We start from the raw sequence: 72,089 nt of genomic DNA, 5'->3' as shown, positions 1-72,089 counted from the left end.
ACAACTGTCGTTGACGTATTTGCATTGATCGAGAACCGCGGAAAGAAAGATGAGCGGCATTTCCATGAAACAATATATTAGGATGATGCATTTCTGCTTCAGGCGCCGAGCGTTAGATCTGTGGTGTGGTGGAGGCTGACACACAGTGACAGAGAAACAAAGTGAGGGGAGGGGAACGGCTGAACAAGAAAGGCGGACGGGGACCAAGCGAGCAGGAGAGGCAACAGCGAGAAATAGAGAGAGAGAGAGAGAGAAAAAGAGGGAGGAATCAATGGCGGGGCGCCCGATAGATGCTGATGCTACGGGGTCATTATTGGCCATTGTGTGTCTTTGGCATGGGATTGCAGAAAATGTGACAGATAATTAGGAGGTGGTGATTTAAAGGGACAAAAAGCAAGCCTTGGCTACAGGCAACACAGTCGATGGACAGAACAAATAAGTCAATAGAATAAACAAAGCCAGCGTGCCCAGTGTACATATGCACCGCTAACTCAACAGCGCAGCATGGATAGTGTCAAATCACAGTGGGCTCCAAAGCCTTGTGAGTCATCCCTGCATATGCGTGCGCTACTTATGAGCTAGGGGTGATGGTGATTACACATAATACACCATTCAACCTGTGTGTGTGTAAATGATTTGCATTTATAACCAGCTTTTTAAACTGTTTCATGTATTCGCAAAGGAAATATTTTATTTGCCTCTTTTAATGGTGATACAGTGGATCAGTGTTTGACGATTTTTTTTTTTTTTAAATCTTCGCCTTTAGCCTCGGAACAGAAGATTTTCAGGAAACACCAACATACATGGTGGAATGGATTTGTTTACCAAAACAGAGTGTAAATATTGCTGAGGCAGGAACGGTTGACTGCCTGTCATGTCAGACCAACCTCTTCCCTATCTGGTCCGGTGCAGGTTTGGTATGTTTGACCGTCTATCGGCTGATCTGTCTGTGTGACGAGGTGTCTGTGTGCCTCCATATCCCTCTGTCTGCTGGCCTGTCTGGGTTCCTCTATCCAGATGGAGTTGGCACGTTGCCTGCCCTCTGCCACATGATTAGCCTGGAAGCGGCTGGGGTGAAATTGATTTGAAGTGGCCTCAAAGCATATGAAAGATTGATGCGTTGCACCAACTGCAGCCACTTGAATTGTCCTTTCCCACCTCTCATACTGTATGTCCCTCTTGTCCCTGTTGTACTCCGGATCTTCTCATTCATACAGTTACGTTTTGGAAAGAGAGAGGTTAACTACAATGAATATTAACAGAACTATACAATGAAATTAAATAAAAACTACTGTGGGGCGTTGTTTGGAATCGTGGTATTGCTGCCGGCAGCTTTTTCAAGAAGTGTTCATACAAGCAACTTCACACCGTGCTTCGTTTCGGTTCTGTGCAACACACCAGTCATGAAATGGTTGCATCATTGAGCAATGCTCGAGGTTGGTTGCAGCCCATAAACGTTTGTAACTTTGTATTCAACTGTTGCGAATAAGCAGCGGCCTGTGTGTAAAGGCACACTGCGGGCGTTACAGGAGGCATGTTTGACTTGGAGCGACCAGTAGACATTTCATATCATTGCACAGTTTTACAGGATTTGCAGTTATCGAGGTAGCTTCAGGTGTTACTCTGGATCCTCAGTCCTACAAAGTTGGTTCACTTCTGACCACCTGAATTTACCGGGGTAACTTGTGCAGGACCGCTATCCTGCTCCAATCACGTTCAGTTAAACCAGATAACAAAAACATATCCTAGGTATGTTAAACTTGCTTCGTAGTTAAGGCCCCAGGAGACTTAAAGGGGCAGTAAGTGATTCCAAAGCATGACACGTTTTGTAAAAATCAGTAAATATTCCTTCACGGTGGTCTAGCTGTCGGTTTGGTTATGCTGCAACACTTTAGTTTTGGCCTAGTGGGCTGCGCGTCTGTCCCCCACACCTTAGGACCCAGGTTCGCGGACCAGCCGGAGCAGGAAAATCACAACAACAACAACTCCAAAATTGCTTATTGTCCCATTAACTGTAAAGATCCTAATCAGAATTTTTCCACAATAGCTTTTTAATGAGGGCCGTCCTTTCTGGACGTCTGCTGAATAACTCAATAAGGTTATCAGAAGGCAGCAGACATGTTTTCAGTTCTCTTATTGAGTGACACACATTGTCATAGGGCAATTATCCCACATCCGATCCACTCTTTATTTTGATGAAATCTTGCACAACTGACATCTGAACACAAATCTGTGTATTTGTTTACATCACGCGGCTCAGTCAAATGTTTGTGTTCTACACAACATGTCAGATTATGCGGTCAAAATCATAAGTGGCGTGGCAAATGGTTTTATAGTCATGACATTCACAGATCCTTAAAAAATCAAGACAGTGGAAAACTTCTATCTGGGATTAACTTTGCTTAAACTCCACACTGGAATGCAGCTCGCCAGTCCTTTTTCTTTTTCCTCATTCAGAAACACCAATGAACAAAATGTGAAAATACTTCCGGTTTTAATTGTGATGGCTATTTTTCCCTTTGATGTAAATGGAGAAAATATATATTCTAATATAAAATATTTTATTAAGCAAAGTATTCACTCCTGCATCAATATAAAGGCTTAAAAAAAGCATTATTAAACATGCACTGGCCATTACTGGCACCAGCACCCACTTGTAAGGTAACTGTAAGTACAACATGGTTGTACATTCTTCCTAATCCAACCCTATTTCCATTTGGACACTTGGTAAGAGTGTCAGAATGCCACCCACTCCCTGTACATTGGGCACTTCACAAAATTGTTGGTGTGTTTTAAGATTTTTCTTTGAGAAAACACATGATTCAAATGCTGCACACTGAATCTAAAAACACTTTATTTACATAAGGATGAACACACACACACACACACACACAAACACAAGCCAAAACTGAAAGCAGAATGTACAGTGTTTGGGGGCTTTGGGCCAGTCACCATCATGGCACCACACATCGACAGATGCTCCTATTCATTCCTTTCACTCCCGGCTTAATGTCTGACTGCAAATAAATAAGAACATTTAGCCATGTTTCAGTCACTCTGGGCTGTCACAGTAACTTATTGCCAACCCCCAGATGGGCTATGGAGCTTTAGAGTTGAAAGATGAGCATGGGGGAGGGGAATAGGTGTAATCTATCACTCGGTTCGGCTAACGAATGATAGCATCACATCAGCTGCTGTGTTGTCCTTAATTCTGAAGTATCAGCCTAAGTGTTTGGGATGTCTTTGCCATCAGGTCGCCACCGCTCACACCATTCTCATAAAACTCAAGATTACTCCTCCATTTAAATTGAATAGTTAAAATGTTGAAGTCGGTGATAGTTTTAGTGGTTAAAGAGAGTTTGATAGAGAGTTTGTATGAAACAAGCAAGAGTAAGGCACAGTCCCTTTTTGAAACAGTCTTTCCTGCGCGCGCATGGGCACACACACACACACACACACACTGTGCTGGCATTCGGGGAATCTTTGTCAGAGGTTTCCAGCTAATCTCAGTGTGATTATTGCATTAGGAAAAAAAATCACAGATTCCTGCTTTGCCACAATGCAATCAGACCCAATCAGAAATGACATTTCGGTCCAGGCCCCAATCTTTGCCTCAATTATCTCACCCAGAATATACCAATCAGCATGGCTTATTTCTATGCCAACTAATGGGGCTCTGTCAAATTATCTCCAAGGGATTTTGACTTGGAAATGGAAAGTGGAAAGAAAGAAAGAAAGAATTACCAACAAATGTTGGTTATTTTTGAAGAGGACACTGATTGTGCCAATTTGCCAAATCTAACTACGTCTGTCAGAATTCAGATAAGAGCCTGCAAAAAAAAGGGCAGCTAGTCAGTTTTGTAGGAGCATTTGAGGAGCACTTTGCTGTGACACTTAGCAATGTCTCCCCATTAGCCAAAGAAATGCCCTTCACTGGAACTTTGAAGATAATTAAACACATAATGGATATCACTGTCATTCTCTAACTTGTTTGCTCATTTGTCTGAGTGTAGCTGCCGCAATTGAGACCCTATTAAAAGGGAATAAATCGCCTGGTTACTAAGTCATTTCACCATCTAGGAAATGTGTGTGTGTGTGTGTGTGTGAGACTATAAGTGGCTCTCTCTATCGTGAATAATTGATTCCTTTCCTTCTTCTACAGTCATTGTTTGGACAACTTCCTAAAATGCCCATTTGATTTGACGCAAAAAAACAACAGGGTGTGAGCCTCGATCACTCATTCTCTAAAATGCGTTGTATTAAATCTGTCATTACAATTTTGTTCTCTTTCTTTTTCTCCGCTTGTCTATACATCAGGATTTCCAATTATGACCTGCCCTGTCACCACCCCTGTGGTTCGCCCATCAGTTGTCTTGATTTTTACCTCTCTGACTCTGTGGTCTGCCCCTGCAGAATGTCAGTGACTCTGCCAAGGCCTTAATGTGGACTATGTATGTGCGTCCCACATGTTTACAGATGTTGGCTCCTCAGTGAAAGAGCCAGAAGTGTTGGACCATCACATTCATGTGTCTACAGACAAACATGGTAGTAAGTCTGCATGTAAAACAGTTCATTTCTCAGAGGTGAATGGAGTAAACACATGCTAAGATCATCCAGAAACAATACTGTATGTGTCATTCCAGTATCGAGGAGTAAGTAGCCCTGTGCTTAAAGCAGTTGTGCATGTTTTTGTATATTTTACAAGGAAATTCTTTATGACTGCTGTCCTCATTTGTTTAATATGTAGCTGCCATTGAGAGGCCTTGTACACAATGTAATGATCTCTAAGCTGACCTGTAAAACTTTACTACTGCTATTATGTGCGCTTAAACCAAGGAGGGAGCTACAGCTTGGAGCTTTACACAAGGCCGTTTATTCCAGTTAGGTAAATGCATCCAGAGTGTTTTCTTCATTGGCTTTCAGACACCCAGTAATACTATCTAGAAGGAATAATTAGCAGTTATTACATTTATTGGTTCTGAACACAACACTGGCATATTATATCCTTTAAAGTGGATGTGGCGAACTTACTAGCCAACAGTAATTATTATTATTACCTTATTTACACATACAGCTGTCACAGAACAACATTTCTATTAATTTGGACTTGTGATTCTGGCCACCTGACAAATATAAGTCCAACATGCAATCTCTTTTTAGCTCCATTTTTGGTCTCTGCCAACTCGACCAACTCCAATTAGTTGGCAGCTAAATGCACCACTTCTCCAGCTAGTTACCAGCTGCGTTTGACTGCTGTTTGGTGCTGAGCAGGTTGTACAATGAGATTTTAGAACTTTTTTGAAAATATCTCCCCGCTGCAGCTGAAAAGGACTCTATGAGAGCAGTGATAGTGAAATTAATAGAGACGTTGCAAGATGGACAACTAAACAATGAGCTGGAACATTTTATAAAACTCCTTAAAGCCAGAGGGAGCTTCATATTCAGATGTACACAGATATTATTTGTGATTGCTCAAACTTCTGGCACTAGCAATGTGCGTTTCTTCTTGCAGAAAATGCTTTACTTTTGACACCAGAGTGAATTGAAAAGTTAAAAAACAAACAAACAAATATATTTACTTATACTTATATCATCTTACGAGAATAGTTTAAAGTCTTAGTAAACTACACTTGAAAATAAATTGATACCTCTTATTATATCTATTAAATACCAAGCTAGAGCTAAAAAGCTGGTTAACTAAGTTGTGCATAAAAACTGGAATGTCTCTGTCCTAAGGTAATACAAATTACAGCCCATCTCTAATGCTCACTAATTGTATGTGCATGTGCGTGTGTGTGTTTGTGTGTGTGTGTGTGTTTACCATTAGACAGAGCCAACATAGCTACTTTGCCCAGGTTGCCATTGCTTATGCCAAGCTAAATTATTAACCTTTTAGCAGAAGCTTCATATTACATGGGCACATTTCAAACAGCAAGGAAGCAAATAAGCCTGTTTATAAAAGGTATATAAAAGTAGAAATCACTCAGTTTGGATTGTTAATACTGAAAAGTTAATAGTGGTCATATGACCACTGCTTTGTGCCAGGCTATGTCTACTGTCCCAGTGTCTTTGGTACATATTTTTTTAGAAAGAAAAATATAGTCTGCAGTCTTTTTCTCACTTCACCCTTGTTTTTCATGTAGTTTCCATTTGAGTATCCTTTGTCTATTTTCTATACTGCCCCGTACATCCCTCCCATCTGCCCTCTTTGCTAGTCTCACACATTTCTCTCATCCTATTCATCAATTTCACCTCACCTTTTTCATTCATACCCAACCCCCACCTCCACCACCCCCTCTCTGGTGTTGGCCATCCACGCTTGGAGGAACAGTGTGAGGCGGCATGGCCTCCATGCGGTTGACTGATTATTGTAATTCATACACTTTAATTAGCTGCACAAACCATTAGCCACAATTAGACTATTACAGAACGTTTTGTGGCACGAGCCGTCCCCGAGATTGGCTTTATCTGCTGGAAGTGGAGAGCGAAAAAGAGGAAGAGAGATGGAGAGGTGTATACAAGTGTATGTTTATTTAAACTAAAGAAAGATAATTCAATATATAATTTCGAGTGCTTTTTGATTTCAGGTGTATCAAAGGCTAAGAAATCTGAATTAGAGGATAAAACTGACCAAACGTTTTATTTGAGTTTTTCTGTTCAAGCTCAACAGGAACATGTGTGAAACAAAAATCTTATTGTAATTGCTTATCAAAGACAGTCATTGACACACACGGTGACATGTTCTTTATCGTCTGTCGTTCTTGATATAATGAAATCTTGGTGCAAGTATGAATCACTAGATCATTTGTGTCACATTTTTGCCTGAAATGGCAGGCAGAGTTGTGTTATTAGACCTTTGAAACCATTACAGCACGCTTGACGTATCAACTTGATCCCTCAGTCAAGATTACAAAATATACACATCACCCACATGACAGCTGGCATTACATGGTTGAGTGGATTGAAGACTATGTGAAAAAAAAGAAGTGTACACTGATTTATATGTACAAGGACATACATGGAAGCCATCCATTTGAAATGAAGATGGACAATGTGACAGGGGTATTTGAAACAAATAAGCTATTTGCATGGAGTGGGGAATTGTGTCTTTTTTTAATGTTGTTGACAATGTAGGAGTTGCTTTTGGTATCCTGGACGGGCAAAAGTTTCCCCTTTTCCGCATTAATCTTGGGCTTGGTCTCGGACATTTGCACGGCATGAGCTTGACTGTGGTCATAACAACCCTCAGCTCAGCCTCCAATCCTTTTCAGCGTAGCTACCCATGCTCTGCCTGTATATTGACTTTTTATGTGATCGTTAGGCCACACTGCAATTGCTGTAAGTGAAGGCACAAAGGTTGCGCTGATGGCTGTTAGACCTAATGCCACCAATAAGCTCTGCCATGCGAGAGGAAGCAGCCCTTCAGCGCTGACAGCATGGCTCAGCGCCTCCACATTGGATCTATACGTCTGAAAATGGCAGAAACCCTTGGGGACAAAATAATATTGCCAATCTGTTTTACAGTAGAGCTTCAAAACATTCTTCAAATAAAACTCTATAAGACACTGGACCTATAGGACATGTGACTGAATTGTGTGTCATTTGTCTAGTTAACCCTTAAACAAAGAAATATAATAAATGGGGGGTGGGGGGTGGCGAAAAGCCAAAATCTGGCATCTGGACATCAAGTTTTGAGTCACTCCATAATGATTGTTTCCATATAATATCATGTGATTCTGAGAGATGTTAAGTCTATTTGTTACGAATGCAAGGTGCAGGTAAGACAGTCATATCCATTTAGTGGTTAACTCATTTATCATTCAGGCTCATTCGCATTTACATATACATTCTCACCAAAACACACACACACACACACACACACATGCTACATGAAATGTTGAGAAACTAATAATGCTGCTAATCAGAGTTTAGCAGTACATGGCGTCTGCACAGCGCACAATTGTGGGCCTTTCTGGTGACTTTGTTAATGTTTGTCCAGCCTTTGGCACACTGTCTTCTTCTATCTAAATTGTTGGGTTTTCTATGAACCATCAGCAAAAGTGACTCCATCTTGTCCTGTTCTCACATGGCTACATTGCAATTGTCTGCTCCAGTGAAGCCTATTGCCGTGTGGGAAAGGTCTGCTCCTTCATGGACACACACACACACACACACACACACACACACACACACTACTTTTGCATCTGGCTGATTCACTTTGCTAAAGCCCACAGACCCCCGACTGCATGATTTATCTGAGCCAGCGAGTCACACCATTCAGGGTGCAAACTCTCTCCAACTCTTCCGGTGCTCCAGTCTATAATCGTTAGCTCTCTGTGCTGACATTAGCAGTATAGTTTTTGTTTAGGATTCTTTCTTACTTCTGTGGAATTGTTAAAATTTAAATTGAGTTTATCTCTGATTGTGTACCATTGTTGAGTCAACTGAGAAACGTGGCGTAGTACAAATTAGTGTTTGTGTGGAGCAGCCAGCGCAAATGCAGACGTGAGGTGAGGTGGGATTCACTTTGTCCACCTCTCAAGATAATTAATGGAAAGCTGACACATAACATGAAGGCTTGCTTCCACTTTCTACTGTCACTTATTGTGGCACAAATATATTAAGTTGTTAAAAGGAGCCTTAGGCTTTGTTAGCTTTGTAGCATCCGGATTACATTTTCTATTGAGACAATTCAATTCAATTCAATTCAATTCAATTTTATTCGTATAGCCCCACATCACAAAATACATTGTCTCAAGACAATTTACATAGTGAGGTCAATATTACAATATTACAGGGAAATCCCAACAAATCCCACAATGAGCAAAGCACTTGGCGACGGTGGAGAGAAAAAACTCCCTTTTAACAGGAAGAAATCTCTGACAGAACCAGACTCAGTTGTGGGCGGTCATCTGTCTCGACCGGTTGGGGTGAGGAGAGAGAGGAGGAAGAGAGGAGAGGTGGGCAGAAAGAGGGTGGGAGGAGAGACAGTAGGAGAGAAGAGAGAGAGAGGACAGTTGTACAACCAGCGCTTTAGTCTCTACCAGAATGATACTTATAATTAGAAATAAAAAATACAATTATGTTGTTGTTATTATTATTAGTAATAATAATAATAATAACAACAATAATAATGACGGGTTTGGGTCATGCAGCTCTGGGGTCAGAGATACACTAGGAGAGATAGAAAACACAAACAGGGTTAGTGAATGTAAACATATCGGGGGATAGAGGGGTTGTATAACAGTTGCTTTAATCTCTACCAGACTGATATTTATAATTATGGAAAAACTGACACTTATAAATGCAATGATGTTATTAATAATAATAATAATAGTAATAATAATCATAATAATGATGGGTTTGGATCGTGCAGCTCTGGGGTCAGAGATCTACTAGGAGAGAGAGAAAACAGAGTTAGTGACATGTAATGTAAATACATGGGGGCAGAGAGAGAGAGAGAGGGAGAAGAAGAGAGAGAGAGAGAGAGATTTTGATTTTTAAAAAACAATTTTTAGTAAGATTTACCAGAGAACATCACGGTCCTCTAAAAACAAAATTAAAAAAACCACACACAACAACAACAACACAGAACAAAAAAATAACTGAAAAAACAGAATAAATCAGGTCATAAAAACAGAGTGATGAGCTCTCCCTCCTTCACTGAACACAGCCGTGGTGAAACACCACTGGTTTAAAAACTCCTGTATGATCTTTCATCCGAGAGTGGAACCTGAAGTCCACTCTCACTTTGGCTCTCACCAGAGACACGTACATGTGTTTCAGCTCGTGTCCGGACACATGTCCTATCTTGTCTTTCCTGCTTTTATAAATCGACAGTTTGGCCTGACCAACCACAAAATTCAGCAACTGCCACTTTTTTGCATCTTGATGTCTGTAGCCAGCACCAAAAATAAAAACAGTCTCCGTAAAAACTTCCCCACAGTCGAAAAACACCATTTCTAAAATGTTAAAAAGAGGTTTGAGTCTGTGACAGTCCAGATAACAGTGAATGATGGTCTCCGCGTGCGGACAGAATGGACATGTGGAGGACACGGCGGGATTTATCTTGGACAGAAAGAGATTCACCGCCGGAGCCCCGTGGAGGCTCCTCCACTGCAGGTCTCCAGACCTCTTGTTCACAAGAGTCTCCACACCGGCTCGCTGTCCCGTGGGAGTCTGTCCTTCCACACCGTGTCCTTCCTCTCACCCAGCGTCTTCCTGTGAGTGGCCAGAACACAGTTTCTGTACAAACCTTTTCCAGTTTGCATGTGGAAATCAACAGCGGTGTCCGGTGAGTCAGCATGACGTACTAAAAAAACAATGTCCGGAAAAGGGTCCCCCGAGTCGGGGGCTCCGAGGGAGAGAGGTACTCAGGATATAAGTTACCCCAGCAGTGTAGGCCTATAGCAGCATAATAAAGAAATGGTTTATAAAACACCTGAGCAGCTCTAACTATAAGCTTTATCAGGTTTTAAGTTTAACTTTAAATGTAGAGAGGGTATCTGCCTCCCTGACACAAACTGGGAGCTGTTTCCAGAGGAGAGGAGCCTGGTGGCTGAAGGCTCTGCCTCCCATTCTACTTTTACAGACTCTGGGAAAAGTAGTCCTGCATTTACAGAGTGAAGTGATCTATTGGGACAATATGAAACAATGAGCTCTGTAAGATATGATGGAGCTTGATTATTAAGGGCTTTGTAGATTAGGAGCAGGAATTTGAATTCTATTCTGAATTTTACAGGAAGCCAATGCAGAGATTCTAACACTTGAGAAATATGATCTCTTTTTCTAGTTCCTGTCAGAACTCGTGCTGCGGCATTTTGGATTAACTGGAGGCTTTTTCGCAGACTTATTGGGGCATCCTAGCACTAATGAATTACAGTAGTCCAGTCTGAAAGTAACAAATGCATGTTTTTCAGTATCCTTTTGAGATAGGATGTTTCTAATGTTCTTGATATTGCGCAGGTGAAAGAAGGCTGTCCTAGAGACTTGTTTTATCTGTGAGTCAAAGGACATGTCCTGGTCAAAGGGAACTCCAAGGTTTCTCACAGTAGAGCTGGAGTCCAAGGATATACCATCCAAGGTAACTGTATGATCAGATAATGTTTCTCTGAGGTGTTTAGGGAGGATATGTTGTCAAATCTTGCTGTTGAATATATTTACCTGCAGTGAGTACAGCATTATTAAATAACTGAGTTATGGTTATATTTCGACTCTTGGCTACAGTGTAGGAAAGATCTTGTTCTGGTGGCCTTAACCCCAGTAGTTTTTTTGCCGAAACCTAACCACAAACAGGGATGTGGACTCTGGTCTCTCAGTCGTGGGCTTTGTAGGCCCATCAACCACACAGTGTATTGAAACGTCATTTCTAAGAGACATGATGGAGTCTAAACAGGAGATCACAGACTGAGGTGTGTTCTAGTTCCAGATTGAGTTTGACGAGCGACTTGAAAGTTTTAAAATGAAACTGTAAGTTCACTATTTTTTTGTCGTACTTCGGATTTAGCTCTTTGATTTCTGTGACGATTATGAACAATGACTCATCATTTTAGTGACATACTGATCGGTGTTTTCCTTCTCTATGGTGAGTCTGTGGCACACACAAGATATGCTGTCCTCCATTTATTCATTAAGAGACTTTCATTCTTAACAAAACTGCGAGGCAAAAATATACAATTCCTGATTTTTCAGACTGTATTATTGCATGTTGCAATAGCAATAGTAATATATGAGGGATAATATTTGACCACGACAATGACATTGAAGAGCTTTACACCTCCATCTGTGCAAGGAGCCATTTTCAATTTTTTCCTTGTCAGTGTTTCCCAAACTTGTTTGTGCTGATGCTATGGTTATGTGCAGTCTCTGAAAAGGCCAAAGGGAGTTTTTCAAGGAGATAGAAGGTAGTGGACTGCTTCACTGCCTCTTACACAGAATCTTGCCCTGAGTCCTGAGCAAGAACAGTGGTCACTCTAACGACTGAAACACCACCTCTGCGATAATGTGCAAGACTGGCTCCTGGAGGCAAACAAAAGCCCGTGATTGGACGGCTGCTCTCTCTAGAGAATCACCTCAAACAGGCCAACAAGGAAGAATGCGTTTGACAGCAGAACAGTGCTGTAGGTTGTCAGAATCCCAAAGGCCACCGTTGTTAGTATTTGCAGGTTTGATAAAAAAAAAAAAAAACACCAATTAACTGTACAGACAAAGCCTGAACCTTTGTCTCACCTTGAATTCTTCACCAGTTAAGATATTGGGGGAAATTCCGGCAGCTTACCATATATTAAGCTTGAGTTTCCAACCCAACGGTGGGCTCGCCACACATTAGCTTTGCGGTCATGCGAAGGGCAGATGCTACTGAAGGGTAGATAATTGGTGGTGAGCTGTCTGAAATGTATAATTAGACAGGACAAGACACTCCCCCTCTTTTCTTTCTTCCCCCACCACGCTGCCTTTTCACTGCATGATCTGAGCATCTTAGCATGAGCTTTGATCTGGGCTAAAGTTTTCTGAGCCCTCTCAGATAGGATCAATTTGCTTCAACACTCATCACTCTTTTGCTTTCTGGCCTGGCACAGAGCGGCTGTTTGCAACACGTTCGATAGCATGCAAAACTGTAGGAGGTGTTGTTCCTCTTCCTTTTTTCTCCCTGCTTCCCCTACTCATGACTCTTCCAAAGGGACTGTCTTTGTAGTCTCTGAACTACATAATGAATGATTATCCCTGTATGCCATTATTATTCCTGAGCACACCATGGCACATCAACTCAGACACACAGTGAATGCCAGGACTCCTCAGTTTTGCATTATGCCTTCATTATATCCACGGTTTCATGCCTTGAAGTGTGCAGCAAAAAAATCCAACTTAATCCATTACAGTGGAAAGCTGCGATGTTAAACACTTCATTTACCGAAGTTTTTATTGGTTACTGAAAAATGGCGTGTGTTTGTGATTGCTTTTCAGTTTCAAATATGTAAATGAGTTTCAAATATGCAAATGGTTTTCTGTTTATGATTTCTGGCTAGAAGAGGCTCGCAAGGGTTTGATGTGAAAGTTTAATGTCATCAGTTGTGCCCATTGTACCATGGCACGTTGCCATCTCTTCTTCTCCCCAGTCCACTAACCAGCAGCTTGAGTGTAATGAAGGAGAGTTAAGAGACTAGAGGTCATTTGGCTCATTACTGATGGTCTCAGCAGGACAGAATGGACTGGTATGAGGAAGGTAAGGAAAGGGGACAAATATTTTGATTAATATCCTAAATATGAATCATGGTGCCAACTAGGGGAGGGTAAAAGAATAGTTCCATTTTATTTATATGTGTTTATTGACTTAGTAGATAAGGTACTACTCTCACAAGGCCAGCAGCTGGGTGTCTTAGTTTAGCATAAAGATTAGAAACAGGAAAACAACTATATTTTCACACCACAGCTTATTAACAAATGAGCTTGAAAGGTGCTGGTGGGTGGATTATTTCAATTTTGGACAGAATCTGGCAAGCAGTATATTCTTTCTGCTAAGGTACCTGGCTGATTGTTGTCTTTATGCGTACTGTACAGACATTAAGAGTTAAGTAAGGAAGTTCCCAAATATTCTGGACTATTCCTTGGTGTAGTATGGATAAGCCAAATGCTAAGCGTGAGCGATGATGTTTTCTTCTGTCTCTTACTCAATCGGCCTCACAGAGTGAAGGCCACCACTCTAAACTTTTGAAGCAGCCCTAAACAACATGGCTGTGTTTGGTGTACAGTAAACTAACTGTATACACCCAGACCCAATGCTTGTGCCAAGCTCTGGACAGGGAGCTATTTCCCTCCCTCTCCTCCTTTGCTCTCCTCACTCCATCTGTTCCTGGGCTGAGGCAGGGTAAGGAGCCAAGGAGGGTTACGAGCTGGAACAAGTCTATCTGCAGCAGCAGGCCTGGCCTCGGCAGCCACAGAGGGGCTCAGACTGAATGGTAGAGCCCTCTCTTCCTCCATCCAGATGCAGATGACTTCACTTTTCCTCCGCCTCTCTGCCGCACAATAATACCCCTTTGTAGCACAAGGGCAGAATCCCAGCTTTGTCCAGTCAACCTTAATTTATGGCACACATATTCTGAACGCACATATTGTTGCACAAGCTACAAAGGCATAAGCTTTCAAAGAGGCGGGGAGGAAGTGCTGGCAAGATGATTCTAGCACTTTCTTTGTTTGAGAAATGGTATGAATCATTCACCAGAACATGGCATTCACAACTCCACCAGTGCATTGATTTTTAGAACTTCAAAGAGGTATAGGGAGTCAGAGGTGATTTTGTTTTTCCTCATCATCTTATTAAATATCTGCAACTGACTGCCAGTCATGTTTTCATGTGTCCTCAGATGTTACCATGAACCTTATTTCGGATCTTCTACAGTGAGCTTCTAAAAATTAGCATTTCATATGCAAGAATCTTTGTGCTGTTAATTCAAATACCATTTTCCAGTGACCCAGTCAGTCCTTTGCCCCATCTCACCTTCCTTTATATGTGCTATGATGGAGAACTGTATTCTTCTGGGCCTTTCCTGTAGAGACAGTTTTCGTTCTCCTTGACCTGTCATCCGTAATCTAATCTAAAGTGACTGACTGCCCGGTGATGCAGCGAGCACCACGCTAGACCTTTCAGATTTCAGCTTTTACCGTGAACATGGGGAGAGAAACAAAAGGCTCTGAGGGAGAAAGCAAAACCGACTGATGAACTGATTGACATTACCTGTGATATGTGACTCAAAACTGTGTCTGCGCATGACTTTCAAGAGGAGAAGTTCACCTCGCCGAACTCACATCACCCGGCACCTTGGCTTCAGAGGAATTCTTTATCCAGCAGGAACTGCAATGTTTTAGTGAAGCTGTATGTCAAGGCTGAGGGTCAGGCGCCTGGCCTTGGAAAACCTGAAGGTTTAGGAAAGGAGGATGAGGTGATATGGTATAGAATATAAATAAAGCCACTCTTTATTCAAAGATGCAGAATGTCATGTGTGTTGTTTTTTAAAGGGCAACGATGACCAGCAAGGCTAACTAGGGGAATACGTTCTGACAGCAGGTGCACAGAGACCGTATTCAACATTAAACACAACCACAAGAACAGCGCATTAGGTATGTGAAGGGACTATCCCGATGCCGCTCGAAAGTGCTCACCAAGTTTCATATTCAATCACAGTTTGGCCTTTAGCTGGGAACTTAAAATCAATGTTAGCCTTCAAACCAAAGTGCATACATTAACTGATTCATGTTAGATCAAGCAGCTCTGTCAGAGAGGTGCAGAAATATGCTTTTAGCAGAGAAAAAACATACTGGATTCGCTGCGCCAACAGAGATGGTTGTGTGATCCACACCTGAGGAACATTACATTTATTTGGCAGACAGCTTATCAAGATAACCTTCTGTCAGACTAACACATATGCCAAAATGACCAGATAGCCCTATATATCAGCACAATATAATCTTTGTGTTTACAGGTACTTGTTTTACTGTCATCATTTTTTACAGTTCATAGGAAGACCTCTATTAGAATGACTTTGAGATTAACAAAGATGTGACCGAAGCCCTTACCGAATTGTTGCCAAATGATTCAGTTGACAAGAGAGCTGGGGGGGAAAAACAAGCTCCAGATTGAAATTTGAAGAGACAAATAACATGTGAATGATGCCATGCATTATTATGTCATCTCCATAGTCACCTAATGGCTATCTGGCATTAATAAAGCGAGGGAATTATACTGGAGCAGATGGCGAGAGTACATCGCTGGCTCAGGAGCTATTTATTAAATGCATTATTAATTATTTTCAACATGATGAGCTCGGCTGGCTTCCTTCTGGATCGACTCTGGGATCGAGTTCTCTAACCCCCCAGTGTCATTAGATCAGTTCTACACACACCATCACCGAACCCGCAGTCAAGTTACCAAGACGTATGCAAGGTCATGTGCAGCGCTTGTGGAATTCATTCATCTCATATCTAAACGTGTTCGCTATGAAGCAACAGTTCCACCTATGGATTAAATAGATGCCATAATACGGCGTGGGATGGGTTGTCTTATTATCAGAACCCTGTGGCAAATACCAGTTTAAGCCAGTTTGCACAAACACACAATCCCCATGTGTAAACATTCAAATGTCCACACACGTTTGTATCTGTAATGCCTGAGATGCAAGCGGGAGGCAACCGTTTCCTCACCTGCCACAGGCAGTGTGCCACCTGCTGTGCTGCTCACCAACCCAGACAGACACTCAAACCGAAGCACCCACCCACGTGCACACAGGTGGCCGAGGACAGAGTGTCATGACTCCACATCTCTTGCAAACCCGAGCTCATGTTCTGCTGCTCCCACTTGCCAACTATCATCTCCGCAACACCTTGCGTACGTGTCTCTGCTCCCTGTGAGTGATTTATAGACCACACACCGGTGGAATGTTTTGTTTTTTGTTTAGACAGTTGCGTGCTGTTTGATTCGCAAGCTCGGAAATAGGAACAGTTACTGTAGGCAGCAGACTTTTTTTTTTAAATCTCCCAAGACAGCGCCAGTACATTTTTACTGTCACAAGTCATACTTGCCTCATAATTTTTTTCACCCTTGATCCTAAAGGCATATTAAAAATAAATACATATGTCTGGGAACGTATTCTGATGAATTCAAAATTATACTGATCAAAATAATTGGCCTTTGAAAGAGTCATCAAAAGAATCAGAAGCTTCAAACTTTTCCCTGCAATTATTGCATGAAAAGAACTATTACACAGTAAAAGGCAAGAATGACAAATGATCAAGGAGGCTGATGAATACAGTCCATACCGTTCATTCTCCCTGTCTCCTCCTCGCTCTACTTCTCTCACCCAGTCATGGCCTGAACTGTTGTTGAACCGAGTCTCTCGGGATCCGTAGTCGGACAGATCGTTAGCTGACTGACCCACCAGGAAGGAGGAAAGGAGCGAAGGGTCGGAGGAGGGAAGGCTTGGCGACTAAAGGGAACGACGGGCAAGGTGGGAGGGAGGATGAGGGAGCGGGACAGGGGTGCATTACATTCATGGTGTGAGCTCAGAACAACAAGGTTACTCCAGCACACGATACACTCCGCTCTCAGTAGAGCACCTTGCCCGTTGTACTGCATGCCGAATCACGGGGAAACCTGACCCCCTGATGCATGCAGACGAAGGGAGTGATAAAATTCTCTCAACTCGCTCAGTGCTTCAACTCGTTCCTCCCCGGCTCTGCACTTCTTCCTACTCATAAATAAATAGCTGAATATCTTGGATCACCAGTGCCCAAACAGCCTCCATGAATATTCCTGCTTTTTGACTCCAGAGTGTGATCATGCACAGATTACACAAGAAGCTCATTTACAATGAAATATAACCCCGTCCTGCAGCCTGTGAATGAATGATATCAAATTGACACATTTTCTTCAAAGGCAACATATCATCAATCCAATTTGTATTTAATTCGCACTTCCATGGGAATACCAAAGACTGCTGGATCACATTCTACCACCCACTCTTCCAACAAGCAGTTCAATGGCTCCTCGGAGAATAACAGCTAATGGTGCATGATGATTTTTTTTGGAGATGCTTTCACTATCACCTCTGAGGATATATTTTGTCTCCTCACTCTTCCTCTGTTTATTATTGGTGCAGTGTGTAACAGCATGATTCATTTTACATTGTGGCAGCATAGCTTATTCATTGGCAATGGACGGCTAAGGAGAAAAAGAAATTCACAGTCTTGTCCTGTTCGAAATCTTGGTGTGTCTGGTCGCTGGGGTTAACTGCTGGGACAGCTGGTGACAGTGACCGTAGGTCCAAGGAGGCACGGACGTGAACGTGGTCCGTCAGTCGCAAAATTACCCCCAGGTAAGACAAACTCATTTGGAAGAGAAACTAAACACTTTCATATCACACAAACTGTCCGTCGCAAGAGCCCTTCACAGTTAACCGGCCACTCGCCTCGAACTTTACCGACTATAATTGCCATAGTTGTTAGCACTTATGTCTTTCCTGCCAAATGGGGGTTTGAACTCTACTTGCAACATTAGTAAAAAGTGCTAAACTGTCAGGGGCAGCAGAGGCGTTGTTAGGATCTTTAAACATCAGGGTAGCCCAGTGCAGAAATCTTTAGATTTTCACCCGACATCTCAGAATAAAATTAATAGAAGAGGTGAGAGTCTCTGCACACTGTGTCTGTATTGTGTCTGATGCTCTCCTCTATTTCACCTCTCCAGTCACTGTCTCTCTCTTTTGGTGTCTCATCTGTCTGTCACACTGTCATCTCTCCTCCTGTCCTCTTCTTCGCTCCTCCTGTCCTGCTCTGAAAAAGGATCACATGTGCATGTCCCATCCAAATTCTAACTAAATCTGTCATTTTTGATCTGATGATTACATCATGAGCATAACTAATTAACAGATATATTTCATAGACTTCGGTTAGTTGAACACACCAACCAATTTCAGCTGATACTAAGTGAATGCACTTTTCCCACACACAACACAGCAAGCCATATTCAAACAGATGTAAGTCAATCCGCATTAAATTGCATTTGTGACTCGCTGCAGTGTCAACAGTCAATTCTGTGCCCTGATAACGTATGCATTTCATAATATCATCTTACTACAAGTCTTCAGTGAATTAGCTCACTAGCTCCCTCTAGATACAAACAAGAAAATAAATTCTCTCTCTCTTTCGCTCACTCACTCATTCACTCAAAATGCACATGTCCCGAGTAGTGAGAGAGATCGATCAGCTGATCGCTCCAAAAAGTGTTATTGATAAATATATGAACTCCCTATTGTAAATGTAAAACCTCTTGGTTCAGCTTGGACATCCTGTGGTCTTAAACACTCACTGTACAGTGAGGGGTTAGTATCTACATTCAAGGTGTGCCCACTTTCCAGTTAAGTGTGAGGTCGTTTGGCTTCTCATAACCTTTGACAACATCTGGCTGCCTGCATTTGTTGATCTGTGGACCTATTTCTGATGCCATGTTTCAAGATCTCAGTCCTCACATAAGATGCAACAAGCTTTCCCTTAAAATGCTGGGATTGAAAGAAATGCAAATGTTCCACATATACCAATCAAGTGACTTACAAATCCATTAGAGATTTTAAAATGGAAAATGAAATGCATGCTCTTCATCTTCACCAATGCCCACTCATATGTAAACCTTGCCCAGCATGTCTACAAGTTCCATGCATATTCATTTACTACTGTATGTGTAATGACCCAGTGCTGCTGAAACTATAATCACAATGTCTTAAAAAACAAATTGCCCCTGAGACTAGTTATCCCCCTATTCATACAAGCCACGCTCACTTTGATCAGTCAAAGAAATTTCTTAGACTAAGGATTTTTTTTTGCAGCAACTTTGTCATCTTTCAACATAAAATTCTGCATCTTTTTTTCTTTGTTCTTTTCTTTATGGGCGCACTCATGCTCATCCAAACCTGCTCCCTCTCATTAGCCAAGAGTTTCATGCGAGAAGCCTTGCAGGGACTTGCAGTCATTTGCTTTGTGTGTAAAATGTTACATCTGATCATGGATTTGTCGTGTAATCCTCGAATGTGAGTCGGAAGGAAACTTTTTGTCTTTGTCTTCGTCTGTCAGAGGTGTGGGAGATTTTGTTCAGTCATTTTCAAGTTTGCTGATGTGAAAACCGGCTGGATAATGTTGATGACTCTGGATCCCGCACTCCTCTCCTCTGCCATTTGAAGGGACAGATCTGGGGAAGGAGCCAGCCAGAAGGGTGTCACGCTGAATTTTCCAGGACTGGGCTTGGGGCCAATCTCTTCCTCAGATGTGACAGTTCTGGGCTTCTGTCTGTAAGAGCCTGCTGTTGCCATTCTCGCTGTATTACCTGGACAGTCACGATGCTGCCGCAGCATGAAGATGTGAAAGGCCAGACAGTGCTCGGAAAGGAAATCTGCCCAGGCAACGGTCATCACTGAAACCATTTAAGTTGGATCAATGAAAATGATTGACATGAATATGCATGCCCATCCGAGTGCTTCTATGTGTTACGTTTTCTTTTGATTCACATGGTAAAATTTACTGCAGAGGTAGTATGCTGACAACATGACACGACATGGCGGCTGTCCAGTGAACACCAGCACAGAAAAAGTTGATTGAATATCTAAAGTAAAGTGTCTTTTAGCGGTTTGCTGACAATTTGTTGATTCCATCACCTGGGATATGTCATGGCTGACCTTGCATGATGGCATTACGGCTGTGTATAGATCCCTCTCGCCACAGTTCCTCCAGCTTTTCCCACTGGGATATTGAGCTTCTCTGTACCCCAAGGCAGCAACAATCTGTAGACCTGCCGGCTGCAGGGGCTGATTTAGTTCTCCTGTGAGCTCAGGAGGAAGAAGAAGATAAATGGTGTGGCGGACAGAAAGACGAGACAAGGAACAAATGAGGCCACAGTACTGCAGAGGTGTGTCGGGACAAACACAGAGGTGAGGGGGCAGAAAGAGAGTGAAATAAACAAAAGATATATGGGGTTAATGTGAGGAAGGCTTAACAGGACAGAAGAGAGGCGTTGTGAAAAAGGGGCCTTGAGAGTTATGTCAGAAGAAATAGAGGAAGACGGACAAAGCATGTGCTGTATCGGATCCTCCGTGAAAATAGGAAGAGGGATCGAGTAGGTGAAGCCGTTGGAAAGACTTGAGATTTACCATCGTGTTGCATGATTTCTCCTCTTGCTCTCTTTACAGTATTTCTTCCTTCCTTTCCTTTCTCCGTCCCCGCTGCCATTGCCCCCCCCCCCCGCCCCCACCACCACCCTTTTCTCTCTGGCAGTGTGCTCAGGGAACACAGTCCTCCTCTGTCAGGCCCCCACACCCCGTCTTCTGCTTCACAGGTAATTAAATGGATTTCCTGTCTTGTAGTCGGCGAAAGAACATGACCCTGCACTCTGCCGGAGCGTGTCCAAAGGCACTCCAGGGCCGGCTCCCTGCACCATCTGCATCTCAGTGTTCAAGCGGAGCAGTGGCCCTAAACAAACACACTCCACCCTGGGGACTGTCAGCCCACAGGCTCCCCAACTAAACACACTCCACGGATACAGTGAGCGAAAATAAACTATGGGGAGATAGACCTGTAAATAGAAGAATAATACACAGTATACAATACAGTCTTTAACAACATCTGAGCTGCAGTTATTATCCGGGTCAGACCACTTAGTGCCGTACAGTTAATTTACAGTGAGGAGGAATATATAATTCATTAGGTTGTGCAAGTTTTGGTTCATGTCATTTGCAGTACATGCAAAACTTAGTATACCGCTGGTCAATATCACAAAAATGTAAGGCGCTGACAAATCCTGTCCATTTCATACATGTTCATTCGTTGTCAGCCAAGTCCAAGAAGAAAGAAGCCAATTCATTTGAAAAACAATATAATGTAATCATATATAATTTATAGTTAAACTACAAAAGTTCATATTTAGGAATCAACTTTAACAAAAGTACACCCTTTACTAGAGAATCCATTCTTATATAGATTTTGTTTCTCTGCCGTTATTTTTTAAGATATCCTCAATCCTCCGGGGCATTGGATGATACCAGTCTCACTCAAATCTGTGGAGAGATGTTCTGCCATTCTTCACAGACGATTCTTTTCAACTTCTCCTTGCTCGAGGGGGTTTTGATGCACCACCTTCTGCTTTCAAATACTCCAAAGGTGTTCTGTTGGATTCAAGGCTAGAGACAAACCTTGCCAGGTCCTAGTTCTATCTTTTTTTTTTCCTTAATACTCTGGTGTGATTTTCCTTTTTTTGCAGTGTCTTTGAGACCATTGTCATGTGGAAAAAAAAAAAAAACTCCTGCCAAAGCCTCTAGAGATTGAGATCGTCAATTAGAGATCGATATTAGCACACTCCCACCTCCATGTTTCACAGTTCCAAATTTGCAGTAATTAGTCTTGGCCAGGTCCACGGCAAATAAGTTGGAATCCATCTGATCCAGAAAATGTTAATCATCTGACCAAAACAATTGCTGCCAACATTAAATCAAGCTCCTCTTTTTCATTTTCAAAGTTCAGTCTTGCAGTTTTCTTTCACGCCATCGATTGAGGTTGACTACTTCATGCAATATTGTTTGCTCTGTCTGTATCAGTCACTGAAACAGTTTCTACAGATAATCCTTGTACCAAGTCAGAAGCACTTTTTGCAAAGCAAAATAGCAACTTGTGCTTGGAATCCTTTTTCAAAGACGGCCATTGCAATTCCGTACTGGTAGGAGCCATGATTTATTGGACAAAAACCGAGGGCAAATTTGAGGAAGTTGTGGGGTTAACATGAGATCAAATACCCTACGCTTCAGCTTAAAAATAATACAATTATTGATATTGCACAGGGGTAGGCCTATAGTCAGTTTTCGTATGTACTATATGTATTGTTTGTTTTCCATTAACCTATTACAAAGCATGAAAGTGCACAATCTAAAAACGTATCTCCTCTCAGGATCAAATTGAAGATCATAACCAGTATGTTGAAGGGCTATCGAATGTTAGTCAATATCCACACACCATTTCTTACCTCTAATAATTCAGACGAATCATGTCAGTTTGAACACAGTCAAACTCTTCTTTTGTCAAGGAGACACACCTTATATTCTATAAATCATGACCAACACCGGAACCCAAACTGTGACAATGAATGTGTAGTGACATGATATAATGCATGGACGCTGACACTGTGATATCATGACTTTGTCCTACAAATATGTCTTTCTACCTCTGTGTTAATCTTTAAGAAGAAACCAGAGGGTGTGGGAGATAAATGCAACATGCTGTCAATAGTATGAAAGCCAGCAGCTCCCAAGGGCAGCAACCCACTGTCCCACCCCCCACCGTGAGGAACTTACTCCATCAGCAGGGCCTGAGTGCACTTCAAATAGAGGCCCAAAGACTATAGGCATGGGACCAGATCTTTCTCTCTCTCTCTCATCCTGCTCCACTTCAAGCATCTTAACACGAGACTTCATAGTTCTGTCATGAAAAAAAATTACACCTGACAGTCTGCTTACGGGCATGGGAGAAAGTGTGTTAGCGCACGAGTCAGTCAAAATGATGTCATCAATTCAAAGAGCTCAAAGTGTCTACTTGAATTTAAGTGGTATTTTAAAGTCATATCTCTATGTTATGTTTAAAATGCAAATTATTTCACTTTCAGGACATTCTGTTACTGCTTAACTTTGATACAGAATGCATTAAATTAAAGTTGTATTGAAAGAAAGTTTTCGGTTGAGCCCTTGACGACTCAACTTCCCATAGACTGCGGGTTAAAATCCATAAAGGTTTGCAAGATAAATCTGATGTATCATTGAATCTACAAGGTAGGAAAGAGAGAGAAAAAAATCGTTTTCTAGAGATATCTACAATCTGTGTAATTTTATAGTGAAATAATGAAAGCTTTTACCTACTCAGCCCTCTACAAATGAGACCATTAGACTAATTACACAATCTCAGAGGAGAAAATGACTCATTAGTTAATACATAACATTTTAAAGACAATGCTTTTGCATTTTTCGGGGGACATGAGCCCATGGGGTTAGAAACCACTCATCTAGATGATAATTATTAAATATCCTGGGTTTTACTGAATAACGCACACATTAAAATAAGTTCAGTAGCAACTGAGAGGCTGTGAATGTTAAATCATAAGCAGTGGTGAAAAATATATTTATATCCTCTTTACTTCAATCTAATTTAATTGCTATCTTTATATTAACAATGCATACATTAATATATAGTTATAGTTGCATTTGGTTTTTGTTCATCCTCACTTCTTTTATCAGAGTAGTTTTCAGCCACAGCAGGCAGCTATTTTCTGTCAGAGAGTTGTAAGTACCCACCATTCACAAGCTGTAAAGCACCAAACAATAAAGTTAGTGACCTGCTTGTTAGAAAAGGGGAGCAGCGAAAGCTGCCAGATATTTTTGGAGACCAAAATCTGAGCAGCAAGTTGAGTAAATATTGATATTACTTTCACAAGGTGGACAAGGTTCAACACATTCCCCTAAACAATGCCATCTTTTCAAGGACAGCAATAATCTGATATCAACCCGATTAAAACAATGGTCTGAAAAAGACGCTGTCATGTATGAAGCATTTTTTGATTACACCTTAACCTGAATGAAGTCATACTTAGGATTTGTTGAGTATTACAATCTTAGTCACATGTATAGTGTCTTAATTGCATTATGACATCCTATTGGAGTTTTTGCAGCATTTTGCTACATCAACATGTTCGGCAGCTACTATCTGCTCGATGTTATAATCAGACTGTCAGACTGCTCTGGCCCTAAAACATACAAACAGGAATATAAATGGAATATGCTGTTAGCTTAATAATCAGATTTTTGGTGTCTATGTTAACATAGTCAGTGATGTGTTCACATTTTGTTTCTGCTGCTCCCAAGAGGCCAGATAAATTGAGCATAACGTTAGTTCATCAGCTGACAATAGAGATCTCTATGCCAGCCATCATCAGCTGACTGCTCAGCAGTCAGCTGATGATTTGAAAATATCGGGTACTAAAAGTCAAATGCTTGGTCGTTAGAGGCAGCCTTGGTTGTTTTCAGAAATCGCTTCCGTCGACGTCGTGGTATAAGCCCCGCCCATTATCAGATAATCGGTTGTGATTGGACCAGCAAGTTTTCTGCCGAGGGAAATCACTTCCCAATGGAGGGCATCCAGACCAAAGTCTGGCAGAGCAGATTTAAATGAGCACCCAGAATTCGTCTGGGTCCCAGGCTAGCCATTGAGTTGTTTGATCTGTAGATGTCATGTGTCATCATAGGTCAAAACATGTTTCTATATCTAAAATCTTGATTTGGAGTCTGACTAGAGTTGTTCAATAAATGCAAGAGAGTAAAATGAAATAATACTATATTTGCAGGTGAACAATAGTAAGACATGTATAAAGTACAGTTCATGGATAATGTACCTGGCTACAGTGTACCATTAGCCACTGTTGGCTGTTGTGTGAAAAAATAAAGCAGCCAGTCACCCATGTGACTCGTCAATGTCAAATTATTGTTATGTACGGTACAGCATAAATCTGTTCTCTTTGGCTGAGCAGCTTTTCCTCTATGGAGAAGAGAGGTAGCTATCTCAACAGGTCACGGCTCAAAGCACCGTCTGCCTACAGTAACCACCCCTGGAGACTGGAGGTGGACTTTGCTATTTCCCTGTCCTAACGACCCAGCCATTAGCAGGCAATTGAGATGAACCAATAGAAATCACAGCTCGCGCTCAGAATTCATTAACTGCGAGAGCGTGACGAGTCACAAGAAGCAGATTGAGGCAGAGCAGGGCTGCACTGCTTGGCTTTTTCCCCCCTGCCATGGCCGCTGAACATAAATCAGACAACGAGAGTCCGTCCTCAAGACGGAGCATCCCTGGAGCCTCTCTACTAGTCAGGAAGGAGTATGCAAATAAGGACCTTGACCCAAATCAAATTCCAGAGCCCGTTCGTTAATTGCAAATTACAGACCCCGGCACCCCAATCAACGGCCTTTTAAGGGAATGATTTCAGACTAATTTTTGCAATCCTCAGAAAAATATGAAAGGGCAAGAAGAAGATGCAAAGGACTGGATTGGTGATGTACACAGCAGCTTGAATGGAGTGGTGTCCTTAGCCAAAGCATTGGCGGTCAATCCAGCCCGTGGAAAAAGTGAGTGCCATTACCAAGGATAGAGGAAGTGGTCACGCTGTGAATTAAATGATTATAAAGATGTAAAGATGTCTTTCCCGGCTGCCAGAATTCTCAGAACTGTCGTCTCATCCTCCTCCTCAGTTACCCAGCAAATGAGAACTGCTTTGTGAGGCCAGTTGTCTTATTACCACATTTGAATGGGCCAGAACGTGTCAGTCTTCCTCCAGAATTTATATAACATGACAGGCCAGGAACCATTTGTTTGTTAAATGCAAATCTCCCTATTGTCTCCATTATTGCTTTGTCAAGTGCCCTGCAGGCCCAAAGACAGCAGAAGAGTCCCGATTCATATTTTATTTTCTAGTTTTTTCACATCTCAGCTGTTTTCTCACAGACTTTGAATGAGGGAAGACAAAATGCATCATTTGCATATTTCCCATCAATGTGGAAAGGTGCATTTTGTTTGAGAATGTGTGCCTTGTGAACTAAGTGGTTGTGACAGGTATTTTGCTTTCATTATTACTACTATTTGTTAAATCAGCAAAACGGTCTCTTGGTGCCTCATAATGCAGCCATAGGAGGAAGAACTTATCATGTCACAATGCCTATGGCAACTCAACTGTTCTGTATCACCCTGAGCAGAGAACTGCACGAGACGACATGCAAACGATCACTCACACTGACGCACCAACACGCATATCCACTTCCCCACGAATGCCCCCACTTGTCTCTGAACACACTCACAAACACAAACTCACACACAGACACGTACGTTGCTGAAAATCAGGCAGTCGGGAGCTGTGAATGAAGCGATATTGTAACCTCAACCTATATGGCACTTTCCCACTGTGGGTTCAGCCAATGAATTATCCCCTCCAATAAATCCTGTTTGCAGGATAATCCTTTTCCCATCTTCTGGACAGACACTTTCTGTAATGAAATGGCCCCAGGTCCTTCCCTGTAACCCAGTCCCATCCCGGCCCCCTAACTCTGCCTGTCTCAGGGGAAAGAAGGGCTTACAGTGTGGCTCCCACCCCACTCAACCTCTGCTCAACTTTAGTGGCTTTGTCACCTCCCACCTGCCCCCACACCTAACCCATTTTCACATTACTTCTTCCTCTCGTTGCTCCGGGTGCAACTTCATTTCCTGTAGAGCTCCACTACAGCACCTCTGCTGCGGATCTCGCTCAGCTCTACTGTCTGCACTCACTCTTCCCCGCTTTACTCCTTTCTCCATTTTCCCCTCCCGTTTTCTCTTCATTGCTTTTCCTCCAGCAAATAAAATAAAAGAACAAAAAAAAGAAGATGGAGCCAAGCTCAAGCAATCTTTCTCCTCGTCTGATGATCGGAGTCACAGCCAAACACCAGAGGAAAAGCTTCTACTGCTGTAATGAGATGTCTTGCTGCGTCATATTCGCCGTCTCCATTTTGTAGGGAAGCAGTTTCGCTTGTGTGCTGGGTTCATGGTCAGCAGGGGGGGTGTAGCTGGCATTATACAACAGTAGGACAACAACCTAAGCCAGGGTAGAGTGGGAGGTGTAAATGACATTGGTGGAGAGCCGAAAGGAAGCTCTCTGGAGCCTGAGATGGATGCGAGATGCAGTGCAGAACTGTCGGAAGACTAAGCCAGACTTTTGCCAAGTAATTGGTTTTTTTGGAACAGCTGGCAATACAGGCAAGAAAAAACAAATGTGAACAATGTTACACTTTGGGATACTGGCACACTGGTGTTAACATGTTATTGACACTATTGGTCGGAAGACTTTTTCACACAGACTGGAACATGTTGTTAGAATTAAAGGAACCACGCTAGGCTGGTCTAAGGTTATTGGATAGATTCCAGTTTGTTCATGTTAAAAATTACTATAAACTCAAAAGTAAACTCATAAGCACTGTCCTAAACAAGGGCCAAGTAAATGCCCTATCTGGTCATTCTCTTGGTGGGCAGTCTCTATAATGTATGTTGTGATTTGGTGCAATACAAATAAAATTGAATTTATTAATTTATTTTTGGAGTAATTTTTTTACTCCAAAAATATATATAGATCAGAGCAGCTTTAAGTAGCTGACTCACATTCCACAAACCCAGCTCAAAGCTAACAGGATCAGGCTATTCACGGCTGGTGTAACGTCTTCACACACCAACCTGTGATGTGCTAAAAGTTCCAGAAAAAAAGACAAACATTTTGCCACAAATGTCTCTACATCGTTAAAATGGCAAATTCCCTTCACATTGCTTTTCTTTACCTGTTAAAGAATTATGTTGAGTAAGATTTTGTGAATTATTTTAATAATCTTTGGACTTGAATGATACGTGGACTGAAACAGAAGAAATTATTGTGTTTGATGTTTTCTGGTTTAGGCTAATGATGTTAGTGGTCATTTGATTGGTAGTTTTCCTTCAAATCTGTCAAATTTATGGAGTAAATGAATGAACATACTTGTAATATAAGTGGTCATAAACATCTGATCAGGCCTTTCGGCAATATATATACTGTATATATATATATACATGTATATATACTTGTAATTATTGATTTAATAGCGCATACAGGGGCTGCCCAACCGGATCTAGCAGCATCCTATACACAGGCTCATCTCTTTGTAAGCGTTGTCCTCATCTCCACGTATCTTCCCTGGGCTCTGACAGTCCCCCTCCCACCCCCGCCTGACACTTCCCATATCTCGTCCACGGACACCTGGCTGATACGGAGGCTGGGAGGCTGGGAGCTTCCCCTACTATCATCATCTCTGTCTGCCAGGCATGTGCCACACTGCCTGGCTGCCAAGCCCGGGAGCAAGCCTACCTCCTCTGTCTTGCTCTCTCACTCTCACCCTCTTTGATGGTGTGTGTGTGCGTTTAGAATAGGCGTGGGTCTGCATATCATTTCAGTTAATGTCTTGCAGAATGTCCTGTATAGGCTTGAAACTCGGCTCCAGAAAGGGCAGGAAATTCATACGTTCAGGAAACATGAGGAATCCCAATACACTGCATGCCCAAGTACTGTGCAAAGTAAGACGCTCATCTGCAAGAACACACACACACACACACACACACACACACACACACACACACACACACATACACTAGACAACCTATCACTTTTTTTCCCACACTAAAGCTCAAACAAAAAAAAACCCTTGACTGCAGGAGTTTCTGCATTTTCAATTATTATCTTCTTAAGGATTATTTGTGACCTGGTGCAGCATATCTTAAAAAAAATTTGGGATCTCAGGTTTTTTTGGTGCCTACGTGTAAATTAATTTCCTCCCAAGTGATGTGACGTCTTTGATCACACCACTGAGAACTCAGCTTCCCCTTTCTGTTTAACCTGTGTTTCTCTGTAAATCACTGGGAGACAAACTGAATATCAATGAGCCTTTGTTTGGGCTTTGATCCCCCACCTCTCATTATATAACTTGGGAATGTTAATCTTAAAGATGCACTAATGTTTTCAATTAATTGGCATCATTAGTGAAATGGTCGACCCACGGCGCAGAGAGACATGATAAATGGGCAGGTGGAGGGGAGTACGAGAGTGAAAGGGAACCCGTGTTGTCTGGCAGGTGGATGTGTGTCAGAACATGTGACTTGTCATCATCATCATCGTCATCCTGTGTTTGCTAAAGCCTGCAGCGTAATGACATCCAAGGAACAGGCGGTACACATCTGAGACGACAAGTCAACCTGAGAAAAAGGTTGTGAATTTCAATATTGTTCCCATCGGGCTGTAAACTTCAGTTCTGCAAAGATCACTGACCTAAATGCAGCATGTGAAGAGTACAACTGAATAAGATACTTTGTGCTTATCTGGTTTTCTGGAAGCGTGCACATGCAAGGACTGGGTGTGTGTGGCTCTGTGTGTGAAGGCTACATCTTACCCGTGCTCTTTGAAAAGTCTGCAAAATAACAAGATTGTAATGGACCTCATTTTATTCCTTTCATCAAATCATCATGGATTTATTTCAGCAGAGGACTAACTCTCTCCTCTGTGATGCATCCAAAAGCCTATTTATCTGCACTTCTCCATTATTTTTGATCAATAACGCACATGTCTCGTCCCTCTTCATGTTCATTTCATAAGTGTCATATATGGAGCGGTGTTTTCTCGGTGTCACACAGCCCTCGGGCTACAGCTGAGCCTCGGCGGTCTTTATCAGAAGAGGAGGACAAGGCTGAGGCAGGGGAAGAGTGAAAGTGTTATTTTTAGTGCACAAGAGCTCTGGGTCAAAAGAATATTTTTGGAGGGCTGGTGAGACCATCTGGACATATATATATTTATACAATACATTAAGGCGCCTGCATGTGTGTTCATGAATGTAAGCATTCTTACTGTTATGTGAATTGAGGTGTCAAGCGGGATGGTAATATATGTCATATTGCCTCATTTGTAGACATCATTAACACCCCAGTCATTTCCCATGGTGCTCCTGCCGGGGTCAGGGGTGGGCGGTAGTGAGTGGTAGAAATGGATGTGAGAGGGAATAAAATCTATGCACTGCTCCTTTAAGAGAGGCATTTAAAAAAGCTGCCAAGTCAATAAGCAGGGGGTTTTAGAGTAAGGAGATGGGAGCCAGCATTTTAAAAGGTCAACAGAGTAGTCTTTAATGATTCCCCTATTAGCAATTTTTAGGAGCGAGGATGGCTCATTTGGAACATGTCTTAGCTCATCTACTATGTAAAATAATATGACACCGAGAAGCCGATGTCAGTCCGTGACATTGAAAGCTGAGTTTTTTTTAAGACCGGAAAAAGAAATGTCAACATATGAAAGGTGGTTTCATGTAGAATTAGCACTTTTTGGTGATGTAGTTGTGCTGCGTGGTCACACCAGCCTTGAAACCCAATGAAATTTCATGACAATTTCAATTTATCCCAGCGTGCTTGCTTGTTGGGGCCAAGTGAATCCCCATCAATGCTTCATGTTGGTTTCAGCTGTGGTGAACTTTGACCCCCTCAAATCCACACCGACATCTAAACATTGCCCACCTATGAGGAGACGGAGAACCCAGTCCGAAATGGAGGAACCAATATTAGCATTTTAACTGTGTTGAACCATCCAATTTAATTTAACAGTAAAAAAAACTGTACCACATTAGAGCAGTGGTTTGACATTTATGAGCAGGCAGACGATGGTACAAATACTTTTGAATGAATTATATTGACAACTGAGCTATGCAAAGTGACTGTTAGCAAGCTCTTTCACAACATTTAACAAAATGGTGCACAAAGGTGAACAACACAACAGTAGAGAGATAATATAAGAGAGGCGAGCTGGTGAGTTCGCAGTAACTCCGTCTACTGCTGCTTCAACCAATCCTGTGAGTACAGTCACTTCGCCACCGAGCTTTTAGAATTGAATATTTTTGCAAAGATGATTCATTTCACTGTACCATTTTCTGGTGCGACTGGGCGTTTACTCTTCGACAGTATATTCACATTCCTTCCCACTCACACATTTTTCACACTAAATGGTGATAATTATTAAAAAATGATACTGGAGCAAGAAACATTCACATTGGCACACCGTCACATATACAGCAGACATTGCAATTAAATATTCTGTATGTTTACAGGGGGAAACATTACTGTACACAGGTTTGAGGTAATGAAGCGTTAACCCGCATAAACATGTAGAAATGCTCAAATTAATTAGTGGGGATTATAATTAGAGATCAGAATGCACAAAGTTGAGTTGCAGAGCTTCCCTGTTGATTTTCCTCTACATCAATGATTTAACTAATTAATTTTATCTATTAATATGTATGCATGGGGAAAATTATTCATTAATGAAATGTCAGAATTGAATAGATATCTTTTCTCTGTTTCATCTTGACGTGAGGGTGTTTTGACAGCCCTCCTCCCATCTGGAGATCTTATAAGTGCAAGAACAGACTGCTTATGAATATTGACATTTCTCCAGTCTGGAAATCGGGCAATTTGTGTTGAATTATTTCACCCGATCAAGTATGTATAGTTCTGAATTGATTAAACAAACTTTAAAGATTGATTATCTTCCAAGCGCATATCTTTTGGCAAACATCGCTTTCCTGATCTGTGCCCCATACGGCTTTTCTTTTTTTTTTCCCCTTTTTATTTTAGCACCACTTCAGTGAACTGTGTTGGGAAGGCCTGCTGATTACAGTAGGACAGATGGTCGTGCTCATCAAATTCAGTCCACAGGTTTTTTTTTTGCTTATCCAGTTCCAAATAAAACCCCACAGGTATTACTTTCATGAATTTGCAATTATTTAAGCATTTCCTTCCCCAGCATCTCTTGAGTTCGCAGGGACCCAATAGACCGCAAGCCTTCGGTAGCCTCCCAAACACTTTTTTTGATCCACTTCTTTGTCTCATCAGAGTACGTGATGAGGGCACATTGTAATTAATCTCTTCTCTATCTGACCGTTAGATCTTTCCCCGCTAATGTTGTCCTGCTGGCCTGATCTGGGGAACATTAGTTGTTTTGTTTTGAAATATGTCAAGCATGAAGGAACCATTAACACCAAGCCCCACCGGCTGCCCTCTGTGCAACAGTGTGCCTAGATCTATATCTGTGTGATCTCTCCTCTTTCGTGCTTTTAATTTCGTCTTCCTTTTGATATACACTTCTGAGCTCAGTAGTGCATCCTTTATGGGGACTCCAGGTGATACGATGGGCTTGTAATGATTTTTAAGCAGCGACAGAAGATTCTGCCCTGCACAATGTGCTGCAAGTAGTGTTGTTAAATGTTATTATTTTAGTTTCACAGAAGTCCACATTTGTCTCCATTTTCAAGTTAATCACATTTGCTGCCGCCACAATCTTGTACAAATGAAACAAAGAAATTAGGGCATAGCAATAACTAAATCATCCGGCAGCAATAGCTGCTGTAATGTGACACTGTTTTTATTACGCATGTAATAAGAGATTATACACATTGCAATAATACACCCCTTTTTTATGAGATTCATATGTCTCTGTGTGTGTGTGTGCGTGCAGCAGAGTGTTTGTGCCGCCTTTATTACCCACACTACTAATGAGTTGACCTCAGCCCTACACGGCCAGGAAAAAAATATATATCTTTAAAGCGCTAAGCACTGCTTATTATTTAAGTGTCACCACCACTGCACAGGGTATCAGTGGGGTTCGTTTGTGGCTTCTTTATTCATCTTTTTGCCGCCCCAGTGCTGAGTCTGCAGGCCATCAGTCGGAGGGACCGACCGTGGAGTCGGTGAGGTACAGTAGGACACGATATCTCAATTTCCAAGAGAACATTACCTAACCAGGGCCGAAAGAGAAGCCCATGATGAGAGAATAAGCAGCCGCCGAGGCGGAAGCCATGCTGCTGTGTGAGGATTGTTCTCATGGAACGAAGGCAAAGGAAAAGGATAACATGGAATTTCATTGGTTAGGTCTATTTCAGAGAGTTAGAAGAGGTAAAGAACAAAAGCTTCAGGGCAAGGTCGTCATTTCTATCCGTGTGGCACTCGCAGAGAATATCTGTGTAATGGCCTCTGCTGACAACCGGAGTGTGTGTGCATGGTGTGTGTTGTGTGTGTGTTTGTGTGTGTGAAAGAGAGAGAGAGAGTGAGACAAAGCAAGTGTACAAGTAAGAGAGCAAGGGGAGGAAAGAAAGAGAGAGCGAGGTTCTTGGAGTCATTTATAATGCGGCAGCCATGCTCTTTCCATCTCCCAGGGTGTGTTGCTCCTCGGCGGTGTGTGTATAGCCTTGAGGGAAACACCAGACAAGGACAGAGCTGGGGTTGCTGCTGACGCTTTGGCGGGGAGATACATCTTGTAACACAGCATGCTAAATGACAAAATGATATCTCATCAGAGGGCCACCCGGCGCGCGTGTGCGTGTGTGCGTGTGTGTGCGTGTGTGTGTATACATCTCTGAGGGAATGTCTCCAGATACCTCAATGTGTATATGCTTTCATGGAGGAGCGCTGTAGCATGCTGTTTGTAGATTAAGCACTGAAACAGAGTGCCGGTCTGCTATACTGTCGTTCTCCACCGGCATCGTGGAAACATTGCAGGGTGTCTGCACTGCAGCGACTTCCTGTCACATATCACAACATCTGGACGGGTGCTTAAAAAAAAACCCTGCAGGATATATACAGTAGATACCACTCAGTTGAGCATTGGCCTTTTCTTTTGAGATGAAATGTTACATCAACATAATCTCCAGTATGTCCACAAAAGAAAGTAGAAGCGCACACTGCACATGAAGCAGAGCAAACTGCTTGCGTGATTTTTAATTTTTTTTATTTGTCCTACAGCACTGCATAATGCGATGTAAGCCGTCATTGGTTATGCTGCCTTCCCACCCCCGAAAGGTTGAAGCAGCCATCATGGTGGTACCAGAAAGAGCAACCAGGGCAAAGGTACTCGAGGGGGAGACAGAGCCCAAATAAAGCTTTTAATGCGCTAGCTATTGATCCCTTCACTGAAATAAACTCAGGAGTATTGGCAGGTCCAGAATCCCACTTTGAAGGGACTCCATAATGAAGCTGGTCAATGCTAAGCTGTCCGCAATCAATCCCCCACATAACAGTTAATTACAAGTGAGGCTGCCATCAAGCAAAGAGGGGAGAGAGGCGGGCTGAAGGCGCAGAGAGGGAGAGGTGGAGCGGTGTCGGGTGAGCTTTGTTAAGGCGCTGGGGGGTTGGAGGGAGAATATTGAGCGATTCGGGGCAGGAGATATGAAAATGAAATGCACCAAGTAGAGTGTGAATGTTTCCCACACAGACTGTATAAAAGGCTTGCAGGGTTTTTTTTCTGTTCCATCAGTCTCTCGTCTCCTCACTAATGATGCTCAAATGTGCACCGCAACCTCGCATCGCACTGTCACCCGTCTATTAATGAATTGAGATGGACAACACCGTGTTCCTCGTAGCGTTCTTATCTTCCCGCGTCATTTGAGTGATAGATGTACGCCGCACAAATACCACTAAGTGTAGTTTTTATATTAGGCTAACTTAAAAGCTTACCGAGCTCACATTAGTGTGGGAAATATATGCAAGCTCCTGAATTCTTTAATAAGTAATGTGGCAGAAATTGGCCGTGGAGCGCCGGTAAATGGCACCTATCTGATGTGTTCCTGAGGGATCCGTGGACTGTATACGTAATTTGAATTTCAGCTGTTGACCTTTGTCGGATTGGGTCTTTTATTTTAATATTTCCATCTCTGACACTCTCCCCTGTGCGGCGCCTTGCGCCGAAAAGGAAGTGCCATCAAAATGTATGTGCCATGAATTCCTAATGTGATGGTAAACATCTGTGTGACTCCTCCTTATGCTCCGTTCAGACGGTGTAAACAACTGGAGCAGCAGAGCCGAGAACTGTCTGTGAAAGCAGGGGTCCAAACGCGGAGATCTCCTAATGTCTGCCGTCTTCTTCCCCGCTTTGTGTTTGCGCATGTGCGTGTGTTGTGTTTGTGTCTCCCAGGCTAATGGATTTACTGGAGATAGCGTCGGGTATTTATTACCATCTGTAATTGAATGCAATGATTATGGTTGTTGTGTAATGTGATTTTAATGTGGCTGCAATGGTTATGTATAAGGCCTAATGACTTTGCCTCCAAGGGGGTATGGCTCCCAATTTAAGTAAAGTCAAAATAGGAAAAAAAAATGGATCAGAGTGTGATTTTAATTCCTCTCTCCTCACCGCGTCTTCTTATGATGAATACATTTAATCATTAAATCAACATGCCGCTCCTTTAATCAAAGTGTCTCCTCGATAACGAGCTTGCCCTTTCCGAGCCTTTGTTTACATGGGTGGTCATTAAGTCAAAGGTCTCCGCACATCTCTATCTGTGTTTGTATTCCGAACGTACAACGTTCACACCACGGCAAAAGCAAGGAATCGTAATTGCTACCATTTTTCCGCATGATCTGAATTGGCGTCAGCCGTCAACTGTGGCTGAATACAGAGGGATCAATGGCCATGAACAAAATTATTGTAATCTCCCCTCCTTCACACATGAAATGATGGCACCTGGGAGCAGCGTCTCACGTTTGTCACGGCCAAATTCCAGATGACATCCGGAGGAAAAAACACAGCTGCGGACACACAGCGACACATCAGCTGTTATTGCACTCATGCCTATTGACCTCTCTGTTCAGTTTGCGCCACACTGCAGGAAAATTCCGAGCATCTGCGAACGAGGAGCCCTGACAAACAGCTGCTTCGGAAATTGAGCTCACAAAATACACACGTCAGTGAGTCGGCACTCAAACACCGACGTACGCAAACACGCCATAAAACACTGTCACCTCTCCGCTGCACACATCCCGCTCACTCTCACCACATTGTAAATCTTTTGTGTTGCACGCGCGCTCGCGGTGTGTACACTTGCGAATGCGAGTGTACACACACACACACACAGACACACAGACACAAACACACCTGCACACGCACACTCATACACCACACACACGCTCCGATTACACAAAGCTGGGGCTTTGCTTGACATTATTAGTTTTGCATTTGGGCGTTCTGCCCAGAGTAACAGTATGGATTTTTGCCTTGGCTCCCTATAATTGGATGAGTTAAATTTCTCCATTCATTACATGTGCATCTGACCTCTGGACCCTGGCAGCTCCTGTGTTTTATTAGCACTCTCATCCCCCGATAATAGGGAACCCTTTCCCCACCAACAATCCCCCTCTCTCTCACACACGTTGTCTCCTGCTTTACGAATTAACCCTTTGTGTTATGAGTGTCCAGGTCCGAGAGAGACGCACAAAGGGAGAGCAACACGGTAACCAGCCATAAACCTTTACCCCATGAATTTAATGGTCAATCTATCCGAATGATAATGTATTAGTGCTCAGGAATGAAAAGAAAGTTATTTTTTGGTAACAATTCCTTGAGAGCAAGTGGCAATTGTAACAAGATAATGTCCACTACAACACTGGAATTTTACTTTATTTTCCAAACCTAAATTAAAAAGCGTGTCCTTTTTTTTTTATACAAAATCATTACTTAATCAAAAAGTCAGTCTGGATAAGAATGAAAATGTCTATTGTCCTAAAAGACATAAAGTAGCATCAGCCATGATACTGTTGCCTGAAAGCGGACGGAAAAAGTAGAAGACAGTCATTGATATTATCGCTGTTGTTCGGCCGGAGACACATGAATTCCAAGTTGGGGTCTGTAATCTTTCACGCTACAGCCATGGACTTTGTATGCACACCATGGTCATGTATATTTCATGGGGGCATGTATATTTAACATAGCCATGTATACCATGTGTAGGCATGATGTATGGACACTGACAACAGTCCTTGACATTATACGCACAATTACTCTTCGCCCTGTAGTAAATCCTCAGGTTCAGCATAGTAAACAAAACAGCAGGGGATCTGTTGAGGAGAGGGGGGTGGGGGCGGGAGGGGGTTGTGTATGACACAAGGTCAAAGCTATTGTGGACTTCATCTGTGGCTTTACACAAGTAACACGGATTGAGAATCCATTTGTCACTGAATATTTCACGGAGATAATGTATGCGACAACAAATGTCCCCACCCCGCAGCACTGGCACGGACATGGAGAGAGGCGAAAGGCTTTTGCTTGTCCTGAACTTCAGGCTCTCACATTCTGACACCCCCCCCCCTCCCCAAATGACCAGGTGACACCTTATTGATCGGAGCCATCTTTCGAGGCCAAGATCTTAAAGCCTTGCGTGGCACATTCAATGACCTGCTGCGGACAGTAATGCCGTTGGCCACGGCTCTCTGAGGACCTCATGCACAAGTATCCGGCTGACTGTTGGCTTTTGGATAAGAGTTTCTGACAGCTGCGGAACAATGCTACTGGCTGCTCTCTTGTAGCAGCCAATGTGTAATCATCTCAGCACTCTGCTGTTAAAACTTTACAACAGTAATGTATGCAAACATGAATTCCATTTATTCCCCACCAGGTCCCAACAGGCAGGCCTTAAAGTTGCAAACTGTCTTACATCACAAATTACTCTGCGAGCACTTAATGCATTTTATATCACTCATAATCCTGGTGTTCCACACTAATTAGCCGGAGTTGCCAGCATGCATATTACTCCTCATTATTTGGTAGCATCACACTCCTTTTCCCACCCATTTTCAGCACACTTGGGTAGAATGCCGTTTTCAAGGGTCCTTTCTCTCGCATTTTTATTTCTTGAAGGAGACGATGAGGACACGAATTCTTCACCGGTGGCAGGTTTCTTTCAGCAGACACTGAGCATGTAGTTGTGTACAGTTTTCAAAAGTAATTAAAGTCATTACTAACTCAACTAAGCTGACAGTTTCCACAATGCTTTTGTACTTTTCATTACTTTTCATTGAAGCACTGGGAGCCTAAAGATTAAAAGTAAATGTAAGAAAAAAGAAAAAGAAAAACGCTACATTGTCCAGCGTTGAATGAAGTTGTCTGCACACACACACACACACACACACACACACACACACACACACACACACACACACACACACACACACACACACACACACACATTCTTTTGTTGAAGAGAAGCTTCCAGTGTGGGCTGTCCAGCTGTGAAGCAGTAAAATCACCACGGCTGCTACCATACTGTTTCTCCATTAGTGTGGACACAGTGAAGCGCTTTGTGTCCAGACACATCATCACAACTCATCACACCATTACTGCAGTTTCTCTCCTCTTTTTTGTTTTTTGAGCTCAACTTACTGAGCTGCACAATATCATAGAAATAATGCAAGTTAAGTCAACTTTCTTTGATCACTTAGTTCAGCTTTGTTGTGTCATTCGTTGCTTTATGTTGCTGTTTAATGCTGTAATTAAACCCCTTTCTAAATGATCATATCATGCAGTTTTATGGTATGCTGCACTGATTCTACGCCGAGATTTACGCTTACAATGAAATGCGACATCTGGGTACAGTTTTAAGTGATTCTCCGCCTTTTGTAGAATCAGACACTCGTCTGTAGACTCGACCGTCGCTGTTTAAAGTCTGTAGTTTCATCATGTTGGTTACAATGGAGACGCGATGTTACAAAGTAAAACGCAACAGCAACAGTTTTTGTCCCATTAACTGCAAAGTGCAGTTAAATACACTGCTTCTTTAACTAAATGCAACTTTATGAAGAACTCTTCGAGCTCATGAGCAGGCATGTACGTCAGTTTGCACACATGGATGGATTGTGCATGAAAAGAAGTACATCGTCTGACGACGTTTCATGAATTAAAGTTATTCATAGTTCTTTCAAAAGGCCACACCATCACTAACGGCTGGCACGAAGCGGGTTGTCTGTGATGTCGTTTGATTTAAATAAGGGAATAACTACACATATTTTCAGACAATATCAAAAAAAAAAGCATACATATTGATATACTTGGTTATTCAAGACAGGTGACAGAAACACGTGTGGAACAGATCAGAAAAAGAATTATGAGAATATCAGATCTTGTATATATATAATGTATACAACTCATAGTTTCCTAATTTCTACTTTGAAGAACAGAGTTGTTTTCTGTGTGTGTGTGTGTGTGTGTGTGTGTGTGTGTGTGTGTGTGTGTGTGTGTGTGTGTGTGTGTGTGCGTGTGCGTGTGTGTGTGGAGGGGCACAACATCACCTGATCAGATCCTCCTCTGTCACCCGAGTACACTAAAGTCAGGTTTTCAGTGCGATCTTTAAAACAACAAATAGTTGGAGGATGTCATGGATCTTCGTTCAAGGGAAGACTCGGTGGAAACACACTGACTGAAGTGTGCTGCTGATTCAGAGACTGACCTTGGAGATGCTGTAGATGTCAGGATGTCTTACACGTTCTCATTGATATTCAGCTGATACCACCAACAGCACACACACATGATGTGTGATGAGAATGGAAAAACACACAATATCAATATCTGAAATATGCCCATGTGTATTTGTCTGTGTGTGTGTTCATGTCTGTTTATTGGATGGTGTTTGAATTAATGGCCGCGCTTGCTGCACTGCAGTAGACACTGAAGTAGTTGGAATGATTTTCTCAGTACGTCAGCGACACGCCGAGAATAAATGACATATACAGTATATAACATGCATGAAAAACATACTTTCGCTGAAAAGATGATTGATTTATCCTTCATGAAATATAATTTCAACAAATCAGAATTGAAGAAAAATTCTCTCCATCCCCATTCAGATAGTTTTGTCTTATTTGACAAGGTTTTGAGAGTGGACGTAATTTTATATTAATGGACGCACTGAAAAATGGGAGAGATGAGACATTTCTCACAGAGCCATTTTCAATCATACAGTTCCAAGGACTGAGCACCTCTTCATCAGGCTGATGAAGCCAGACTTGTAAAAGTAGACTTGAAGCACCTACATCTCTGTACGGACACTATAGAAGCCTAGTCCCAGGGTTTCAGTTCATTGTGCATTCACACAGGAAAAGTGACAAACCAAAGAACCTCCAAATAGACAATGCATAATCCATTTCCTCTTTGAGGGTGCTTTGGTTTATAATGTACAAAATAAAGAGAAGAAACAGTTATTGCGGATGGTGATGAAAGAGCTTTTATCTTTGCCCTTGCTAGTAATATATGATATCAGGTTCATATATACCTCTGTGCAGTGTGGAACTGGGACAAAGTTGAATGCAATTATAACTATTTTAGCATTATATAACTCATATCTGTGCTGCATAAACAATGTCTTATCTGCACAGAAAGGTGCTACAAGCAATAAATGAGAAAATATACACTTTGGGTGAACTATTCCTTTAACCATTAATTATTGCCAAATTGAACCACTGTGCATGTAGTATATACAAACATGTTTCCACATGTTCCATATCGTGTAGAAAAATGTTGTTTTTTTTTATATTAAAGTGGCTAAGCAGTTGCTATTAGGGTCAAATGTGATTTCTCAATTTTCATATTCTAGAACATTTGCACATTTAACCTACAGCAGAACCTGCAACGAGCACAGTTACTGCCCCCTTTGCAAGTATGTTTCACTGCCGGAGCCAGTCTTATGTCCACCGTGTGACAAATAAGTCAAGGGCATTTGTTTCGGGTCCAGGGTGGGGACGTGATGTAGGCAACAACTTACATCGGATAGGAACAATCTCGCTTCTTTGACACGTCTGAATTTACCGCATGACTTATGTGACTCAGCAACAGAGCAGAATTGGAATCCAAATGTCTTGACATTTAATTGCCACCTGTAGGTCACTGGCGTAGCAATCCAAAACCCAGCGGCAGATCGGCTCATCAGAGTGCTGACAGATTCCCCGCTTCTCTCTCACTCCAGGTTCTCTCCCCTGCTCTCCTGGAACCTGATGTCAGTGCAAGGTGCCATGTGGGCGGTGATGACCTGGTCAATAATCAGTAATAAAGATGGTGTGCTGAGCATGATTGTGGTATGATTGGTCTGTCGATAGTGTATTGAGCAGACACACCAAAGGCCAGACAGATGCACATTTTGGAGGCAACTGAAAGGTAGCACAAAACGGTTTGAAATATGGCAGTTATATTAGGGCAATAAATACGCTGCTGGATGGAGGCCATAAACTACTGGGACATTTTACTGTAATCAAGAGCCCATATTATTAGAATTTGTCTCTTGGCATGAGATATACAGATATAGAGACACACTGTAGGTCGTTTGAGAGGCCATATCATGGGTTCTGATGCATTAAGGTTTCAGTTTCCATTGAGGCCAACCTCATCGAAAATGTCCGAGAACAAATGGCGGTAACTTCTTTCCCACTCAAAAAAGTGGTCCCAGATTTTTGGACCCAGCGCTATATTGTTTGTTTAAGCTGTGAGCTCTCCTGTGACTTTTATTGTAACTGGATGGTCAGTCACGAAGCCAAACAAAAGCAAGACAAGTTTAGGAATAAAGTACATTTAATGAAAAAAAAAAAAGACTGCTTTTGTTTGCAGTTTCCCGGAGGAACTAAAACCCTAAAAACATAAACCAGATGAGAATTAGGTGTTTGAAACACATACAAATAAAACCAAGTATCGAACCCTGGTCATGGAAGCAGCTGTTGACCATATTTATCTGGTCTCCCCTCATTCCAAAAATCTGTAGGTAATAGGAGATTGCATTCCCAAATCTGACCACTCAGTTCAAATGAGTTTTTTTCTTTTCAGAAGACGTTCAGGCTCTGTGTGATGTAGGCACTGTCGTTCATACTACTTAGATGGGCCACAGGGTTGCAAATCTTCACCACCGCACTCCATATTCCCCGAAGGAAATTGAACATTGTCAAGGGTGGATTAGCACTGTAATGGTGAGACACATAGCTTGAGCGGAGGAGACCAGCTAAAAAATGCTGGGCAAATGAGGGAGGCGAAAAAAGGTATGAAATTAATTTCATACCTCTTCAGGCACACTCACTTGAGGAGTGGCTTTCCACAATGCTAAGCCAACACATAAGCAACTTTTGAGCAGTTTTGAGGATATTTATAATGCAACATTTAAAAGTAGCAACCCACTGCTATCAATCTCTGGTAACGACTTCATTCTCCCCTCATATTATCAACAATATTTAAAGATATGTTTATTACTTTTTTATTATTGCACTGCATCAACAAAATTACATAGATACCACACTTTTCACAAAGATGACAGAGAGGGAAATTATGAGTTAGTCAGTAGTAGCTGTTGTCTCTCGGAAAACTGCACCCGGTATTTATGCCTTATGAAACATGGCATGATTAGGGCTGTGACGGGCCCTGTTTTTGTGCAGGTGACCTTTTTAAAGGCAAATGATAAAAGATCATAATACATACATATTTAGTAAAACCTCTGTTGTAGCAGTATCCACATTGTACATACAAACTTGAATTCATTGGTCTATGCCTCCATCAAAAAATCAAGTTGTAGTTTACAATCATTTCTGTCCTGATTCATATAATACTTGTGGTAAAGACTTTGAAGGATTCAAATGAAAAGCTATGAAGTGTATTTGATCATAATTAGCTAATTCATTCTTGAGTTATGGACAAAAACATAGGGAGGGCACGTTGACCTTTGACCACCAAATTCTTACCGCTCATCCTTGACTCCAAGTGGACATTTGTACCAAGCTTTGATTAAATTTAGCGAGGCGTTCCTGCGAGGACAGAAGGAAAGATATTTGGATGGACAGGAGGACAACCCCAAAATGTTAATGCCTCTGGCCGAGCCTGTCTCTGTGCAAGTGCATTATAAATTCATGAAGACATGGACAAAATATGTAATGCTGCAGGGCGATGCAGTGGTTAGCACTCTCACCTTACCGCCAGAACATTCTTGGATAAAACCAGAGTTTGCGTGTTCTCCCCGTGTCTGCGTTGGTGTCCTCCAGGTGCTTCTTCCCACAGACCAAAGACATGCAGGTTAGCGTAACTGGTGACTCTGTGAAGGTGAACGTGAATGGTTGTTTGTCTCTATGTGCTTGCCCTGTAAGAGACTGGTGACCGGTCCAGGGTGTTCAGGTCTTCAGATTTGTATCATGAAAATCCATCAGGGGCACCACATGCTACTCTGACTGTAAAAATATCAAGAATAGCAGACAACCCGAGGCAAATAAGGCTAGCGTTAGCAGCTAATGTTACTGGCCCCAACTCCTCCTGGATACAGGAGCCGTGCACTGTTTTATTTACGGGGGGACATGCCTGCACAGCGCTACTGAAAATAATAAATTCAGAGGGATGATTCTGACCCAGGGACTGAGATAAACAATACCAAGTGAGTAGCATTTTAGTAAAAAAAATCATCCTCCTTGGGAACAGGCAGAAACATATCCCATCCCATCAAACTGCCTGAGAGGGGGAGACATACTGCTATTGGTGTACTTTGCAAAAGGGTCAACGGTAAAATACAGGGTGCAAAATGTATATAGTGTAGAGGCTAAAGCACATGAAACGTTACCTTGGTTGTATTTTTTTTTTCTGCTTCCGAAACAAGCATCCAGAATGACAATTTCAGGAATGAACTTTGTTTACCTGCAAACCCAATAAAAAATGGTAAACCTGGGAATGGCAGAAGTTGCCAAAAGTTATATTTTCCACCTGCATTGCCTCTATCTAATTCGTTTTCTGCAAGGTCTGGTTTTCTGGCAGGGTGGTCAGAGATAATGTTAATCTTGGTCAGCGGTGGTGGGAAGCCATGCAGTTCCACACAACACAACGGATTGGAATGATAACACAAATACAGTCAGAGGCCGACGGAGGGGACTTATCTCCATGCTGAAAAGTTTGCAAGTGGCCATGTGTGACAGTACAGTTCTGGAGCTGGTGTCCTATGTTGATTTTATTGCACGTTATAATCAAATACTGAAAGAAAAAGAAAAACTTGGTAACAAACAGGGCTGAAAGACAAAAGCCTGAATCCCCAGTGAACTTTAAAAAGCATAACATAAAAACAGACAGGTAAAAACATGTGAGAGCTGACAGGTGATGCCCACCACTGAGTTAAAGAGAGCAGTAGAATCAATAACCTTTTCTCTCTGTGGTTTTTTTATTTTTATTTCAGAACAGGGATCATTCAAGTTTCTAATTGACAACTCATCAGACAACCCGCTATTATGACTTCATTATATCTGCAGAGATAAAAATTAATGAGAAGCAGGGGCGCTGGATAGATATGCCAAACTTAGCATTCATTTACATTAAAGAGGGAAACTCTAACTTGGCCAGAAGCATATCTGTAATGACTTTAATCTCTGAGAACTTCTAATTTAATGCCATAGTTCATCCATTGTTATTATTCTTTATGACCTTGTGTATGTATTACTTTAAGCTCCCATCTTACAGTTCTGACTGACGATCTTATTACATGCATTTTGTTCGTGATGTTTGCTTTCTCTAAACCCAATCTCCTACAATTTCTTGACCCGCCCTCCCCCTTCCCACTCCATGCTACATTCCCATCTCTTCTCCCGCTCTCCCTCCATCTACTCCGACAGGGATGGGTTTCATTACTGTAGTCAATCTGGGCCCAGTGGACAGCTCCTCTGCAGCACTGTGCACCTCAATATAATCCTTTTAATTAAAGCCTGCCCCCCCCTCCCACACCACCGCCGCCACCTTTGCTGCCCTGCTCCCGCCTCTGCCCTTTTCTCACATAGCGCCAGCCTTTTGTTCACCCAGGCGCTCACCCACTCGCTTCATGTCAAGTCACACTCTTGCCATTTGAAAAGAGGAGACGTCACCTTTGTCTCTTCCCCTTTCATGTGGCTTTAATCTCTGCCGCAATATTGCAGACAGTGTTTTGTGTCAGTGCGCGTGTGTGTGTGTGTGTGTATGTGTCAGTGCGTGTGTGTGTGTGTGTGTGTGTGTGTGTGTTTCTGTACGTGGCAGAGTGACTGACTCGGTGAGCTTCATCCACCTCAGGGCTCATCAGGGTTAAATCAGCCTTTAAAAGAGCTTGATTGCCTGTGATTGGGCGCTGATAAGAGGCCAAAGGGCGGGGTGGCATTTAGGCTGAACTGTGCTGAAGATTCTCTATATTGATTTGCCATTATGAAAAGCCCTTCCCACCTGTTTTTCTTCTCTGCGGCCCTTTGAATAGAGGGCCTCATTTTCAATCACGGCGATCAGTCGGTGGCTTGGGAGTTTGTTCTTTTTACTTTCGGGGCATCAGGCTGCGATGCTTCTTGTAAAACTGTTAAAAGAGAATGCAAGTATATACAACTATATTTAGTGTAATTTTGTGTATTATCTCTCCAAACACCTCCACACTAAATGTTATTGACCACACAATAGTAAAACTAAGCTACACGCATTAGTCCAAATTTTTGATAAATGGCCTAAGGCATCATACGCGTCTGTTAAGATGCTTTTTCCTCACCTCTGAAAACTCCCAGATTAACTTCAATCAGGCTAGCTCAACATGACACTGGTGACATAAACCTGAAGGGTTCAATACCCCGGAGTATTTACTATCACCAGCCATAATGCTCCATCCACCTCTCTGCATCTGTTTCTCAATTTCACAGCTATCAACCAAGCTTTATCGGACAACCCCCAATCCCCAACAAGCCCAGCTTGGCGCTTGTCTTCTCACATTCCCCCCTTGACTCCCTGATTGATAAGAAAAAAAAGTCCTCAGCCCTCCCTCCACCCATCTTGCCCTTGACCTGTCTCCATGCACTATTCATTGGGGTTTTTAAAAGTCACATTGGGCTTGCTTGGGTTGTCGGCTGTTTGAAGCCGGGGGCGTTATCAATCTCTCTGCAGAGAATCTCTCCACTCCCCGGCCCCCGACCCCTAGGGTTTTATGCATGCGTGCCGGGTTGCGAGAGTGAGTGCACCCTGTCCCAAGTAGACAGGGCATTTATTCACTCAGCTCTCAAAGTCTGTCGGTGGTTGGCGGCCATAGCTATAACATTCTCGGCCTCGGTCTATCTCCCTCTCTCTCTTCTCCTCTGTCCCATCTTTCAGCCCGGAAAGTTAGCATGCGCAACAAGCAGTCAAGGCTTTGGCCCTTTGACAGGCAGACTGTGGGGAATAACACGAGTGAGAACAGAGGAAGGAGAAGGAGAAAGAGGAACAAGTCAGAGTAGTGCCCTCCGAGGGTCATCTCGGTCGCTGGCACTGCCTCATTGAGAATCGCGCAGCGTTGAGCCTAATGACCATGCATGGACGGAGGCTGGAGCGGTGCGGGAGAAAAGTCGCTGTCACGGAGACAAAAACTGGAGAGTCAGGTACACGTGTGTGGCGATCAAAGGCAAAATCGCAGAGGCATGGCAAAGGACAGGTTACTACATTGTACATGTATGTTGACCTTCTGTGTCATTCACAAATCATGCCACCCTTCCCTCCGTGTTGTCCCTCATTGTGTTGTGATCGATTGAGGGAGACAACTGGTTATTCACGAGCACCACCGCGGGTCAATACGGGTTTCTCCCTATCTGCCTTCAATGGGAGACTGTTTTATTCTCTCATTAAATGGGATTCGACACTGCCGCCCTGTTCGCATTTAGCCGTATCTCTCCATGACAACCAATTAATGCCTGTTGAGACACCCTCAGGAAGTGCTCCCTACAACAACCCAGACAAAGGATCCGGAGGCATTCAGCTAAACACTGAATTACAGCACAGCGTCCCTTCTTTCCACCACCCCTCTGCACCATAAAGGGTTAACTTCCTGTGGCTACATTTTCATTTCCTGTAGTGGGCTGTTCATATTGGTTGGAGGTGTTTATGTGGAACTCTCTTTCTCTGTTTATTACACTGCCAATGACAGATCAGGCTCTCTGACCCCTCTGGCTAGCTTTAAAATAAAAGGAGTTTATTCCGAGGCAGCGGCCCCACTGTAGACCGCTGACATGAAAGCGCCTGAAGATTGCCAGGAAAGCAAAAGGCCATTTAAAGGGAAATTATATTCCTAAACAAGGTCTGACAATAAATGCATGAGTGGGACAGATAAACAAAAGGTACTGTACCTCCTCTTATTGCTTTTTTCGGCAGAGTGTATGAAAAGGCACAGGGGATTTGGTGTGCGTACTGTGCTATGTTTACTGGTTCTACTGAATATTTTTCCTCACCTTTGGCTTTCCTCTGCTACATCTGACTCAACCATATGTTGTTTAATGGTTGGCTTGTCATAGGTACTTAAATCAGATTCGCATTAAACGTCACTTGCTCATAGAGGTTTATTAAATATAGAAATGAGACGGGCAGACACCGTGTCAGTTTAAGGATATAATTCATCAGCAAAATGAGCAGAATCCATTTAATTTTAGAAATGGCTTTTTGGGACTTCTCAAAAATGCACAAATGTTGAAAAGTTCAATGTACTTAAATTGTTATTTACACTACAGAAAGCGGAAAAAATTGTATTAATGCAAATTAATTGAAAACTTCTCAATAAGCCATAATTTTGAAAGAACTCACTAGTAGTTATGATCATCGATCATGTGTGCTTAACATCAATTTAATGGATCCGATTCAAAATACAATAATAGAACAGCAAATTGCCCAAGGATGATGCGAAAATAAAAAAAGGTGCGATAAATGATCCACCCATCCAGTTTTTATGATCCATATTTTTCTTTAATTGCAATAAAATCAAAGGGAAATTTGTTACAACTTCAACACTAAGAACCCTGAAGCAAAAAGCACTCAGTGGCCGTTCAGTTCTTATAACATAGTGTTGAGAAAAGAAGGATCCTTGTACGCAGGGATGTTTTGTATCATTACAGGCAGCTATCATACGAGGCACTACTGAGCATGCTCGGAGCTGAGGAGCAGTCCATCAGGGGGCGTTGTTATCTCTTCACAGAGTCGTTTCAGTCTCTGTGTTCCCCCCAAAGAGTCAATGTTGCGGCACATCAGAAAGAGCCCCTGCCTCATTAAGCCATTGATATTCTGTGATGCTGGCGCCCTGCTGAACACCATATATAGGGACAGCCATGCCAGGAGAAGGACACAGTGTGTGTTTTATGAAAAGACTCTAGGAGTGCTGAGGAAAACATGGATACACATGAGCACCGTGTAGTGTGTGTGTGTGTGTGTGTGTGTGTGTGTCTGTGTGTCTGTGTGTGTGTGTGTGTGTGTCGGTGTCAGTGTTTCAGAGGAGGGGGGGGGGGGGGGGGGGGGGGGGGTTCAGAATCACAGCCACAGCCTGGGGCAAACCCACTGTTATAAATACAGCATTCTAATGGTGACTTTATGATGTTGCCTGTGTGAGACTATGGCCCCTGGGGGACCACTTCCCCACAGTCCTTCTCCTCCCTCATCTTCCCCTTCTCCCTTTTTCCATTCTCCCCTACTATATTCTCCCGCTTCCCGATTCAGAATTTACGGCCTGACTGGGAAAGATGGGAGCCGTAAATTCTCCCCCCTTTTGCCACTGAATTATTTATTTGCGGGGCCCCGTGACACAAGCAGCAGATGAGGACCCTGGTTAAGGAGATAAAAGGTGGAGAAAGTGGGGCCTAATTGACCATGATGGTGGGGTAATGGAGAAATATCCCAAGCATGTTTGGGCAGGGAGATTTTAATGTGCAGAAGTGTTATGTACAGAAAAAAATGTGGTGTCTTAGTAAATTAAAGTGACTTATGATTGTGTGTCTGTGCACTCGTGTTTGTATGTATGCATGCGCTGCAAAACAGGCTTGCTGCAGGAATATCATCAGTTTTAGGATCTGGAGACATCTTGAGCTATATGTGAGTCAGCAGCAATGTCAATGAGTCATTTGTTTCATTTTCCATCTCCAAACAAAACACAGACCTGAAAACAGCATGGAAAGACAAGTCTTTAATTAAATAATCGGAGCTCTCGGCGAACACTCATCTCACCGTATAACATCTCTGTCTCGCCTTTGTTTTCCCTCGACTGATGCAACCGCTTCCTATATATTGCACTGTTCAAATGATAAATGGTGATAAGAGCAGGCCATTAATACACTGCACTGCAAAAGTCAAAGGGGACGGTACAGAAAAGTGTATTTGATGCGTGTGTGTGTGTGTGTGTGTGTGTGTGTGTGTGTGTGTGTATCCAATCCCTATTTGCTCCTACAGTTCTAATGGCTCTGCGACTTCCATCAGGGCATCCTGATTTCTCACTCCTCCATACACACTGTATTAAGCAAAGACATGGCTTGATCATGTTGACCCCGGGATGTCAACCGTCTCATTCTGATGACCTCCGAGTTTCCTTCCTCCAAGCGCCTCTGGCTCGGGGCCAGTGGCTTCTATGGAGTTAGGGTGTCTGACAGGGAAAGCTTGGGACAGAGGGGGCTGCTGGGAGAGGGGGTAAGGAGGAGGATATCTGCAACACTAATAGATTGTTATCTCTCCCGCTCACCACTGGCCTTGAAGAACACCAGGAGCAGCATGTCTACCGAGATAAATAAAAGAAAGCCTCCAGATCGATCCTCCCCACCCCTCTGGTTTTCAAGAGGCCTTGCTGTGACCTTTCCACAAGATAAGGTGGTCACGAAGGTCAGCCCCACCTCACGCCCCCATCCCCCAGCCCATCTCTCTAAGGCAAACGAAGGGGGGATGGTGGTGGAGAATCAGGAAGGAGAACTTTGTTTCTCCAACACTCCCCCATTTCTCCGTCCCACCTCCAGAGGGGTCCCAGGGAAGATTGACAGAGTCACAACAGTGGATTGATGAGATGACGACTGTCAGCTTGACCTTTTCTGAAATGCATCAGGGGGTCAAAAGATGGCACGTTCCCCCGCTCGATGCAGAGGTAAGCGGTGCCACATCCCCGGCGTCACTGTCTTATTTGTGTCAAGTGACAGCAAGGGAGCAATCTAAAGAGCAGTGGTGCCGGGATCACGTCTCTGTTATTCCTCAGTTGAGAAAGGTTACAGAAACAATCTATAGGAATTTAGATTCACTGCCTGTCATCAGCATTCACCATAAAAAAACAGTCACAGCTCGGGAGGAATCCACATCCGCTCTCTGACATGAGACAAACTGCTGCTTAGGACATTTTGGTTAATGTGTAAATCGTCACCTTGGTATGTATGTAATGCAGATTTCTGTTGACAGCTGTTCCCTTGATGTTTGTGTATTATGTCAAGATGAACACAGGAAGACCATTACTGCTTGAACAATCATCAAAAGACACTTTGCCAATATCTCTCATTCTGCAACCCCCGAAATATAGTGTAAACTTCATTTACATTAGTTTCACCAGATAATTGGGCTCCTATACAGCATGTACTAATTCATGTGGTCCTAATTCATGTGCAGTTGCACTCCCCTTGTTTTGACTTCACAAAAGTCAATAATCTGAATTCAAGAGGCTCTTTGAAGCCAAACAGCATGTTTGCTTTTTTTCTTCTTCTTTTTGAACAGTAACCTCATTATATGCTCAAGTGATACACAGAAAACATCAATTTATTTTTTTCTTTTCATCCAACTCAGTGTTGTCAGGTTTGATTGAATAGAGGCAGCGTGCTCTGTGTGCTATAGCTCATAACCTTGACACAAGTAAATAAAGACAAAAGCAAGAGTCTAGATTAGGTCTTATCTTGAGTAAAGGTGCTGCGCGGTGTCAGGTGCAGGGGCTAGGTGATGAAGATAATAACCTTTTTTTTTTTCAGATGGGAGAGGACACCTTTAATTCCCTCAGTGCCCCTGTGAATAGAGAGTATCCCTCAATGTCTTATCTCTGCATCATCTCTCACATCTCGCTGAGCCCGGACACATCTTGGAGATAGGCTAGCACTGGCTACAGGCTAGCAATTACGCAACTGCCACCAACAAATTGCTGGGGTTAGGAAAGTTTGAGCGTTTAAACATGATAGCACACAACTGACTTGCATTTTCTGGTTTTCAGGCATAATGCACTGTGCATAATGTATGCTCCGGTATCCCCAGCGACAGTCCATGTATGCCCAGGTTGGCGGTGACTAGAGCTAAACACTTAGTGTAATTGAAGAAGGCAATGTGCAGAAATCAAGACGGATCGGCGCTGCAAGCGTGGGCCACCTCCCCGGAGCCTCAGTCTATTAACACCGTCACTCCGCTCATCAGCCCAGCACCTGCCTGCTCCCTCTCCTGGCTGACTTATTGTGCTCACTAATAAAAGTAATTATATCGCACATCTACTGTACCCGCTGCAGAGTCACAACTGCCACAAGTGCAACTCGAAGAGAAAGCGAGAAAAAAACACCGTCTATAACCCCACACGACAAGCTGGACATACTTCCTGACTTCGGACCAATGGGATTACTCGGGTGTAGTGTGTGGGTAATATTTGGCTTTCTCCCCACCTGTCATAGAGGGACAGAGAGCCTATGTAGATTTTTTTGGAATGATTACATGCAATAAAGATGAATTGCTCCTTCTCTGTGTTTATCACTTGGCGTCAGTGTGTTGTCAGAGGCAATATAGCAGAGATGGTAAACAGAGACAGGTGCATTTGTTTACTGCTAATGGGAGCTAGTAAAGCTAATGCTAATGTCCTCTTCAGCAGCAGACTCTGGGCATCTGCTCGGTGGGAAGTCATTATTGACGATATGCATTACTAAGCAGACGAAGCAGTCACAGCAACCAATACTGTATGTGTTTTTGAGCATGAAAAAGTTGTGCAGCTTTGGCTCAACAGATTACTCAAAGTAGTACGGTGTGAAACTCGCATGGTTGGGTCAGTTATTTTCTCACAGAATCAGATTGGTTCATCATAATACTTAAAATAAAATGTCAAACTATTCTTTTAAGTTTAACCTGCACTTCTAGTGTTCAATGAAATATTTGATTGAAATATTTACTTCTTTATGATATCAAAGCTCTATAGCACTGATCCCATTGTTTATGTCTAGTCAAGACTTTAAAAGTGACCTATTATGCTAATTTCCAGCTCTATATTTTTTTATTCTGGGATTTCAGTAAAGTAGTTGTGCTTGATTGACAGTTAAAAAAAGGCCTTATTCATCTCAAGCTGAGATGAATAAGTCTCAGGCTCTCAGTCACTGTAAGTTCAAGAGGCCTTGTCTGCAGCAGAGAAGCAGGGGTAGGGGCAAGTTTATGTCCATCTCAGGTTGGGAAATAAATAAGGCAAATTGAAAAAGAAACCGTAACGTTAACTCGAAACTGAAATTAACAGCACATAACTGATTGGAAATGGCAACTTCTAAAATCCATCCACACATGTTCCAGCCCACATCTGATCTGAAATATGAGCGTGAACACCACAGACACTGGCAGGATTTCTGCATTTGGTGAATGTTACACCCGTTACCTGCTTAATGTGTGAGGATTTGGTCGCGAAAGTAGAAGAAAAAAAGATTGGAACCCACTGACACCTGAGCGTTTGTCTAACAGGGATCACATGAACACACGCAACATTTTAAACGCCAGCCTTGTTTAACATGGACATCCAACAGGATATGACAGAAATTAAGGAAAAGCCTAAATTTCTATCTCTTTTGAATTTTGCGGAATGTCATGCAATAATCTAAGTGCTACTCCAGAGCCATTTCTGCAGCACTGTAGCAGAGAATTATTGTAACATCCTGCTCTTGCTTCTTGCCTGAAACAAAGACTGGAAATCCAGTCCCCCCCCCTCTCTGTGAAGTGAAGTGAAGATCTGTGTCAACACTCTTCGAAAAAGACATTTCACTTTGCAGTGACCTCACTAATAGCAGAAGTTTGCAGTTATTTGTGTGTTGTCAGGGGGAATGAGTCGTCAGGGGCCGAGGTCGACAGCGAGCCAAGTGCCTGAACACGGGCCTCTGCTGCTTTGATGGATGTAGGGAAGAATACAGTGAAGTGATGTTGGAGAGAAACTTCACCCCCCCACACACAAACACACACACACACACTCACTCCTACTCTGTTACCTCATAACGGAAAGTGCTTTCAAAGACAGCAAAGCCACAATGTGACGTCAGAATTGAGTCACAGGGAAGAAAAAAAAAAACAATCAGGGGACAGAAGAACAAAAAAAGGGATAGAGCAAAAATAGGAAAAAAGAAATGAAAACTGGACAAGCTGCCAATGAAGTGGGTCGGTCAGGCATCAACCCAGAGCCTCAGATGCAACACAGGGAAGGAGACGGTGCAGGAATGATTGTAGAGGAAAAGAGGGGGAAAAAAATCAATATTTCCACGACGTGGCCACTCAAGCCACTGCCAATGACAGCAAACATCATGAAAAGATATGGGAGCAGGGAAGGGGGAAGAAATGAAAAAGATAAGAAGAGAACAGTAAAGTAAATGACATCTGAAGCTATTTCCTCCAGGGCCCTGCCTAGTGTCGAGCCTCGAGGACTCCGCAGAGTTATGGGCAGAGTTAAATTTCTATTAGCTCGGAGAGGAAATTTAGGTTCTCTGTCTCTGGAGGAAGACTCCCCCCATTGTCATGTGACAGATGTCAACAGCACAACCTTAAAGTGAGTCACAAGGTTCAACACTAAATAGTTACTGTCAGTGGGAATGGTTTAAACCAGGCGGCAGACATTTAAGAGCACGAAGTCTTAATTCAAGGCAATAAACTTGCAGAGCTTTAAAACAGGCAAATTGTGCATAAAGGGCAATATACATATCAAATGCTGATGGCAAACTTTATCCCTTGGAGCTACTGACACCCGACAGAGGGGAAAGTGATAGTGATGGTAGTAATAATGGCTGTGGATTTTTCTGTTTCTTTTTTTTTTTTTAAATTTCTGTTGCTCATAGTTTCACAGCTCACAATAAGCCACTTCCTCAACGCCTCTTCCGAACGTCTTGACTGACAACAGGAGGCAGGAAAGCAAGCCATTCAAGCTTGATAATATCCATATTTTGCTGAGATCATTAAAAGGTACAATAGCATATGTATACCTTTGTGTTTATATACATAATTAAGTTTATTTCTGTATGTGTACAGTATGATATGTATGTTTATGCACTGTGCATACAGTCGACTATAATTAGACTATATTTATATGGTAATGAAAATATACATCTTTGGGTACAGTATGTAGCGTATAATATGTGTGTCTGTATCTGCATATGTACTGTATGTTTACATTTATGCTCCTCATATGGATTTACATGTGTTCTTTTATTTATGTACGGTGTGTATTTTATGTAGCGTTACCCCCCTGGTGTCAGACCATTATTTTTTTCCCCATTCATGTTTTGCATTCTCAATTGGTACTGTAAGATTTCTGCCCCTGTGCTACCATTAGTTTGACAGCACGGTGTTACCAGGAGCCCACAGAAACAAAGACACAGTGGATCTGTGTCCATCTGCGTTCATCTGTGTGGCCCGATACAGCCTGAGCTGCGCCTTGTTGTTGTTGCATTTTCTTTTCATATTAAATCTATGCAACTTTTTAGTACCTTGTACTAACATTTGCTGCGTACACTAAAATTTTGTCACAGGAGGTTCATAAGAAGTTCACAAGGGGATTAAATGATTGTACATTTTTTGACTGTCAATGATTCTGATGAGTTTAGTCCCTATAGTAGAAACGTCCATGTTTGGTGTTTTGATAATAATAATACTCTGTGTTCATGATCACATTTCAGTCCTAAGTTGTGGCAAAGGGAAGAGTTGTCATTTACATACTTGAACGGTTTTCATAAGGTTAAAGCAAATATATATTTAAAGAAGAAGGTCTGTGGGACACCCCCCAAAAAATGAGAAAGTAAAGCACATCTCAGCAAACACATATGTGACTGTCACATATGTGATATCAAGACTTGAAAGATTTGAACGCCCCCTAAAAATCCTATTCCATCACAAACACATGCCTTGCATTGAGCCTAATGTCTCACCACAAATAGTACAGCACATGCACACAGTCCTATTGTTTCCTTTCTTTGGTTTCCCAGTGCATTTTATGTAATAGAGGGGGGCCTGACTTTGATGGAGAAGGTGATTTTAGGCTGTGCCGTTAGCAGCGGAGAGATAGAATATCTTCCTAAGGCCTATGGATAGCACTTTTTATGAGCTGCTCATTGCTAGAACTACATCAACCTGTCAAGGCCACCACAGCACCGAGGTCTTTAACACCCTGCCTCCATTACCCACTTCTATCATTCCCTTTATTATATAGGCCGGGGTTGGGTTTTTTTCCCCTCTCTGAGTGTGTGTTTGTGTATTTTCATTGGGTGCAAAAAAGAGATGACATTTTTTAAACCGCACAAATTAGATAAATTGGAAAGTGCTGCTTGTAATTGTTTCCCGTTCTAGGCTAAAAGAGATGACCATAGCAAATGGCCTATATAAAACAAATGAGGCAGTCCTCATAACAACACACAGACATGAAGTGTATACGCACGCATAATGTACTCACACACATCGATATGACATAAAACAAGGGGTAAAGACAACTGCTTAAATAACCAAATGCACTCTGGTCAGCCCGTGCAGCTTCACACTCCCACACCCACTCTGAGCAGCCCAATCACCCGTCCCCACACACAGTCCCTCCTCTCTCTCTCTCTCCCTCTCTCTCGGCCAGTCACCCTTTTAATGGAGATCAGTAGTCAGTTTTGGCATTTAACATTACCATCAGCTCTTCCCGCTTCATATAACCCTATCCTAACCTCACAGCCATCCACTTACCGTCATCACACTGCTCTGCTCAATAACCCCAGATCACTACATCAGTAATATTTCACCCTGTGATCAACACACCCGTGGTAACGGGGGGAGGGGGCCAGGGCGGCGGTGGGTGGGAGATGGAGGACAGATAGAAGAAAAGAAGTGGTGGAGGGGATGCTATATCAACAGCAAAGCCAAATTATTGCCAATCAGATTTTATTCACAGCTCAACTGCTAGACAAATTGCGGCTCATGCCGTTTGCCATGGGTCAGGGCACTGCGTAATTTCATTTTAATAAGTCATTTTCCAGGTTGGGATGACACTGCGACACACACAAGTACACATGCTTGAGCACACATACACACACACACACACACACACACACGGCCTCACACTCAGGCACATCGCCACCTTCTCATACAAGACAGTGTGACCATGACTTGGAGGTTGATATTTTATGGAGTGAAAGAATTGGATACACCGCCAGTGATCTTGAAAGTGACTTTAGTTTGAGAGAAGGGCAATACATATAAAATGGAAACATGACTGAAAAGGTTATACAATAAGCTGTGTCTGTTTTTATTCCTTACTGTAATCGATTATCAATTTAAAAAGAGAGCAAAATGCCGTTGAGTCAATTAAATGTGTAGAAAGAAAACATGGATATTATTTAACCTTTTGTCTTTTACTTCCTTTCATATACCTGTTATTTTTCTCAGTTTGCAAAAAAGGCTGTTATGAAAATTGTGAATATTTTAAAGAACGGTATATTTTTTATACAACTGAAAATTTAATGTAATACACTTACTACCATGATCAATTTCACTGCATTCCCTCATCAACAGTAATGAAAACCAAGTCCTATGAATGTATAAATACCAAATTATGAAGGATTTTGTCTCGGGGCATTTGATTTTTTTTAGAGATTACTGTGCACCAATCTGTTCTATTACAATTCTCCACAAGGTGTGAGTTGAGGCAAATGGATTGAATTAATATATATCTGGGCAAATAAACAACTTGTGCCTTGGGGGGGCTTTCGCGGCATTTCTTTAGAACTCCTCAGGAATCAAAGGCGCTAATATCAACGGCTGCCATGTGGAATAACATCAGGCGCTCATGAAAATGCAAGTCCCATACATATCAACATCAAGTAAAGACCTGCGAGAGTTACCGTGTCAGCGATGAGATGTACAGTCAAATCAAATTCCCGGTGCTGCAAAAAAAACATTTTAAAAAAGAGAGAAAGAAAAAAGAAATCACTTCTAAATAGAGCATAAATTCTTGATAAAAATGTGCACTGGTTTCAAAGGCTGTTGCGCTGGCTGCCTGTCATGTTCATAACTGGGCCTTTGAAGTCGGCTGTCAGTGGTCGATGCTGAACCATCTTCAGAGGTGCGTCAGTGCGCTCCCTCCTGTTCTTTCAAGTTCCCCTCCAGCGGCCGGTTTGTGGGGTGGTGTTCATTCTGAATGTGCAGTTGCTGCTCTGGAGATAGGGCTGGTCAATTCTCCTGTCAGAAATATCATCCCCCCGTGCAAGACATGTTTGCGTAAAGTCTAGCCATCCTCAAAGAGAATGGAAGTCTGGAGGCGTATAGAGTGCGGCGCAAAGCACAGGCTTTCCAGACACACACTTTTATGTACTGTGTTTCTCTTACTGGTTTCCATATTGAGGAAGAGTTGGAAGAAAAAAAAACCACAGAATGTAATTATTTTCACAGAGAAAATCAATGCTCCAAAGCTCATCAGACCTACAGTATGTCGTCATATATAATCCCACATGCTTATCTGTTTTGTGATTCTAGTTCCCATTTGCTTGCTGTGGAATATTTTGAAACTCCTGCAGTATGAGAAACTAAAAAGGAAATTTGATCCTCGTGAGAGAGAGAGAGAGAGAGAAATACTGGGTCAGCACAGTAAAGCCTGATGGCCGGCACAAATACCACCAAGTCAGGAAGATGCAGTCCAGGGTGAGGAAGTGGAGATACTGTAGCAGAGTAACTAAAGATACAGCCTGCGAGTAGAGAGCAATAGCCTTAAACCTCGATAGAGAGCCCCCGGACTAGAAGATAGGCCCATAGCAGGGGGAACATGTGTGACAAAATGGCTAACATTATCTTTTAATTAGATTCACACTGTTTACTAGCTTGTTTGTACTCTCATTTATACATTACCCGATAAGACTCTTTTTTTTTTTATCTCGTGTGGGGGTTCTAGGCGTTGATGATGATGGTGGTGATGTAGAGATGGTGAAGTTTTTTTACACATGACTCACCTCTATTTTACCTACCAACGAAGCAACTGAATGATAACTTTTGCACAACTCGAAAATGATTTTTAACAATCTGAATTTTCCAAAAAGAGGGAATGCCAGACGCAGCAGAAGGCAGGCAATTGATCTTTCTGAGCAGCAGCTTATGTGGGCGGTAAAACTTCACAAATTAACTCCTCCAGTTCATACGAAATATTTTATAATGCGATGCATGCACCCATACATCAATTTAATGGAAGATGCAAATTTCCTCATTAAAGACGGAAGCATGAGTCTCTCTTAAATAGAGTCTATCTTTAATTAGCTTGTTCCCCTCACTGTCCCTGAAGCATTTACTGTAGTACTGTCGGAGGCCAACTAGCTCAGTTAGCCCCCGTCGCAGTGGCCTGTATGATATTATAAATGTTGGAAAGTTGGGCAGTTATACGTCCACAGATACTATGTGGCAATTTAAGGTGTGTATTTCATGAGTTGAATTTGGAAGATTGATGTCTCAAGTGCTCAGTGGAGGTGAAAAAAGTTTTCCACTTTTTGACTTTGACTCATTTTTTGAAGTTGAGTCAAAGCCATTATCAGCACACCGCCTGTGCCATAGCAATTATTATTCTATATACTAAAAAAGGGGGAGACTTGACAAAAGGGCAAAACCTTAAATTCCACCACCAAAAAGGTAGACTTACCCTGAATGAATTATATGTGCTTAATCTACCTCTGCTCTTTCCACTGTTTGTGACACTGAGCCCCGAGTGATTGGCCAGCGCCACCCGTACAATTTGATTGCCCCGCCCCCAGATGCAACCCTTTAGTTTCTACAACACCATTGGCCTCCACCTCACTTTGAGGCAGGAGTTTGGCCAGTAATTTTGTTTCTAAAGAATATGTTGAGACCACTGTCCACTGCATTTGCTTTCCCACCCGAGGTAGAGGTGGGCAGAGACCCATCACTACCTTGCCACTGATTGGGTTAGGTTTAGGCAAGACGAGTGATAATTTGTTCGTGAAAAATATCAGAGTAAACTAATCAGAGGCAGGGTAGGGGGCGGGTTTTTAACCTTGGGTGGGATAAAGAATAATGCGTAATGTCTGTCCAGCGTTAACTTTAAAGTTATTAACAATTGAGCCTTTGTTTCACATTCTAGATATTTTGAACAAACTAAAGTTGTTGTTAATTGACTTCACTTGTATTTACTGTTATTGCACTAAAACATTTGCTCCCTCCGAACTTGGGAGAGGTGTGCTGTGTTTTGCTCTCATCATCTCTGCTGCTCAGATGAAATTTGTTCACTACTGACATAGTTATTTGATATTTGGCTCAGGCTTAGTGTTTAGCTACAGTAGCCATTAGACCAGGGGTTCACAACTGCTCTGCTTTGAAGCAAGATCACGTGTACCAGGGATTATTAGGATGACCAACTTGTATTTTATATACCTGATAGCTGCGCTCAAATCGGGAAATTGTCTCTCCCTCTCTCCCTCCTTCCCTGAAGTTGTGATGTTAATGAGACAGCTACGTTAATAGCAATTTTTCAGTTTCCACAGTCCACTAATTCCATCCTGCTACAGCCACATAATGCATCAGCTAGTATTTTTGTAAAGTGAAAGTTCAACACTGCCCTAAAGCCATGGAAAATTAAGGCTGCTCTGATTGCCCTGTCTATTTTGTGTCACCAGAGCTCAGAGCTTCTCTTTCTCTCTGTACCCATTTATTTTGCCCAGTCCACACCCGTCCTCTCGCATTCTGTAAATTCAGGATTATGATTATTAGTGCTGGTGATTTGAACATGCCACTTGTTTAACCAATATAAGAGATTAATAAAAATGCTGTACAATATTAGATACTTACACGTAATTTAATTACTTGATGGCCTTGACTTTTGTAAATAAGCATAGAAAAAAGGGTCCTAACTGTGATGGAATTTTGTCTACCCTCCCCTGAGAAACTGTTTAAGACGAGTCTTGTCAGGCACCAAGCGAGGTCAACCTGTCTGTGGCAAGCCACAACAATCATCGAGCAGCTGAAGTCTCTCTCGAGGTGTCACAGTCGCGGGGAGATGACGACATTACCCTAAACTAACCACACTACAGAGACCGGAAACAGGCAGATTGTCTTGGGGCACCGAACACTGGCCAGTTTGTTGTTCTGTGTAAACGAACCAGAAATCTCCTTGATATGCATTATATTGAGCTCTTATAATAGATACTTCTGCTTAAGACATCCACGGTTTCCGTCTCCATGAATCAGCATCCACTCCTTCAATTATTCTTTTTCACTAATTATTTCTCATTGTTAATGATTGCCTACCTGACAAAAAAAAGGCTCTGCAAAATAGGACACTGGCCATTAACATATGCATGTAGCCTTTTAAGATTCAGCTGGTTTTAATTGAGTGTTCATAAAAAAAGAAATTGAATCTACATGCTGTACACACACACACTGACAACACATTGTGGCCACCTCTAGACATCCCTCTACCACCCCAGTTAAAAATTCCTATGTGTAAGATCGGGAGACATGTTATCTCTCATTTATGCATGTCAGGCTTTCGCAAAATGGCAGGCAAGAACCCAATAGCACGATACAAAAGAAAAATGAAATTGCAGAAACAGGGTTTAATGAACAAGCAGAGGTCAAACCAGGTGGTCAATAAGCGTATAGCAAACAAAATCCAGTAGGGGCAGGTCAAAAAGGAAAGTCCAAAAAGGCAGGTCAATACACTTACAGGCAGAATCAGAATAACAAAATGTTGGAGCGCTGTAGGTTTACACACTAACCACTCAGGCAAAGAAGTGAGGGAACGGACCGGTATATATACTGAAGGGCTGATGAGGAGCAGGGAAGCAGGAATGGGGGTGGGGCAGGGGGTGATGAGAGTTATTAGCGTGGCAAAAACAGGAAACAATGAAAAAGACTGACTCAAGTGATGACATTGCGTGATGAACATAGACCTAGAGATACAGTCATGTTCATGTTGTCATGGAATTTCCGTCCATCCTCCGCTGAGAAACTCTTAAAATGAGTCCTCTCAGGCACCGAGCAAGGCCAACTTATCAATGGCAAGCCGAAACAATCTGAGAGCAGCTGTCTCACTCGAGTTGTCATAGTCGCGGGGAGATGACGACATTACTCAAAGCTAAATACAAGTACAGAGACCGGGGATGGGCAGACTATCTTGGGACGCCAAACACTGTGAACATGTTGATCTGTGTAGTGAACCGGATGTCTCCTCAATATTGAGATCTTACAATAAATACTTCTGCTTAAGACATCCACGGTTTCCATCTCCCTGAATCAGCATCCACTCCATCGATTACTCCATTTCACATGTTACCTAGTCAGTCGATGACATGTTCACTGCAGACCAACAACACCAATGAGGTAGAAATGCCCCAAAGGTTTTTCAAGTACAAACATCATCCTAAATTTTGGGTTAGGTGTTTAATGCTTAATTTGCAAAACTGTACTCGCTTTGTGGATCGCTGTCGTTAGAAAAAAACAGAAAACAAAGACCAAGAATGTGAACAGATGGTTTCTCCTGGCAATTTTAAACAACAGGCTCCCTATTAAAGGCCATCATCATAGACTATTTACATGTTTGTAGTGCTTCACAAAATGGAGGACCTGATCATTTGGTCCTTTGTTCCAAAGACAAAGGAACAGACTGGAAAACTCTGATGCCCAGAATGCTTCACTTATCACACCTTGGTGTGAACTCTCCTCCAATCTCCAGCTGCCATTGGTCACTGTGTCCCCCAGACCCCAGGGGGTCTTCAGGCCCATAAAACCCCAGGGCACCCTTCTTTTCACTCTCTTCCTGCCTCTAACTTCAAGGAGACAACACTCTCCTCTCCAAGCTCTCAACGGAGAGGAAAGACCTCTCTTTCTCCTCTGGGAGAAACCACTGCTCTTGGACCCTGACCTCCATGCAGGCCTGCGGAAGCAGACTGCTGCAACTTCCACAGGCAGCGACGCGAGGGCCTGCCAAAGGACCAACCAAGGCTGGAAAAGTCTGGTTTTACATCAGTGGCAGACACAAAGTCTGGTCAACTGATCAAGCTCAGGAACCACCCAGCAGAGTTAGTGTTGAGCATCTAACTCTGTGGAGGACACAAAAAGGACACTGAAACCACACAGCACGACTGCATCTTTCTGGACACACAAACAGCATCCCAAAAGGACTATTCTTCTTCTTTTCCGTGGACTTGGTAACGTAACTTGGGCATACAGCATAGCATAACACAACACGGCTAAACATAGGAATGTTTAACCTTAAAAGTGTACTGTATTGATTTGACTCAATGTGTTCACTTAATTTTGTTGTTGTATCTATCAATAAGTGATTTGGATGTTAGGACCCTGTGACTAACCCTCTCTTAACCTGAAACCCTTTTGTCCTTAGCAAAGAACTACCTCTGATGCCGCCATTTTGTAGTTTCTTTGTTCACCGCCATCTTGTTTGTAGTACTTCTTAGACCTTTGACCTTTACACACACACACACACACACACACACACACACACACGTACACAATCTCAGATTTGTATATATTTCATTTGATAGATTAGATATTGTTGTTTCAACTTGTCTTTTAAATAAATGTTATTAAATATGCAGTCTGGTCTATTTAATGTTGCATAAGTGTGAGTATTGGCAACCGCTGACCGGTAGAACTCCAAATCCTTCAACCTCTGCTAACTACCAAGGTGGTGATTCTGGTGGTAATTATTAATTTATTTATCAATCATATTGTATATTGTAAATGAGACTAAATCAATTGATTGGCTATCATTTCCCTTCCTTTGAAGGGTGGTGCCCCGAGGAACTTTGATATTAATCAAAGTTATTATTTAATATTAACATTTTTAATATTAATATTTTATGATTTTGATAGCCATAACTGATCAATTATATTGCATAGACAATAGTTCTTTCAGCAATGGTTGCAGCCTCACATAATGGAGCCCCGTGTGAGGCTCTGAAAATACAAAGTTTTGTCACGGTGTACCTGTATAATAACATAATGAAATTACCCCAAACCGATGCACAACATGTTTTTGTTCAGACTCGTTGAATCTGCCTCTGTGTACATTTGCTTTGCAATCTTCTGCTTTGTATTTCTCCCCACAAGCTGTTGCGATTGGGGTGAATGCTCTTTTACTAAGATACTTTAGATCTCTCGCTGACAATAACCATGTTTACTTCTGCTGTTTCCTTCTTGCTCTTCAGTTTCCGTCCCCAGGTCCACACTTACTTTAAACAGGAGTTGTGCTTGTTCGCTTTCTTTTGTAAAGCTGTTGACCAGTGTCTACAATGCACGTATCCATCAGGGTGGAGCATCGTGCCTCCAACCCGTGCTGGCTCCACACTTTTATATATTCATTTAGTCTGTTAAGTAGCATACCGACCACACTCATGCATCTTCATACCTGTCGGGATATGAAGATGCATGCATTATTTCAAATAATGGTTGTGGGTTAATGAAAATGACTCGAAGGACCCTGAGAGTAGAGCATGGAGTCTGGCTTGTTGATTGCATTTCATCAGGACTTTAATAGCAGTCAGTGCTGAGATACAAAAAATGTTTTCCTCCACTTTTTTTTTCACTTACCCTTTCAATCGAGAGGATGTGATGGTTTTCAATGCAAAAGTTTAGATGTGCCTTGATATTTTTTTTTCCCTTTATGAATATATGCACCTTGACACACACACACACACACACACACTGTTCGGTGAGGCACACCCTGCACCCTTTTCAATCTTTTCACAGCTTATGGGTGGGAAATCTGTTAGAATTTCTTGCATTTTTTGGTCAATCTGGGATTCTTTAGTACCATTAAATAATGCATTTTTCTGCATGTGGTGAAGGGATATTGAGGCTCTTAGCGTGATCTCCCACCCAATAGGGGGCTCTCCCTGTCAGGGACCAGGTGAGCCACCTCTGAGCATGCCGCCGTCGCTGTGGAGGTAACTTTCATGCTCTGCTGGGCAAACATTTTCCAGATCACATTTTTCAATTACACTGAGAGGCAGGTCCCACAGGCAACCAAACCCCCAGCAACAACCACCCAAGCACACAGAGACACACACACACACACACACACACATGCACGCACTCACATAAAAAGACTAACCTCCTCACCCTTCCCCCTTCCCCATGCCATTACCACACACAACCGCACATCCCGTGTTTAGTAGTACAACATCTTCTCCTCCACTGCAAATCCTAGAAACACCGGGACAAAAGTCAGGTCTTGGGAAGCTGCAAAAAAAACATTTTTTACGAGAAGGTTTCTGTCCAGAAAAAAATCAATCAACATTAAGCCAATCTGCTTAATTATGAGCAATAACTTGTTGACCAAATGACGCGAGAGGCAAATTGTTAGTCAGCGACCACACACAGGACGCTTTGCTCTCCTAAATCAGCCAAGGTTCCTCAAGTTCAGCATGAGGCGTTTATCTCCTTATCTGTAGACTTTGAAGTCTCTCCCTCTGCCTGTTGCCTCGGGGCATTTGGTAAGATATGAGGAGACTCCACCTCATCTGCCTAATGCTGCTTGTGTATCTAATAGTCCAGAAAAAACTGCTCCGTGAGGCCACACACTAGCACTTCAAATGATTCATCTCTGGCTGTCACCAATTGAAAGTGACTTCCAACACTCCACCACTCTGTCACTCATCATTCCAGCCAATCTGGAGGTATTGGAGTGGTTGGGGGTGTTGAGATGTAGTGATAGTTAGCAAATAGTTACTCTTTTGGAAAATAGATAAATGTAAAATAAATGTAATGTTCTTTGGAGCTACTTTTGCCGAGCAAAGCCTAATGGTAAATTGATCTCAGAAAAGTATCACCTTTTTAGCAAAAGTCTGATATTTCTTATTTTTCTAAGACATAGAGCTGCAATCTTGTCCACTGAAAAAATTAACAAGTGTAAGACTCAGTGTTGCTTTGCAATGCATGCCAACATGCTCGCATGACAAGGACAATGATGGCATCATTGTTTAGCATGTTTACCATGTTCACTGTCTTAGCTTCAGGTATTTGCATGCTAATTGGTGCAATACAAAGAAGCTGGAGCTAATGGGTGTCAACAGTTTTGTAGATATAGGATTAAAAATCCAAAGTTATATTTTGATCTGATTATGGAATATCTAAATTATTACAGGAACATGATTGTCTGTAACAAAATTCCATTTGTAATCCATTCCATTGTAATCCATTTAAAAGTTAGCAAGTATTTAAATCCCCAAAATTATTGTCAAACCTCATGGTGGTGCCACAGGAAGAGTCGGCCAAATTCAATGGGCTACATCATCTGTGAAGCATGAATGTCTGTACAAGATGTAGTACCAATGCATTAGCTGTTTAGATATGCTGCTGCTGGCGCTTGATGAAAAGTTGGGGGAATCACCAAATTTAACACGTTTCAGCTCCTGGAACCATGGATGACCCTATAAAATGTCATGGCAATCAGTCCAATAGTTAGAGGGATGGATCATATTTCCGTTGGTGATCAGATATATGGTTCTTGATGAGCTGCATGTCAGTTAACCAAATGGTATTACTAAAGCTAACATCAGCACCACTTGCTCTGAAGCTAACAGCATGACCGGTGACAGAGCTAAGCGAATAAAGAGCGTCTCTTGGCCACATCTGGACGAAAACAATAGACCAAACCCGCTACAATCGAGGATGGAATCACAAAAGGAACATGCATTGGACATACGAAAAAGTAGCTTATACCGCACAAAGACTCTGCTGGTAAGTGAACACATAGTAAGAAATGTTAAAAGGAAAGCCACTGTTGGACAATCCAGGCACAGGCTTTCTTATTGTGTGTATTGGAATTAATGACACTTGTTCTGGGATGGCTCAGAACTGTTGAAAAGGGGCTTAATATGGTTAATGGATATCCTACTGCAAATCCCAGCTCAGATATTTGTATCAGGTTCAATTTCCACTTCAGGGAAAGGATTTGAACATTTAGCTGGCCATACCGCTTGCTGGCATTAAACACCTGCCTTTGCTCTGCATACACTGCTCAAAAACTGATCTTCATTGACAATTTCAACCTACTTTGGGAGCAAAGAAACAGTACAGAATGGCCGTGGTTCAATTCAACAGAGTGACGGTTCATAGGGTTACGACAGGCCAACTTAACCTGTGGCCTCCAGCGCCGCATCATGCTGCTAGCTTTTTGGAAAAGGTCAGCAAAACCTCTGTGAGGGAAGAAGATCTTTCTTTTCTACCCAGTACAACAAGGACAACACCCTGGATCATGCCCAGCCTTCCCTTCTCTCTGTACCCAACCAAGATATCTCACACAACCGAAGGAGGCAGATGAAAGGGATTGATGAGTTCTTACATTGTGGCACTAAAAGTTCCTGCAAACACAAATAAGCACAGTCTCCCTGCAGTCGGTATTCCAGGTGATACTCTCATCTACTGACTGGGTCCTTTAGCCTTTCATCTTCACTTCATGGTTTTGTTAGGGTCCAAACAGCTTGTTTTGAGAATTATCTGGCCTGGATAATGATTGACTCTGCTCCCCAGAGCTGTTGAACACAGGATGGGTTGGGTGTTTTTTGTAAAAAGTCATCTACATGTGGCCGGTTACTTTCTGATGATCTCTCTATCGTTGAGGTCCTTGTCTTGAAAACTCATAGACCCTGCCCTATTTATTGTTATCTATCATCCTCCAAAATCCAGCATTCCCCTGATTTCACCTGTTCTCTACCTGAGTTCCAATCCTTTGTTGTTATCCATCCTGACAAAGTTTTGATACCCTATGACTTAAAAATCCACAATGATGATATTTCTGACATTTCTGCTTGGCTTCCGAATTCCTTTAATTTTACTCATAAATGCGGAAATACATTGGACGTACTTTTTACTTTGGGTCTGGATTTATCGTCTTTTTTCTGAGGGACATTTTTATCTTTGATCATCTGTGTCTTGTTTTAACTCTATGTTTTATGTGAACAAGGATCCTCTTAGCGGTAAATTTGTTCACGCATATTTAATGACACGGATGCCTTAGGATTTTCCTCATTATTTATGGAGTCTGGTGAATCCTTCGACATGCTCTCCTACTTAGTGAACTAAATGATATGTGCTCAACTGCTTTAGACAATGTGGCTCTTCTTAAACGTTTATTTAAATCCACCAACTATATCAACTTGGATCACTGAAAGAATCTGAAGACTGACAGACAGTGTAAGAAATTAAAGTTGATCCACCACAAGCACAATAAATATTTATCAAAATCTCATAACAGTTAAGATGCAAGAGCAAACTGTCAGATCTTACCACCTTCAATCAGCATAACTCTAGAATTTTCTAGATCAACCTGTCCTGGTGCCCCAATTTCCTCGATGTCAACATTTTTCATAGATAAGGTTAAGAACATTAGATCACACTTCAGTGTCTGACTTAGCTTGTCCTTGGTTGGATACTCTGTATGCTTTTAAGGAAATCACTGTTTAAGAAAAAAATGAAATTAATACAGTCATCTAGAAAAAAAAGACCACAAAATTCCTTTGAGAGGTTTTGGATAATGGCGCCTCAGTCCTGCTTTTAAGTAAAAACAGTTCTCTTTTTCTGGATTTGTCCTGATTATTATTAAAAAAAAAATGCCTGGCTTGTGTCCAGACACTCTTGGATCCCTCTGTCAGCAACAACTATACCAACCAATTTCTAAGCTTACACCATACATCAAGAAAAATCCAGAAAATAAATATTTCCTGGGAGTCTTGATCAATTACAATATTTTTGAGGATTTTCAGACAGCAACACAGCACTGAGCCTTCCCTTGTAAGAGTTATCAATGATATCTTGAAGAAGGTTGATGCTGGTTGTGCTTTACCTTAGTGCTGTGCTTGACAGAACTGCATGTCATTTTTAATCTTTTCTTTTGACTTTGATTTTGTATGAAAATAATTTGTTTGACTTTGATTTTGATTGTTCTCTGCTTTTCTTTGTATGGCATTCCTTATAATTATTGTTTTGAAAGGTGCTATATGAATAAAGATATTAGAATTATCATTATTATTATAATTATCTTGATTATTTTATTACTATTTGTCACACATACTGCAGAAACTAGAGAGAGAGAGAGAGAGATGTCTCTACGTGACTCCTCGTGCTGATTGTGAGTGATTGTTGTGAATCATAGTCGGACTGGCCATCGAGAGCACATGGGAGGAATTCCAGTTGGCCGGTGGACCGTCAAAAAAAAATCCATAAAGAGTTAATCATCCATGTCTGTCTTTTTACTGGGCCTTTCTATGTACTTATCATTTGAGGTGCAAATGACAGCGTGTGCGCATGGGAGAATGCTTTCAGGCAGATAGATTCAAAATAGAAATAGAAAATTATACATTTAAAGTCAATCAGTAAAATTGCATTCAAACCTCCCAGGTGAAAGTCGTACTCATCCACCACCTGCTCTGTAAAATGATCCTGGCTTTGTTTCAACAAATTAGTCAGCCTTTTTTCAAACTAAAAGTTTGTGTTCATGACCCGTCTTCAGAGTAACCTCCTCACTCGTAACACCACTCAATAGGCTGGCAGGCTGGGGAAGTGGCACATAATGGTTTTGATCTTTTCACGGAATTTGTTGACGATAGATGTAGATAAATTTAGAATAAATCAGACTTACCCTCTTAACGCCTGCATATTAATCAACATTCCTGTAAATATGCCATCTCCAGATAGCTGGGTATCTTTGGACTCTAATCACCGGGCATGACTTCAAACACCTCCACCGATCAGTGCCTTTTAAATCCTGATGAGAGGCTGACTGTTAATGCATTTATGCAAAAAAAAAGGGGGGGGGGGGGGGGGGGGGGGGCAGTAGACTTTGAAGGTTTCATGCAATAAACAGGAATCACACAAACAAGTGCGATATCATAAAATAATATTGAAATTTCTGTGCTCAGAACAAAATAGCACATCCGTAGGGCAGTGTGTAGGCTAACCTTTTGAAAATGAAATGACAGCTGAGAGCCAGAGAGGTACGTGTAGCCTCGCACGCCTCAACTGAAGTCGTGCCAACGGAAAAATGGCGGCTGCAGAGCATTGAGTCATAGGGTTGCGTGAGACTGTGCAGGCAGAGAGGAAGGGACTGCAGGCTACCTGCAACAGAGCCAGGGACGCAGTGTCACTGGGGCCAGAGCAAGCTGGCATAACTGGTGAAGGCACACAACAGGAAACAGGCGCATGCACAGTCACAGATAGACACATCTAAACACACAGACACACAACGTTAGTTTCAAAACATTAATGTGGAACTGAGCACATTGCCGGCTATTTACATGAGCACAAATGTTTGCTCTCTCTCCCTTCATTGTAGTCCTGTGGTAAACCTTGTTCAGCAGCACGATGATAAAATATAAATGCAAATTCACAAGCATATTCCCTGACAAACCTCGTGGCAAGAGAGCGTCATTGTATATATTTTTTTCTCGGCAGAAAGGGGGGAACAGTTCTAAAATTAAATACATTCAATCTCAGACATTACCAGTTTCATTTCTGTCATCCGCCAGCCTTAATCATACTCTCATCCATCCTGTTTCTGTGCAATATTATGCCAGTAGACCCACCAGCAAGCACCCCTAGGCCCAACTGTGTCGTACCTGCTGAGTCTCACTGAAACACAGAGCAACATAAATGTTGCGCAATGGTGCTGGGAATTTACCAGTTTGGGATCAATAGAGTATATCCATCTATCTATCTATATATCTATTCATCCATCCATCCATCCATCCATCTATCTTTTGAAAGCTATCTCTTGGATAAAATGTCTGTTGACAATCACCCGCTCCGGTACGCGTGGACTGTCACAGGACAGGTGTCTCAGCACAGGTAGTATGGAGCATCAGCACCACACAGGAGTGTTAATTAGACACTCCAACAATAGCGTCAGGGGTGCTGTGACTGACGTACGAAACTCCCACAGTGTTGTGCACAAACCAAACAGTTTTGACTCCGACAGGGTTTCCATCCCCGGCTGCACCAGAGTGACTGTCACAGGAAGGAGTTCTGAGAGATTTAGAGACAGATCAGCCAGCATGGAGGAAAACACACACACACACACACACACACACACACACACATATACCGAGTGAAATTCAAGCTGACTTGGAAAACGGTGAGGGGGTGCCAATCAAAAAGGAAAGGTTATTGAAACAGAAAGGGAAATGTTAAACACAGAGAGAAAGCTGTGACACATGAAAAATGATATCCCTGATCTAGGTGATAATGTATAATAAATGCAGGCAAAGTTCCTGCAACAGACTGATTCATTCTTCATCACAAGGGAGACAGAATACACAGGGGAGCAATCAGAGCGAGTGCTTGCTCATTTACTTTGGCTTAACGAAGAAGGGAGAGCCTGCTACACAGCCTCCCAGAGATGGAAGAGAGGACATTTTTAACCACTAATACAGAGGATGTGTGTAGGGCCCTGTGACTGCCAGGGGTCCCTGTTGCCTCCAGCCCTTGGTAGTTTATATATGAAGTGAAAATGTGTCTAAAAGTAACTCTTCTTTGGTGCTGCAAGGATATTGCAGAATGACAAGATCCCCAACTTTCTCATCGCACTACCGGCTTCAGTGCTTGCGTGTGGGTGGGTGGCGTGAATGATCCCGACGTTACTTCACAGTGATTCTTTTTGATCATGTCAATGAACTGACAGGCAGCTGAATCAACCAACGCGTGTTACAGGCGTAACTAGAGAGTTTAGGTAGCAGATTATTTGTAGTTCAAAACCTTAAATCCCCAGACATCATCTGACCAATAGCTCCTTTGCGCTTGTACCACATTAAATAGCAAATGTCCATCATGATGCTAGTTTTGCTAGTTAGTTACACTTGAGATAACTGATTCAATGAAACTTGAAATACTTTCAATTCGATTTGTGTGAATGGCTATAATTATGTTAAAATAAGGTTGGACTTTGTGGTAACTGATTATATCAACTGCTGTTTCCTAAGGTCAAAAATGAACTTACCACCAGTGAGGAGCCCTTAAGCAAGGCGAGCAAAACCACACATTCTCTGCCTAATGGCCAACAGCTCAGATTGTGGTTGTTAAATACATTTTTGCCAATTAGTGCAATATTACATCTTCATAGTGCATGGTTATGGGTAAGGGAAACTTGATTATTGACAAGTAGGTTCTCACAGGCAAGGAATTTGCTTTGGTGATTGGTGCATACAAACATGTTCAATAGAAAATAGAAAAATGAAGGAGGATAAAGCAGGGGGTGTTCAGTGTCAGTGGGGGTCCTTGACCTTGGCTGCAGAGGGGCAGATGCTATTCCTGTGGCGTGAGGTCATGCTGGCGGATGACCGCAGCCTTATGCCAGAGGGGAGTGTCACAAACAGATTGTGTCCGGGGTGGGAGGGGTCATCTGCGATCGTACCTGCACGCCTCAGCGTCCCGGAGGAGTACAGGTCAGGAAGGGATGGCAGTTTGCAGCCGATCACCTTCCCTGCAGAGCAAATGATACGCTGAGGTCTGCCCTCATCCTTGGCAGTGGCAGCAGCGTACCAGGCGTGATGGAGGAGGTGAGGACGGACTCAATGGTGGCCGTGTAGAAGTGCGCCATCGTTGTCTTTGGCAGGTTCAATTCCGCAGGAAGTACGTCCTCTGCTGTGCTTTTTTGACGACAGACCTCAATTAAGTGTTTCGTTGTGAAATGCAAACAATTTTGATGCAGCATTCAATTCAAACATTGTGAGGCAAATAAAGGCTAATGTAACATTTGCGAACAAGATTTTGCCTTCGGCCCTCAGAAATGTGCCACATGCAGAACATCGAAAGCTCCTACAACGTTCCAAAATGTAAGCCTCAGCAGACTAATGGAGTACTTTAATTGCAGACTTAGAAGTGTTTACTATTCGTCCAGTACATAGCAACACTCTTTGGCTCATTACTATTTCTATGTATTTCTTTCTGTCACATGCATATAAACACACACACGCACACACACGGTGGCTGCGCACAAGACCATACATCAATTCAGCCACCTCCAACGGCAGCTAATTGACAGCAGTAAGTGAATAGCCAGAGGAGGGAGGATATTTTTAATTACTCACCACATCACCATGGCTACACAGGGCGAGAGGACAGAAGTCAGAAGTCACACCAACAAGTCGAGATGGAGAGGACGTGAAATAGAGGGGAGAACTATTAGATGAGCAGCTTCTTTCTG

At 42.4% G+C, this 72,089-nt stretch overlaps 1 long non-coding RNA gene across 2 annotated transcripts; it reads right to left on the bottom strand.

Moving 5' to 3' along the window:
* Positions 1-41,687: 41,687 nt before the first annotated feature.
* Positions 41,688-57,752, bottom strand: LOC118310137. 2 transcript variants are annotated; one of them, XR_004793723.2, is made up of 4 exons: positions 56,779-57,751; positions 43,530-43,603; positions 42,891-43,013; positions 41,688-42,729 (listed from the first exon to the last, which is right to left on the bottom strand). It is a non-coding gene; the product is annotated as an uncharacterized LOC118310137 (long non-coding RNA). The 2 variants fall into 2 exon arrangements; XR_004793722.2 differs by having other exon boundaries at positions 41,688-43,013; positions 56,779-57,752.
* Between the last annotated feature and the right edge of the window lie 14,337 nt (positions 57,753-72,089).

This window comes from Scophthalmus maximus, chromosome 6 (genome assembly GCF_022379125.1).
Source record: "Scophthalmus maximus strain ysfricsl-2021 chromosome 6, ASM2237912v1, whole genome shotgun sequence".
NCBI classification, from domain to species: domain Eukaryota; kingdom Metazoa; phylum Chordata; class Actinopteri; order Pleuronectiformes; family Scophthalmidae; genus Scophthalmus; species Scophthalmus maximus.
The sequence above is the reverse complement of the archived record's forward strand: the minus strand, read 5'-3'. Positions and strand labels throughout refer to the sequence as shown.